The sequence below is a fragment of the Grampus griseus genome (assembly GCF_964374135.1).
Source record: "Grampus griseus genome assembly, chromosome: 15".
NCBI classification, from domain to species: Eukaryota; Metazoa; Chordata; class Mammalia; order Artiodactyla; family Delphinidae; genus Grampus; species Grampus griseus.
The window spans coordinates 81,293,273-81,364,516 of record NC_139009.1 but is presented as its reverse complement, the minus strand read 5'-3'; the positions used below and the strand labels follow the sequence as shown (position 1 = coordinate 81,364,516).

The 71,244-nt window shown below is 41.5% G+C and overlaps 3 protein-coding genes and 1 long non-coding RNA gene across 8 annotated transcripts; 2 read left to right on the top strand and 2 right to left on the bottom strand.

The window, feature by feature from the left end:
* Nucleotides 1–5,318: 5,318 nt before the first annotated feature.
* Nucleotides 5,319–8,959, bottom strand: LOC309833746. The gene is made up of 3 exons (XR_014297806.1): nucleotides 8,843–8,959; nucleotides 6,683–6,775; nucleotides 5,319–5,504 (listed from the first exon to the last, which is right to left on the bottom strand). It is a non-coding gene; the product is annotated as an uncharacterized lncRNA (long non-coding RNA).
* Nucleotides 8,960–21,427: 12,468 nt separating this feature from the next.
* Nucleotides 21,428–26,365, top strand: LYG2 (lysozyme g2; the record flags this gene model as incomplete). The annotated part of the gene is given in 9 exon segments (XM_082672778.1): nucleotides 21,428–21,449; nucleotides 22,522–22,662; nucleotides 23,664–23,716; nucleotides 23,722–23,823; nucleotides 23,827–23,859; nucleotides 24,742–24,747; nucleotides 24,750–24,882; nucleotides 26,249–26,303; nucleotides 26,305–26,365. Coding segments are annotated over 9 exon segments (606 nt in total).
* Nucleotides 26,366–33,370: 7,005 nt separating this feature from the next.
* MRPL30 (mitochondrial ribosomal protein L30) lies at nucleotides 33,371–58,484 on the bottom strand. Of its 4 annotated transcripts, none has more exons than XR_014297851.1 (7): nucleotides 58,364–58,484; nucleotides 53,645–53,722; nucleotides 52,125–52,205; nucleotides 42,476–42,622; nucleotides 42,194–42,267; nucleotides 41,932–42,115; nucleotides 33,371–33,694 (listed from the first exon to the last, which is right to left on the bottom strand). XR_014297851.1 is itself a non-coding variant. In XM_082672898.1 (6 exons), the coding sequence occupies exons 1-6, from the start codon at nucleotides 58,143–58,145 to the stop codon at nucleotides 41,983–41,985; spliced, it is 588 nt and encodes a 195-aa protein (XP_082529024.1). In that variant the 5' UTR covers nucleotides 58,146–58,198; the 3' UTR covers nucleotides 41,672–41,982. The 4 variants fall into 4 exon arrangements, 1 of the variants encoding a protein (XP_082529024.1); XR_014297852.1 differs by lacking the exon at nucleotides 58,364–58,484 and adding an exon at nucleotides 58,071–58,198; XR_014297853.1 differs by lacking the exon at nucleotides 58,364–58,484 and adding an exon at nucleotides 58,071–58,198 and having other exon boundaries at nucleotides 33,371–33,601.
* Nucleotides 58,485–58,565: 81 nt separating this feature from the next.
* MITD1 (microtubule interacting and trafficking domain containing 1) lies at nucleotides 58,566–69,101 on the top strand. 2 transcript variants are annotated; one of them, XM_082672465.1, is made up of 7 exons: nucleotides 58,566–58,770; nucleotides 64,818–64,919; nucleotides 66,542–66,678; nucleotides 66,762–66,848; nucleotides 67,900–68,015; nucleotides 68,768–68,828; nucleotides 68,930–69,101. In XM_082672465.1, exons 1-7 carry the CDS (start codon nucleotides 58,620–58,622, stop codon nucleotides 69,023–69,025), a joined length of 750 nt encoding a protein of 249 aa, XP_082528591.1. In that variant the 5' UTR covers nucleotides 58,566–58,619; the 3' UTR covers nucleotides 69,026–69,101. The 2 variants fall into 2 exon arrangements, with proteins under 2 accessions (XP_082528591.1, XP_082528592.1); XM_082672466.1 differs by lacking the exon at nucleotides 58,566–58,770 and adding an exon at nucleotides 61,293–61,340.
* The last annotated feature ends 2,143 nt before the right edge of the window (nucleotides 69,102–71,244 follow it).

The window sequence follows — 71,244 nt, the reverse complement described above, 5'->3', positions numbered from 1 at the left end:
GAATCACATTAAAGAATTATTATCTGCATTTTGTGGTCTGGTGTGTGCAAATAAAAGGCTGTGTCTCTTTAAAGGTATTTCCACAGATGTGAGCTGTAATGTGGACTTCTGTGAAATGAATCCTGTGTCTCATTGGCTTGCATTGTCAGACTTAGCAAATAAAAATATCGGAATCCCAGTTAAATTTGAATTCCAGATAAAAAATGATTTTTTTTTTAGTGTAAGTTCCATGCAATATTTAGAACACATTTATACTAAAATATTATGTGTTGTCTATTTGAAATTCAAATATAACTGGGCATATGGTTATTTTAGGTGGCAACTCTATCACTGATTTCTTTGATAAAAATCATAGTTTCAAATTTTAATTGAAAACTTTTGATGAGAAAAAGGGTAAGAGGGTAGCCAGTCCTATCTGCTGCGGGGGGGGGGGTGGGGGTGGGGAATAGTTTTGCAAAAGGAGGGAAGGGCACAATCTTTATGAAAATGACATAGCCACTGAGGACACGACAAAAACTGGTTAGAACCAACTAGGTCCAAGATGGCAGAAGGTTCTACTTCCAGCAGACTTTGAGCCTCATTATACGTTGATTGTAATACATTAGCTAAATGACATACTCAGGGGTGCCATGACTGTTCTGAGGCCAACCATAAAAGGCCAAAGTGGGCAGTGGCCCAATTCCTGGAAATCTCTGCCTTTTCTCCAAAATAATTGGAATAATCTTCTCACTCATTAGCCTATGAAATTACCCAGCCCATAAAAACTAACCACACCATATTTTGGGGTCTCTCGTCTTCTGAGATGGCCCACACTCCGTGGAGTGTGTTTCTCCCAGGGCTGCTCTCACTTTCTGAGATGACCCCCATGCCCTGTGACCACTCTCACCTTTTGAGATGGACCACATTCTGTCTATGGAATGTGTACCTCTCTAAATAAATCTAATTATAACCTATCACTTTGCCTCTCACTTTCTGTGATGAGACATGAAGAACCTGAGCTTCATTAAGTCCTGAGACCAGGTGTGTGATCTCTAAAAGACAGTGGGATGGTGAAAAACTGAAAGCATTTCCACTAAGGTCAGGAACAAGACAAGGATGTCCACTCTCACCACTCTTATTCAACATAGTTTTGGAAGTCCTAGACAGCAATCAGAGAAGAAAAAGAAATAAAAGGAATACAAATTGGAAAAGAAGAAATAAAACTGTCACTGTTTGCAGATGACATGATACTATACATAGAAAATCCTAAAGATACCACCAGAAAACTACTAGAACTAATCAATGAATTTGATAAGGTTGCAGGATACAAAATTAATGCACAGAAATCTCTGACATTCCTATACACTAATGACGAAAAATCTGAAAGAGAAATTAAGGAAACAATTCCATTTATCATCACAACAAAAAGAATAAAATATCTGAGAATAAACCTACCTAAGGAGGTGAAAGACTTATACTCAGAAAACTATAAGACACTGATGAAAGAAATCAAAGATCACATAAACAGATGGAGAAATATACCATGTCCTTGGACTGGAAAAATTAATACCACGAAAATGACTATACTACCCAAAGCAATCTACAGATTCAATGCAATCCCTATCAAACTACCAATGGCATTCTTCACAGAATTGTAAAAAAATTTTTACAATTTGTATGGAAACACAAAAGACCCCAAATAGCCAAAGCAATCTTGAAAAAGAAAAACGGAACTGGAGGAATTGGGCTCCCTGACTTCAAACTATACTACAAAGCTACAGTAATCAAGAAAGTATGGTACTGACACAAAAACAGAAATGTAAATCAATGGTACAGGATAGAAAGCCCAGAGATAAACCCATGCACATATGGTCACCTAATTTATGACAAAGGAGGCAAGAACATACAATGGAGAAAAGACAGCCTCTTCAATAAGTGGTGCTGGGAAAACTGGACAATGTAAAAGATTGAAATTAGAACACTCCCTAACACCATACACAAAAATAAATTCCAAATGGATTAAAGACCTAAATTTAAGACCAGACACTACAAAACTCTTAGAGGAAAACATAGGAAAAACACTCTTTGACATAAACCACAGCAAGATCTTTTTTGACCCACCTCCTTGAATAATGGAAATGAAAACAAAAATAAACAAGTGGGACCTAATTAAACTTCAGAGCTTTTGCACAGCAAAAGAAACCATAAACAAGATGAAAAGACAGCCCTCGGAATGGGAGAAAATATTTGCAAATGAAACAACAGACAAAGGATTAATCTCCAAAATATACAAACAGATCATGCAGCTCAGTATCAAAAAAACAAACAATTCAATTAAAAAATGGATGGAAAACGTAAATAGACATTTCAATAAAGAAGATATACAGATGGCCAAGAGGCACATGAAAAGATGCTCAACATCACTAATTATAAGAGAAATGCAAGTCAAGACTACAATGAGGTTTCACCTCACACTGGTCAGAATGGCCATTATCAAAAAATCTAGAAACAATAAATGCTGGAAAGGGTGTGGTGAAAAGGGAACCCTCCTGCACTGTTGGTGGGAATGTAAATTGATATAACCAGTATGGAGAACAGTATGGAGGTTCCTTAAAAAACTACAAATAGAACGACCATATGACCCAGCAATCCCACTACTGGGCATATACCCTGAGAAAACCATAATTCAAAAAGAGACATGTACCACAATGTTCTTTGCAGCACTGTTTACAATAGCCAGGACATAGAACCAACCTAAATGTCCATCAACAGATGAATGGATAAAGAAGATGTGGCACATATATACAATGGAATATTACTCAGCCATAAAAAGAAATGAAATTGAGTTATTTGTAGTGAGGTGGATGGACCTAGAGACTGTCATCCAGAGTGAAGTAAGTCAGAACAAGAAAAACAAATACCGTATGCTAACACATATATATGGAATCTAAAAAGAAAAGAAAAAGGTTCTGATGAACCTAGTGTCAGGGCAGGAGTAAAGATGTAGACATAGAGAATGGACTTGAGGACATGGGGGTGGGGGGAAGCTGGGGCGAAATGAGAGTAGCGTGGACATATATACACTACCGAATGTAAAATAGTTAGCTAGTGGGAAGCAGCAGCATCGCACAGGGAGATCAGCTCAGTGCTTTGTGATGACCTAGAGGGGTGGGATGGGGAGGGTGGGAGTGAGGCTCAAGAGGGAGGGGATGTGGGGATATAGGTATGTATATGGCTGATTCACTTTGTGGTACAACAGAAACTAACACAGTATTGTGAAGCAATTATACTCCAATAAAGATCTATTAAAAATATAATAATAACAATAAAAGCACCATCTATACACCTAAAAAGAAAAGAAAAAAAAAAAAAGACAGTGGGTTTGAGTTCCAATCTGAGTTGTGCGGTTTCAGTTTCAGGAGAGTCACTTTTAAACTTTGCAGCATTTTCTTAACCCCAGGTCTCTCTGACATCTAAGTTTACCTCTTCCTCTCCTTCCCTGAACCACAATCTCCTACGTCCAATTTCCCCCAACTCAGCTAAGCTGTCCCCTTCTTTGGGGCACTTAATTAAGACTGATAGAGTCAGGCCACCGGAGAGTGATTCCTCAGTTGGAGCTGCCCTCAAGGATATTGACCACTATACTGACAAATTATTTAATTCTAGGGGTTGTACGCTATAAAAGTAATTAACATCCCACTCTATCAACACTTTACAGAGTGTCATTCTAGAACAACTATCATCATTTCAAGCAAAAACTTGTTTTGGAAATGACTGTCTCACCATATATGAAGCACTATATCAGAGTCTCTGCCCTCAGGAACCGTTAAATCATAACATTTGGTTGGGAATAGCAGCCAGCCACACATGTGCACACGGTACAGATGCAGGGTGGACATCAGGTGATTGTGTAAAGTGCTTACCTTCTGTGCTAGGGGCTTGTGGAACCTGCTCATGACCATCATGACCTTGAACTCCTGGGCTGCTTCCTTCTTGTCTCCCCACCGTCTGTCTTCCAAGACCCACTTTCAAGGCTGAATCCAGTGAAGGGATCCTCACTAAGGACAATATGACTGAGAAGACCTCAGGAATACACCTTTGGAGATTTCCATTTCCCTGGCACAATGGCAATGGACTGGGAGGCACTGGTTACGAGTCCACGTGTGAACCAGTTGGGTAAAGTCCTGCAATCACCAGGGCAGCCTCACGCAGCTTCTGTATTCGGATAGGGTAGGGGGTCCCTGGAGGAAAAGAACCAGATTTCACTTTTCTTTTTTTGACATAAGAGAAACCATTCTGGCCCAAGTCATTTTGTGATCTAAGCCTGGCTGCAGTGCTTGCCCTTGAACAAGTCATGAAGCCAAGGAGGACCCTGTGGGGCTCCTGGGCACGGAACCCTTTCAAACAGCTGCTAATCAGGGAAGGGAAGGGATGCAGAGACAAGGGAGGAGCAGCCAGGAGACAACAGTGCAGCCTTGCGGCAGGTCCTGGTTCTGTCTCAAGGGATACGCATAACAGTATCTTTGAGCTCTTCTGCGTAACTAAAACCCCCCCAAAATGGAAAGTGCTAACTACTTGATGAAGCATTCTTCAGAGAAGATCAGGAGACCAACTGAGGCCAGATTAAAGAAACCACAGAAGCTCAACAGGAGAAACTCAACCACAGAAGCTCACCTGAGACCAGATTAAAGGAATACAGGCCCTGCACACACCCTGATCCTTGTCAGCAATCCTGCCCTTGCACCATTGCTATAAAACTCCTCACCAAACCCTCCTGGGTTGGGACACACAGTTTCAAGGGCAATAGCCGGTTCTGTCCCCCTTTGCCTGGCAAAGCAATAAAGCTATTGGCATAGCCTTTGAGGATAAGACATAAACTGGTTAGAACCATCTAGGTCCAAGATGGCGGAAGATTTGACTTCCAGTAGACCTTGCGCCTCATTATACACTCATTGCAATATCGATACATTAGCTAAGTGACACACCCACAGGTGCCAGGACAGTTCCAAGGCCCGACCATAAAAGGCCACAAAGTGGGCGGGGGCCCAATTCCTGGAAATCCCCACCCCTTCCTTCAAATAGTTGGAATAACCCTCCCACTCATTAGCCTATGAAGTTACCCAGCCCATAAAAACTAACCACCCCATATTTCGGGGCCATTCTCGCCTTTTGAGACAGACCGCATTCTGTCTATGGAATGTGTATCTCTTTAAATAAATCCACTTCTTACCTATCACTTTGCCTCTTGCTGAATTCCTTCTGGGATGAGACATAAAGAACCTGAGCTTCACTAAATCCTGAGACCAGGTGTGTGGTCTCAATTAAACGACAGTGGATTCTGGATTCGAGTCCCAGCCTGTGGGTTCAAGTCCCAATCTGAGTTTTGGTGGGTTTGAGTCCCATCTGAGTTGTGCAGTTCCAGCTTCACCATCAGTCCTTTGCAGCTCTCCCATGTTGCATCTCCCCATTTTTCACATTTTTAGCTTACTCCTTTGTTTATATGGAGCACATCCTCCAGCAGCTTCCTGAGAAAAGTGAGTGGGAGGTTAATTTTTTGAGGGCTTTCGTGTCGAAAGTACCTTTTTTTCTACTCTCACATGAATTGGTGATTTGGTCTGGTAAAAAATTCTAGTCTGGAAATAGTTTTCTTTCAGAACTTTGAAGGCATTTATCCCTTGGTCTTCTGGCTTCTAGGAGTACTCTTGAGAAGCCTGAGGTCATTTTGATTTTAATCCTTTGTATATGATATATCCCCTGTTCCCTCTAGAGTTTGTAGAATCTTCTCTTTGTCACATGTTTGACATTTCACAATGATGTGCTTTGGTGAGATTCTGGTTTTGATATATGGAATATTAGCCATAAAAAAGAATGAAACCTTGCCATTTGTGACAACATGGATGGACCTACAAGGTATTATAAGAATATTAGCCATAAAAAAGAATGAAACCTTGCCATTTGTGACAACATGGATGGACCTAGAAGGTATTATAAGGGAAATAAGTCAGACAGAGAAAGACAAATACTGTATTATTTTGCTTATATGTGGAATCTAAAACAAAACAAAACAAATGAAAAAACATAACAAAACAAGAGTTATAGAAACAGAGAACAAACATGTGTTTGCCAGAGGTGGGAGGGGTAGGAGGTGGAAAGAAATAGATGAGGGAGATTAAGAGGTACAACTTCCAGCTGCAAAATAAACGAGTCGCAGGTATGAAGTGTACGGTGTGGGGAATACAGTCAATAACGATGTAATGTCTTTGTACGGTGACACAGCATAACTAGATTTATTTTGGTGATCAGTATGAAATGTATAGAAATATCAAATCACTATATTGTGTAGTAAGAACTAACATAGTGTTACTTCAATTAGGTCAATTATACTTCAAAAACAAACAAGCAAACAAACCCATAGAAAAAGAAACCAGCTTTCCAGATTTGTGGTTACCAGAGGTGGAGGTAGGGGGTGGGCTGGGGAGGGGGAACTGGATGAGGATAATCAGAAGGTCCAAACTTCCAGGTATAAGGTAAATAAATACTAGGGATATAAGGTACAGCATGAGAAACGTAATTAACACTGCCGCATGTTATATATGAAAGTTACCGAGAGTAAATTCTAAGAGTTCTTATCACAAGAAAAAATTTTTTTTCTATTTCTTTAATTCTGTACCTATATGAGATGAAGGATGTTCATTAAACTTACCGTGAGAATCACTTCATGATGTATGTAAACAAATCATTATTCTGTACACCTTAAACTTATACAGTGCTGTATGTCCACTAGATCTCAATAAAACTGGAAGAAAAAACAAACAAATGAACAACAACAACAAGAACTCAGTCCCATTCCCAGGTGATTCTAATGTGTAGCCAAGGCTGAGAATTATTGCCTCACAGATTCTCCAGAATTACCTGAACGAAATAGGATGCTGATAGGTGGTTTTGTGTAGCCATCTGAAGACTCTTAAAGTCTCCTCTCGCTTTTCAGGGCTATTTAAAACCCAGATTCCTGGGACTTCCCTGGTGGTCCAGGGGTTAAGACCCTGTGCTCCCAATGCAAGCGGCACAGGTTCCATCCCGCATGCCGCGCATGGTGCAGTCAGAACAAAAACAAAAAAAACAAAACCCAGATTCCTCATTGAGGTGTGCACCACTTCTGGCTTAGCTGGGCAGATGGAGCTGAGTCCCCTTTGACTTGCTGAGTCGGCCTATCCAGCCAGGGTGAATCTATCCCGCTTCCCCCTCTGTCAGCCTCCCCTGCAGCCTTCTCTACCCGCTTTCCCATGCTGCCTTAGAGCAACCTCATGGGGACTTTTTTCTTTTTCAGATATTGAAGCAGTGCCCAATCAAAGCAACTCCACTTCTCTTATTTTGACTTCCCTATATGACCTGAATCTGTTTTTCTAGCACAGACCAAATAGACATTTTATACTTCCAATAACTTATTTATATTTCTTGTGATGGGGAAATGAAAAGGGGGAATACTTAAGACCCTGAGTAAAAGCTCTTTGAGAAGACAATATGAACCAGATCCCTCAAATTTTTTGCTCCAGAGTGTGAGATAGTAAATGAGCAAAACTCCAAGTATCCCCAAGTTATCAGGTCATGTAGAGTAGAATGAACCCGGCCTGAACACACGGGGCACTAACAAAACATCTCATCACGTGGGTGCTGCAAAGAGCCAGGCTGTTCCTCCATGAGTTCCCACCCTCCCAGAAAGCAGTGGAGGCTGCTGGAATTGATAAAAGGAACTTGGTTAATGGCTTCACCTCAGGCATCTGACAGCATAATCATGCACTCTTTTGTGTTGTTTCTCCCTACAGCCTAGAAGCTCTGAATAACTCAAAAGAAGGATTTGTTCTTACTTCTGGGGGAAAAAGAAAAAAACCAGGACATATGTACAGGCACATAAAGGAATTACTTTATGTTGCAAACACAAATGAAACTTTAGAGAATAAAGCTAGATGGGGGACTTCCCTGGTGGTCCAGTGGTTAGGATTCTGCGCTTTCACGGCCACGGCCTGGGTTCAATTCCTGGTCGGGAAACTGAGATCCCGCAAGCCGTGCAGCGTGGCCCAACAAACAAAATCTAGGTGGGACTGGGTTGTGACTTTCTGCGATCTTGAAAGCAGGTAGCGTTTTATTCTCTCCTCGTGGTCCCAGGGGAGCCAAGAACCAGTTCACCAGAGCAGAGTCACTGGTCACAGCTGGCCGGCTGCTGAGGCACAGATCAGGCCGGACACGCTGGGGAGCTGCCAAGAGGACTGGGATCCTCCCATGTCCCTGCTCCCCACCCAGTGCACGCGTGTCCCCGACACTGCATCCTCCTTCCGGCTTGCGCTGCCCACGCTGTGAACGGTGCTTTCTCAGCATCTCTATGTATAGCCTCACTGGCGGTGACCAGGTGCTTTTTATTTGACAGGGATCTCAATGTAAATTTTCGTTAACATGTAAACAGAGGTAGAATGAGACAGACGTTTAAAAGGGGGATATCTTACAAAGCAAGAACAATGTCAGACCTGTTATTTATTCTGTGTCCAGGTCTTAATTTCTTTTTTTATTTTATTTTATTTTATTTTATTTATTTTTTTGCAGTACGTGGGCCTCTCACTGCTGTGGCCTCTCCCGTTGCGGAACACAGGCTCCGGACGCACAGGCCCAGCGGCCACGGCTCACGGGCCCAGCCGCTCCACGGCATGCAGGATCCTCCCGGACCGGGGCACGAACCCGCGTCCCCCGCATCGGCAGGCGGACCCTCAACCACTGCGCCGCCAGGGAAGCCCCGGGTCTTAATTTCTAAAGGTGACTGAGTGATGACAGAGAGAGGTCAGTGCCATCGTAAGAAAAATTGAATGGTACTTACCGTTCCCCTAGAAACAACAGGCAGGCCCCGCAACTCAGGGCCACGGGAGAAACGCCAGGTTTTGGTCGGGAGGCCGAAGACAAGAGCGAAGGGAGGGCCTGAGTCAAAGCCTCCAAGGGGGTTTCTGTGGGAAAGGCAGCAAGGAAGGGCAGAGGAAACAGTGTAGGATTGGCCAGTTTCCATAATTTCTGTGGGCTTTGGTCTTTAGACGTGGTCTCTAGTTGCCTGGAATCTGGCCTTGGGATAATTTAGGGCCGGGGAAAGATTGGCTCCACGTGCGTGAATTAGGTAAAGGTGGTGGTTAAGGAATAAGGGCTTGGATTGGTTGCTGTGTGTGTGAAAGGCATGCTCCCCGCTGAGCCGTTTGCTTTCTCAAAGAACTGCTAGCCCTGGGAGGAGCAGTCTTTCTCTGGCCAGCAAGCTTTTTAAGATGTCAAAACATCATAAAATACAGAAAATAGAAAACATGATTAATACACTATTCAAAACAGCCCACTGCAGACCAGCAGCATCCCCAGCATCACTGGGGAGCTTGTTGGAAATACAGATGAAGAGTGACCAGTGCACAATAAGCATGCAATGAGGGTTTGTGAATGAATAAGCCTGTAGAGGTGGTTCTCAAAGTGTAGTCCTTTGACCTACAGCATCACAATCCCCTCCCTTATTTAAATGCAATTTCTGGGTCCTCAGTCCTGGCCTATTAAATCGGAATTTCCAGGGATGCGAGCCAAGCAATTGCATTAGAGAAATGTATCGATTGATGGATTAGGCAATATTCATGAACTTCACAATTCAAGATACGAGAGGGTATATTATGAAAATTTTCTTCCCATTCCTGTCCTCTAGCCACTCAACTCCTCTATCCAGAAGCAACTAATTTTACCAGTTCTTGTCTATTTTCTCAGAGATATGTTATACATATGAATAAATATTCATACAATATTCTCATGCTTTAACAATTCCCCCAGGCAGAGGCACACTATACACACCTTAATGTAAATTATTTCTATTTAAATATAATTTACGTAAAATGCTTACATACACTTTAAAGAATAATAAAATGCACGCCCATCCACTTATCTCTCAGGTAAAGAACTAGAACCTCACTGCTGCTAGGGGAATCCCCAAGGAGCTTCTCCTCCATTACCGCCAGGAGGATCGTGGACTGAATTTTTGTATTAACCACTCTTCCGCTTTGCTTTTTACTTTTACAAACCATGTGTGTATCCCTAGATGATACATCATTGAGTTGGGCCTGCCTTTGAACTTTATATCAATGAAGTCATTTTGTATCCATCATTCAGTAAGTTGTTCCTTTTACTCAATATTGCTTTTGAGAAACAAACAGCTTGATGCCTATAGCTGTAATGTATTTATTTTCACTGCTGTCTGGGATTCCATTTTGTATGTATGTGACAGAGTTTACTTATTAATTCCACTGATGATGGACATTTGGATTGTCCAGACTTTGCTACTATGAGCAATGCTGTTACGGCCATTGTTGTACAGGCCTCCTGTTCCACGTGTCAAGTTTCTGGAGCTATGCTGTCCAGTACAGTATATGTCCACTAGCCATATGTGGTTGCTAGGCACCTAAAATACAGCAAGTCCAAGTGCTGCAAGTCTAAGACTACTCACTGAAGACTTGGTATGAAAAAAGTTCTAAATACTTCATTAATAATGTTTTTATATCTATTACATGTTGAAATGATTAAAAAAATTTGGATATATTGGGCTGAATTAAAATGTTATTAAAATTAATTTCAGCTGATTCTTTTTACTTTTTAAATGAGCTACTAGACAATTTAAAATTACATATATGGCTTGCATTTATTTCTACAGGACAGTGCTGATCAATAGGGTATTTATCTTGTTGTAAAATTGCTGGATTTAATACTGGGTGATGCCAAAGTGTTTTGTAAAGTAATTCTAACCATTGCACTTTCACTGGTGATGTATGAATTCTCCTCTTGCCACATACTCCAGCACTGTCAGGATTTAAATGTTTTGCCGATCTGGTGTGTGTGAAATGTTATTACATTGTGGTTTGCGTACGCATTCCCCTGATCACTAAAGGTGTGGAACATTTTGTCATGTTCATTTATGGTTTTTCTTCTCAGCTCTTTTTCATTTTTTACTTCAGTGCATCTCTTTTTCTTTTTGATTGATAGAAATTATTTTGGGTGCTAATCCTTAATCATTTCTGTGTCATGCAATTATCTTTTTTTGTTTCTAACATTTTTTTCACTCTTTTTGATGTAAACTTTTGATTTTTTTTTTTTTTCTGGCTGCGCCACGCGGCTTACAAAATCTCAGTTCCCCGAACAGGGATTGAACCCAGGCCACGGTAGCAAAAGCGCCGACGACTAACCCTAGACCACCAGGGAACTCCCTAAACTTTTGATTTTGAAGCAATCTCAAATTTACAGAAAAGTGTCAATCTCAAATGTACAGATACTGCAAATAACTCATTTTTCCCTAAACCATTTGAAAGTTGCCAACATGATGTTTCATTATTTTTGAATATTGTAGTGTGAGGTTTTTACAAACAAGGACATTCTCCTACACAGCCACAATACAACCATCAACATGGTTATCAAGGAAACGCTGTCTGGCAGCATTTTGTCCAGTTTTTCCTTGTAATCTGAGGGTGAGATAGGCTGTAGTGGGCTTATGCCATCTGAGTAAGAACGAAAAGCCCTGAGAGCTTTTTAAAATTACATTTCGTTGTTGCTGCAGTTTACAAATGCAATTAACATATATTTTTTCATTAACATCGATGCATAAAATAGATAAATCATAAACCTTAGTCTGTGAAACACGTCATTAGTCCATTTGTGGCCTTCCTCTATTATTTGTTTATTTTTAAAATACAATGAACACTTGTGAACCCACACCAAACTCAAATATCACCAATAACTGACAGCTACCTGTGTGTTCTCCTATTCCATCCTCTGCTTTCCTCCCAACAATTACCCTGTACGCCTCAGGGTGTACTCCTTACCTTAGAGATGTATGCTTTTTGCCTCTTTTAAAAATCATCAACTTGTCCTCTCCGGACCTTCTTTTACCTTCTTCATATCTTCATGTATCTTCTCTATTTCTACTGCTTTCAGTAGCCCTTCCATATCTTTTGTGATTCATAAGGCTGTAGAAGAAAAGTTTATTTTTCTGTTCTTAGTGCTTTTGGATGATTTCCAAGAGGAAAAGGGAACTGATGACTTCATGGAGTCATGTTCAAACTAGAAGCTGCATTTTTGAAAATCTCCTTAAGTGATTCTGATGTCAATTGAAAATGAGAGCCAATTTTGTGAAGATGATCCAGAGAAAGGTCATGTATATTGAGTCAGAAGCAGGGTGGAAGGGGAGCGGGTGGATAGCTCCACTGTGAGGTCAGTACAAGAGCAGAGCTCAAGGGAGCCTAGAGCTGACCTGACCTGGCATAGAGCACAGCTTGAAATACCCAAAAACGTCTTCTCCACAGATTCAAAACTATCCTGTGTTAGGCTACTCCTTTGCCTTAGGGCATCAAAGCCTATGCTAATAGTCATCATTTAGAACTGTGCTGTCCAACATGGTAGCCACTGGCCCCATGTGGCTATCGAGCAGTGTGGCTAGCTTGACGTGAGCTGTGTTGTGATTCTAAAATACATAGACTTAGTATTAAAAGAAGGTGGTAAAATATCTCAACTTTTATACTGGTTATATATTGAAATAATATTTTAGATGTATTGGGCTAAATAAAATATACTACAAAAATTAATCTCACCTTTTTCTTTTTACTTTTTCAATGTGGCTAATAGAAAATTTTAAATCAAAGTTGTAGCTCATGTTATATTTCTGTTAGACAGCACTGGTCTAGAAAGCCTCTGAACACAGAACTCCAAACAGGTACAATTTCCAATGGGACTGGGAGTGAGTATATCAGAGACGGTGGACAGGTAGTGAGCAGTGCCAAAATTAAAGTGGGCCTAGGTGACCCTGAAGGGGTGGTTTGTTCAGCCAGGTGGTAAGTGAGGGCATTAAAGCCTGGCTGTTGGAGATGACAAAACATGTACATCACTGAATCCTGGAATTTCATGATTAAACAACGCTTTCAGGTTCATCTGGTCCCGTAAATGATGGGAAGGAAATCCCTGGACTCAGCATCTGAATGTTTGGGTTCTAGTCTCACCTCCACCATTTACTAGCTGGGAGGTCTTGGACAAATCATTTAATCTCTTTTCTTGTATGTATGATGGGGGAGATAAAATCTGCTTGACCTTTCTTGGAGGGTTATTTCAGGTTTTTTAACTTATTCAAAAGCCCACTTAAAATTCGGAAGCACTGTACAAATATAAGATATTAAAAAGACATTGCCTACATCACAATCCTGGCTCAGTCCAGCTCAGCAAGAGTTGTTGATAATTTTCAAAGTGGACAGTTACTTTCTAGATAATTTGGCATTGAACATATCAGCGCCTTTGTGCTTATATCTCTACAGAGAAGCAATTCCTTTCTTCAGTTTTCATATGACTAACAAAAGACTTGGACCCAGACTGCAATGTAATAACGATTCCTATTTTTAAAAATGAGAAAAAAGGGGCTTCCCTGGTGGCGCAGTGGTTGGGAGTCCGCCTGCCGATGCGTGGGGCGCGGGTTCGTGTCCCGGTCCGGGAGGATCCCACGTGCCGTTGGCCGGCTGGGCCCGTGAGCCATGGCCGCTGATCCTGCGCGTCCGGCAGCGCGAGAGGCCACAGCGGTGGGGAGGACCGCATACCGCAAAAAACCCCCCCAAAAAACGAGAAAAAAACAACCAACCTCAATTGGGAAAATGAGACTTTTCTCACCCAATTTAGAAGTCTGATAATAGGAAATTTTGGTGGAGATGCATCATCCCCTGCTCTAGAGGGTAAATGTGGTGTAGCTGCTTTGAAGAGCAGCTTTGTAAGATCTGGTGCAGCTGAAGATGCAATTCGGCTTATTTTCCATGACTGTACATACATACGCTTAAAACAAAATTGGTAATATTCATCAGTGCCCTTTAATAACCTGCTTACATAAAGAGCATAACAATATGTCATGAGCATTTCTTGTTGTTAAACAAGAAAACTTATTATTAAAAAGCCTCCAGCTGAGGCCTAACATGTGCTTCCTCTCTCTGCACCTCAAGGGGCCTCTGGCCTGATTAAAAGTAACTGGAACCCTTTGCACACGCCATCCCAGGGTCGCACATACCTGAAGGCCCCCACTGCCAGTGAAGAGGCTGTGTGCCTGATTTATTCCTCTCACCAACCGCTCCCCACCCCCAAATAATCCTGCCCTTGATTTCACTGTTACTGAGGAGCACTTCCAGTTCCCCTAGAAATGAAAACTGCAGAAGGCAGGGAACAGGGAGTGATCAGGAACAGGGAAGGGCCAGGGCAAAGCAGGTTGAGGCTTGCACGTTGCTGGCTGGAGTCCGGGGTCAGGAGAGAAGACCAGGTGGAACAGAGGAAAGCCCACCTGCTTTCTCCCTGTCGATGCCGAGGTTGCTGAGCCAAAGCCCAGCATTTCAGTGCCTCTGAACGTTTATGGGCTCCAACCTCAGCTACTCTGTATCTGGACCCCAGTAATCTTTCTGGCTCTCTTGTCAGTTCTAATCCTCCAGAGTGACTTTTCCACATTTTCTCCATTTCCTTAAGCCTCTAATTCCACGTAATTTTTACTCTCAGCACACGATTTGGCCTCCTGCTTCAGAGGGATTAGGAATCATTAGAGAACTCTCAATTTTCTCTCATCGACTCTATAAATTGAATTGCATTGCTATCCAACTTTTTCCTCTCTTCCTCCTGCTACAATGGAAGAGGTGTTCCCATTCCTGCCTCAGGCCAGTCTCTATGATTTTGAACTCAAGCCTTTTACCTTACCTGATCACATAACGCTTCCATTCCCGAAAACCTCAATACCTTCTACAGGATTTAATATTCCAAGTCACTCCCAGCATAAACCCTAACAAAATGGCCTGACCCAAGTCTTTCTCCAGATGCCACCCCAGCTTTTCTCTCCATCACAGGCAGAGAGAGCAACTATGACACAGTTCTTAAAAATTCAGACTTCTCTTTTCTCCTTTTCAAACCACAAGGAAACTTCAAACAAATCTATTTCTAGATGTAGTTGAATGTGGGTACCTGACTCGACCTAGGGATGGGAGTTCTCTGATTTGTTTGTTAATCTGAGTATTACTCCGTAATATGGCTATACCACAATTGTTAATCCATTCCCCTACTGACGAATTTTTGGAGTGTTCTCAGTATTGGTCTATAATGAATCACACTACTATGAACATTCTTGTACAAGTCTTTGGGAGACATTTGTTTTCACTTCTCTTGGATAAATGCCCCAAAATGGAATGGCTGGGTCATAGGGTAGATGTATGTTTAATTTCATAAGAAAGTGCTAAATAACTCTCCAAAGCCGTTATACCATTTTACAGTCCAACCAGAAGTGTACAAGAGTTCTATCTGCTTTATATTCTCACCAACTTTTGACATAGGCAGTCTTTGATTTTAGTCTTTTAAGATAGTATGAAATGCTATCTCATTGTGGTTTTAATTTGTATTTCCTTGATGTCTAATGATGTTGAGCACCTTTTCATGAGCTTTTTTTTTTTTTTTTTTTTTTTGTGGTACACGGGCCTCTCACCGCTGTGGCCTCTCCCGTTGTGGAGCACAGGCTCCGGACACGCAGGCCCAGCGGCCATGGCTCACGGGCCTAGCCACTCCGCGGCATGTGGGATCCTCCCGGACCAGGGCACGAACCCGCGTCCCCAGCATCAGCAGGCAGACTCTCAACCACTGCGCCACCAGGGAAGCCCTCATGAGCTTTTTGACCATTTGTATATCTTCTTTTCTGAAATGCTGGTCACATATTTGACCCTGGAAGACCCTGGAAGTGGTGTCTTCAGCAGGATATGGCATTTTACCTACTGTATAGTAGATTAAACCCCAAACAAGAAAAGCATACGGCAGTTCAAGCCAGGCATTAAAATATCTTGAGGTTACGGGCTTCCCTGGTGGCGCAGTGGTTGAGAGTCCGCCTGCCGATGCAGGGGACATGGGTTCGTGCCCCGGTCCAGGAAGATCCCACATGCAGCGGAGCGGCTGGGCCCGTGAGCCATGGCCGCTGAGCCTGCGCGTCCAGAGCCTGTGCTCTGCAACGGGAGGGGCCACAGCGGTGAGAGGCCCGCATACTGCAAGAGATATATATATATCTTGAGGTTAAATTAAACTTTTTAGTGAAATGTTGTGGAAGGGCTCCCTTCCACTAGCCATTGTTACCAAAGTGCCTTGCCATGCAATCTCGGGCAGCCCCTTCATTCTATAGGCCGCGCAGTAGATGCCTGTGGCTATTTCTGGTATTGTTCTTCTCCTGTCCCACCAGGCAGGCTACAGAGTTGCAGCAATAGCCCTTGATTGTCCTGCCATATTTCCTTCCTGGAGGAAATGAGGTTTTACTTGTTACTTCCTATCCTGTAAGTCAACTCTTCATTATTTTTCCTGAAGCCCCGCAGATAAATAAATGAACAAATCAACAACCAGCTAACCCATCAGGATCTGAGGGCATCCCCATTATAATAACTGGCATCTGTAGGAAGCACAGCAGTTTATAACATGCTTTCACATATATAATTTATTTTTATCCTCAAAACAAAGTCATAGGGCATCACTATCATGGCCTCATTTTACAGATGAGCCCAACTAAGGCTCAGAGAAGTTAAAGGAGTTACCCATGATAATCATCCTTGGCTGTTCTTGAGAAATGGAGAGCTGTGGCCAGCCTTCACACATGGCAACATGGTGGAAGCAACCCTGTGTCTATAACCACAGACTAGTTCTGGGAGGGAGGTGAGAAGCCACCGCAATGAGAAGCCCATGCACCACAACAAAGAGTAGCCCCTGCTCACAGCAACTAGAGAAAGCCTGCGTGCAGCAACAAAGACCCAACACACCCATAAATAAATAAATAAATAAATAAATAAATAAATAAATAGTACCTGAAAAGGATATGACTTTAAGTCTCTGTCATCAATGACTACAACTCTGTTATCAGATCAGTCTAAGGGGCGGGAGGACACTGGGGTTAGGAAATAGAGAGGCAGCAGAAAGAAAACTGGAAAATTTACTGGACTTGCCAGAGGCCTTTGACTCTTGTCTCAGACCTGGACATCACTGTGCCACAATAATGAGTCCCCCCACTGTGGCCCCACCGGGCCCCAGACTATGAGTGACAGCGACCAGAACCTGGATCAGAGAGTCTTCTGACAATTACGATTTAAAAAAAAAAGAAGCTTGAGTTTTCAATTTACTATATTTGCCAGCCATTTACATTATGTGGGGAAATTTTGAGGCCACTCTTGACACATGCAAAGTTTAAAAATTTCATTGGCAGCACTCGTAACTGCCATGAGTCACCCAGCCTGACAGGGAAATCTGGAATTATGGCTGAGACTAACAAGCAAGCAAATGACACCTCTTTCTTTATTGTCCTTGTCAATACGAAAATGGTTGATGAATCGGGTCTTAAATTTAAGACCTGGGTTTACATATGATAAAGGTCTTCTACTCTTCACCAACTGCAAGATAGAGAGGAAAATCAGAGAAAATTCACTGTGAAAGCCACCTTAAACACAGGATGACTTGCATGGCACTTGTGGGTTTGGGGTTTTTTAAAATTTTATTTATTTTGGGGTCTCCATTCCTGCGTGAGGGCTTTCTCTAGTTGCGGCGAGTGGGGGCTACTCTTTGTTACGGCGCGCAGCCTTCTTATTGCGGAGCACGGGCTCTAGGTGTGCGGGCTTCAGTAGTTGCGGCACATGGGCTCAGCAGCTGTGGCTCGTGGGCTCTAGAGTGCAGGCTCAGTAGCTGTGGTGCACGGGCCTAGTTGCTCTGCGGCATGTGGGATCTTCCTAGACCAGGGATCGAACCAGGCCCTTGCATTGGCAGGCAGATTCATAACCACTGTGTCACCAGGGAAGCCCCGCACTTGTGGTTTGGATGAGAACAGAAACGCAGTGCAAGTTTCCACACCTCTCCATTCAACCTCCCATATTTATTCCCTCTTCTGGATCAGGCTGCACTTGACTCACCAACTCCAGTAGATGGTTGGAGCCGGAGGAGACCTCAGCGATCATCTGCTCTCATCCAACTTTTTGACTCTATAAGTGGGAAAATGATGTCTACACTGGTGGTTACCCTCAGCTGGTTAGTGGCAGATCTGAGATTGTGAGCCAGGTCTCTAGACTTCCAGGCCAGGGATCTTCCTGCCATACCCCGCTTTTGGAAGACTGATCGAAGCAAGCTGTTTGTCTGGAACCGGCGTACATCTTGGCTTAAGGTCTGTTGCTGAGCCCATTTAGATATGAGGAGTGACTAGAGTCCTCACCTCTAGTGCCAGGAACCCCAAATGTATCATGACTCACCAGAGGCTACCAGACAATTGCTATATTGTAAATTCTGAGAGGCAGATAACTGATTGGAAGGGGCAGGAGGTCAGGGGTCTGGTCACAGAGTTCCATTTGTACAGCAAGGACATTGCTTGCATATAGATTGTATTTTTATTTTGGGAAGCCTGGAGACTGATGGAGATTATAGCAGGTGACAAGGTCCCCTCAATCCCCTCCTGACAATATCAGTACAACTCACGTGCATAGTCATTTTTGGCATCCCTAGGAAGAGATGGAGAATCACTAAGTAAATTACTTTCAAATGTCAAAAATTACTAAGATCCTCACATGATAGTACTTGTATTTAACCATCCATTGTGTCAGTAGATTGTAGTCATTAAGAATTAGGTTTTAGGGAATGTAAATTGGTGCAGCCACTATGGAAAACAGTAGAGGTTCCTCAAAAACTAAAAATAAAATTGCCATATGAGCCAGCAATCCCACTCCTGGGCATATAGCCAGAGAAAACTAAAAGATACATGCATCCCGGGGCTTCCCTGGTGGCGCAGTGGTTGAGAGTCCACCTGCTGATGCAGGGGACACGGGTTCGTGCCCTGGTCCGGGAGGATCCCACATGCCGCGGAGTGGCTGGGCCCGTGAGCCATGGCCGCTGAGCCTGCGCGTCCGGAGCCCGTGCTCCGCAACGGGAGAGGCCACAACAGTGAGAGGCCCGCTTACTGCAAAAAAAAAAAAAAAAAGATACACGCACCCCAACGTTCACTTGCAGCACTATTTGCAACAGCCAAGACATGGAAACAACCTCAATGTCCACTGACAGATGAATGGATAAAAAAAGCTGTGGTACATATATACAATGGAATACTACGCAGCCATAAAAAAGAATGAAATAAAGCCATTTGCAGCAACATGGATGGACCTAGAGATGATCATACTAAGTGAAGTAAGTCAGAAAGTGAAAGATTCACTTATATGTGGAGTCTAAAATGTGACACAGGGAATTCCCTGGTGGTCCAGGGGTTAGGACTCTGTGCTTTCACTGCCGAAGGTGGGGGTCCAATCCCTGCTTGGGGAACTAAGATGCTGCAAGCTGCCAAAATAAGTAAGTAAATAAATAAAAAAAATATGACACAAATGAACTTACCTATGAAACAGAAACAGACTCACAGACATAGAGAACAGACTGTTGGTTGCCAAGGGGGGAAGGTGCTGGGGGAGGGACGGTTGGGGTGAGCAGATGTAAGCTTTTATATATATGATGGATAAACAACAAGGTCCTACTGTAGAGCACAGGGAACTATATTCAATATCCTGTGATAAACCATAATGGAAAAGAATATATATATATGTATAACTGAATCATTTTGCTGTACAGCAGAAATTAACACATTGTAAATCAACTATACTTCAATAAAATAAAATTTTTAAAAAAGAGCTAGGCTTTAGAGTGCAACCAATCTGGGTTCAGACCTAGGCTGTACTCCTTACTACTATTCTACCAGGCCTACTGTGCAAGCTCAATGCATGTTAGCTACCGTTGTTATCAATAGAGAAGATATAAAGTGACAAAAAGCCACTGCGGATTCAGTTGATTCATATTCATCTGTATTTAAAAATTACAACAGCATCTACCTGAATGACTGGTAAATATCTATGACTGGAGTTATTTATTCAGGCCACAGACAATGTTTTGTGTGCAAATTAATTGATTTGAACCTGTTACAGTAATCACTCTGCTGGGTCATGGGTCCATGGTGCTAGTACCTCTGATGTTGTAGAAGAGCATGGATTTTGGATTCTTACAGTCCAGGGTCAAATCCCAGCTTTGCCATATCCTACCTGTGCCATCTTTGACAAGTTGCTTAACTTCTCTGAGTCTCAGTGTCCTCATCTCTAAAATAAATGATAATACCTCCCTCACAAGGTTGTTGGGAAGATCAAGTGATACAATGTCCACAGCAACCTAATGGACGATGGGTGTCAAATAAGTGTTCATTTGTAGTCTCACAACTTGGGCAAAGCTTCATAATCCACATCACTTTGAAAACCATTACTTAAATTGCAGAGGACAGGGACTTCCCTGGTGGCGCAGGGGTAAAGAATCCGCCTGCCAATTCAGGGGACACGGATTTGAGCCCTGGTCCAGGAAGATCCCACATGCTGCGGAGCAACTAAGCCCGTGTGACACAACTACTGAGCCTGCGCTCTAGGGCTCGTAAGCCACAACTACTGAGCCCGCGTGCCACAACTACTGAAGCCCGCGCGCCTAAAGCCCATGCTCCGCAACAAGAGAAGCCACCGCAATGATAAACCCGTGCACCGCAAAGAAGAGTAGCCCCCGCTCGCCGCAACGAGAGAAAGCCCGCACGCAGCAGCGAAGACCCAACACAGCCATAAATAAATTAATAAATATATTAAATAAATAAATAAATTGCAGAGAGCCTGGACATTAAGACCTTCATACCTGGAAGGACTTGTAGCCCCACTATCTGAAAACAGGGAGAAGAATAAAGTAAGCTCCACATTCAACAGTCCTATGTTTTATTATTTCTTTTATTCTCTAGGAGCATCTAAGGACAGCTTCAGCCTCTACCTAGTATCTTTCACCTAACTTAATTCTTGGTCTACTTCTCCTTCTCCCTTTCTTGAACTTTCTCCTTACCCTTAGCCTGGAAGCCCCACATAAGCCCCTGCACTGGGAGGGCCATGAGCACTGTGTCAGCGTGCTGTTGCCACTGTCACTGGTGGAAGCCCAGGTGTTCCTGAGGGCTACCCTGGAGCAGCTGGACCCATGCCAAACCCCTTCTTACAGAGGGCACTGACCGTGGCGTTGATGGTGGTGGTGGAACAGGTCCTGATAGTCGAAGCAGGATCATCAGTGGCTCAGGACATACCCACCCTTCTTCCCTGGAATGCAAGGCTGGAGGCCACTTAAAAGGGCAGGCTGTTCTGCACACAGGAAGGCAGTCCGGGCAGAAGTGAGTGCAGTGGGGGAGAGCAGAGATCAGCTTCTGGAGGGCATGTTCTCCTAGAAGGTGTGGTTTACCCATTGCCAGGGAGCTGGGAAAGTCACTTGACTCCGGGCCTCTGTCTTCCCTGTCTCCTGCTCAGTCTCCCTCACATCTCTGTTCACTTGGTGGATGAGTGGAAGGACGTGTACAGTCATGGAAATGTCTCACACTGCTGGTAGGACCCGTGTCAGATTCCCTCCTCCCCTCTGGGAAATGCGCTTTGCCTATTTCGAAAATATCTCTTCCACTTCCTGTTTCTGGAGCTGCACAATGTGCTCCGTCTTTTCCTTTAGAAAGAAGTTTGAAGACAGTCCATCCTTGAAGAAATTTTCCTCCTTGGCCAAATCCTTTTTTACCATTTCCTCAGGAAGTCTGGGAAACTGGCACCCATGTTCCCAGTCCCTGGCTTCGCACTGACCTCCCAAGAGCAGGCAGACACTCCTGGATCTGCTTGTCAGAGGCAGAAGTGGAGCAAGGAGCCAAGGTCACCCATTGAGATCACGTGACATGTTGCTATGGGAATCATGTGAGAGTGGAATGAAGAACAAAGAACAGAAGGCGCAGCATTGCAGGCAAACAACCAATCCAGGAACGGCAGCTGCTAGTATTTCCTGTTTATTTATCTTTTTTAGACTAAGTATCTGTTTCTTGTTCTCAAATTTAGAAGCTGTTTGCCTAGCACAATTTTAGATACCCAGAAACAGTCCACCAAATATATGCCTCCAGTACACCTTGGGGGTTCATTAGATTAATTAATAGTGGTTAATATATGCTTTGAAATCCTTTTATTAAAAGGGCCACCTAAATCCCAAGTACCATTATAATCAGGCCTAATGAGGTCAGTGGTTTAAAGAGGGTTTTAAAGCATATATAAAGCTCCTCCCAGATCAGGGGTACAGCATGAAGGTGAGAAGAGGCAGGTGAGTCTGCATGCTGGCATTTAAAAGCTCCTCCACAGCGGGAGAGCCACACTGAAGGCAGCAGATTGAAGCCAGGTACTCGGAGATCTGCTAATGGATTCTCAAACTTAAACCTATGTTTTAGGAATAAGGCCACCACTTTGTAAAATCCTGACAGGTTGCTGCTGAGTTCGGAATACCTTCTGGCGAGCCATTCTGGGGGTCTTGGGGAGGGGCTTGGGGAGGATTAAGCCTATGGCTTTGCCGTTGGTTGAGTGATGTTCATGAGAGCAACTCCGAGCAGTATTTTCTCACAGGCTTCACGTGAATGATCACTGTGCCCCGCAGGCACTTCTGGGGGCTCACGCTCCTTCACCCTTTCAATGAACCCTCGCCTGCGTTCCCGCCTGTACCATGGCTGCTATGGTACCATCATGACCATGGAGACCTCTGCTGCTACCTGTGATATCACCAGGGTGATTGCTGGCAGTGAGTGTGAAGCCAGGCAAGCATTTGGCTAGCCCCCTTTCATCATTTTCAGATTCTTTCTTAGGAAGGAGCTCAATTCTGAGAAGTTCATTATTATAGTAGTAATATCAACATTAAAACTGAGGGAAAAACAGAATCCTGACTCCCCTATCAAGCTGCTGCTTTTCACTTTCCCTTCATCCTTTCCAAACCTGGTCGAGAGGTGTTTATTTCTACATATTGAAATGATTGCTTAATTAAAATATCAAATTCTGGCTTTGTTTGTTCGTTTGTTGTTGTGTCGACTTCAGGTTACAGCGTGAGCATTTTAAGCAACGCTCTCTGTACGTCCTCTCTTGTGTAATTCTGTTCCGAAGTCTTCTTCATGTTGTCTCAGTATTAGCATATCAGAGCTGGAAGCAACTACAAGGTCAATCTAATCCTACCTTCCCAATTGACAGATCAGACAACTGAGGCTCAGCAAGGAAGAGAGACTTCCCGAGGGCCCAGGGCTAGGTAGTGTCAGACCAAACTCAAACATAGGTTGGCTGATTTCTAGTCCAAGACTTTTCCCAATGCACCAGGTGTGGCAGAAAAGAGAACAAGAAAGAAAGCAGAAGTGGTATCCATCTGGGGCTGAGGACCTTTCTGGGTTTATGCAATCAGAGACCAAAAAATGTCCTAAGGGGCTTCCCTGGTGGTGCAGTGGTTGAGAGTCCGCCTGCCGATGCAGGGGACACGGGTTCGTGCCCCGGTCCAGGAGGATCCCACATGCCGCGGAGCGGCTAGGCCTGTGAGCTGCTGAGCCGCTGAGCCGCTGAGCTTGCGCGTCCGGAGCCTCTGCTCCGCAACGGGAGAGGCCACAACAGGGAGAGGCCCGCGTACCGCAAAAAAAAAAAAAAAGTCCTAAAATGGATGTCCCAAGCCTGTGGGCCACAGTCAGACCTGTGGCTAACTTATTAAACTTTGAAAAAGGGGTCTCTTCTGGAGTGGAGGAAACAGTTTATTTTCTATTGGTGTAGGCATCTGTGGTTTTGAAATGTTTGCTGAGATGGATTTGAAGGTCTTCAAGTCTTACAAATTCTAATCAAAGAAGTCAGGCTGAGGCACTGCATGGACCCTGCTCTCACTGCAGCCATCATTTCCAGAGAAAGCCATGGCGGAACCATCCGGCAAGACGGCTGAGACCACAAAGGACTTAAATTTGGCTTGACGCAGGTACTCAGCTAGAAACTTTCAATCGGCCCCACTTCATCCTTCCTCACAGAAGCTAACCCAAACTGGAAATGTATCTGCATTTATCCTAGGCTTCAAAACACGGGTACCTGCGTAATTTCCACTGGGATTTCTGTAACATGTCAAGGTATACCAGTTATTGGATATCTTTTTTTAAGTATCTTATGAGTTTTGTAATTACAATTTGTAATTAATATTATGCAATGTACTTAAATTGAGAAAATCTTATAAAGGGTACTATTATAGGTATCCCTTTGAGGTTCATGAAATAGTAAATTTCATCTGTGTAGATCAAAACATTATAATGAAACCCTACTTGAACCAACTTGTCCTTTAGGCAAATTGGAGGAAGGGGACCCAAATTATCGGATATTTGCTTCCAGGTTTTCCCCTATTCTATTCTATTCTATTCTATTCCATGCCACACGGCTTGAGGGATCTTAGTTCCCCCACTAGGGATTGAACCCAGGCCCCGGCAGTGAAAGCACTGAGTCCCAACCACTGGACCACCAGGGAACTCCCCCAGGCTTTATTTTAAATTGTCTGAGAAACCGAGACTTCTAGCCTTCCAATTATTTTTGACTGCAAATATCTAGACTTTGGGTGCTCATTATTTGTTTTGAAACAACTTTTTAATTTTTTTTGAGTGCTTAACTAAAACTATGCTACATCCACTTCTCCCAAATCTTACTGTATTTCTCTGATTCTCTTTTCTGTGAAAGGACTTGTAGAATTGATTCTGTGGGAATAAAGAAAAGGGATAAGGCCAGTGTCTATGACCTTGAACATAAGGAGGAGAAATCAGGACAGCAGAAGAATGTGTTACTCCATCCAGATGTTGACATTCTTATCTGAATTTTCGAGCTTGATAAAAAAAAATCCATCGACCTGTTGGTACCTGGGACAGCAAAGAACACCTTTTGCAGGCTGTTGGGATTCTCACAGACAGAATTAAGGCAAACCAGAAAAAATTCCCCACGTGGAGTGTGGCTCAATACCTCAAAGGTAGGCCAGTGCTTTGTTTAGAAGAGCAGTGAGTGAGAGCCCAGAAGGCCGGGTGTACCTTGGGCCTCCCTGGGCCTGTGCCCATAGGGTCAGCAGTGGGCCTGGGAGGACCCCTAGTGTTCTCTGAAGCACTGAGTTCCTTGGAGTGTTCTTCATGCCCAATTTCCATTCCCCTTCTGCCAGATGTTGGGGGTTCTTGTTAGATCTCATTGGTTATTGAGCCATTGAGTGATACCTTGAGCGTTAGTGTGATTGTTTAAAAGAATGTTTGCCTTCCTCTGATGGGTTTTTTTTCCCTGGTGCAAGAAGATTTTACCCACTTTCTGAATTTTTTGAACAAATTTTCACTCTCTGAGCATCCTCAGTGACACCAGGGCTTTAGGTACCATGATGTGTCCAGGTGGAAATCCCTGCTAGGCTGATCACAGACCCCCTCAGGTTCAGCATCTCCCAGACTGAACTAACTCACTAGCCTCTCACTATAAACTTGCTCTTTCTTCTGTATTTTCTGCCTCTGTGAAAGGCACTATAACATACCCAGTCATCCCAGCCAGAAAAAAAACATATTTTTTTCTTAGGTTCTCTGGTTCCTTCTCCCTTCACATCCAGCCATACCAATTCTTATTAAGTCTGCCTCCTATAGGCCCATGGTGTGTATATACCTCTCTCCTTTTATGGCCTTAATTTCAAATAAACAGTTTTACATTTTATGGCCTTAATTTCAATAAACAGTTTCTATTTTCTATTTCAAGGTCCTTGAAGGCAGGGATCAGGACCAGGGGTCTTTATCTCTAGACATCCGAGCAGAGCACAATTATGGTAAACACAGGAGTAACTACTGAAGATTAACCTTCTAGGGGATAATACACATATGCTCAAACATGCATATCGCACACACACACCTACAAAGGAATGAGTATGTCTCGAGCATCATTGTGCAGTGTGCGCTCAGTGTGGCACACATCCTGGTCATAGTAGGTGCTTAAAACATTTTATTGAATGAATGAATGAGTGAATAAATGAGTGAGTCCTTGAATGACTGAGAGAATGTTACAAGCAGTTTTAGACTGAAGATTTACTGGGGATCTAGTTTTGCCAGGCCTACACTAAATAAGAAGCAAATCTGACTTTTGCAGCAAGAAAAACAAAAGTCTTCAGAAAAAGAGAGAGAGAAGGAAAGCAATCTGGAAGTTTTTCAGTGATTCTTGAGGAAATGGATCCTTTCAGGAGGAGAGGAAGGGGGGAAAGAGGATCTGGGACTGTCTGCTTTGGAAGATTTCCCTGGAGGGCTGACATCCCGGGAATGCTCATATCTTATTTCTGCTGAAAGTTAATGTTTCAATCTGAACCTCTGGTTTCATCTCAGGTGGTCTCTCAGCCTTCAAGTCAGGAACTGAAGCCACTGCCACCCCCGCGGACATAGACTGACGTCATCAGTGATACTATAGCTCGAGCTAAATTCTATAAGAGACACGGCTTCTAGGCAAAGCTCTGTGGGTGGGCCAGGTTGGCAGGTGCTCAGATAGCCCCTCTTCGAGGGTTTGATATGGTTGTGTTGTACCGAACACTGGCAAAGGAATGGTCGCACTTATGACAGAAAATTCATTTCTCACTTTTCTTCATGCAAATAAGCATAAAAAAAGGAAAATCTACCCAGTTCACATTACGGTTCCCATGAAATATGCATAAACATATGCATAATTATTGTGCAGTAAATGTAAATGTCATAGTAAGTGACATATTCTTAAGAATAAGTCCACATATTGCAGCAAGGCCTCATTTTAGTCCATGATTTCTTTTCTTTACTTTTTTTTTTTTTTTCTTGGTTATACCACATGGCATGCGGGATCTTAGTTCCCCAACCAGGGATCAAACCCATACCCCCCTGCAGTGGAAGTGTGGAGTCTTAACCACTGGACTTCCAGGGAAGTCCTAGCCCATGATTTCAATGCCCACCTACTCCCTGTCTTACCAGAATTGCTAACAAGAAGAGAGCCTGACCTGAGCCTTTGTCCTTTTCCTAGTATCTGCTCAAGCTACTAGGGCTTTGCTTGTGAGGAATGCCTGACTCCCAAGCCGGTCAACCTGGGAGGCCATGGAGAAACCAGGCTGGAATTCTAGCTCCCTGGGTACCTGAGAGCCAACTGTGGTGAAGCTGATCTTCCTCAAGGGACGTACACCGTGTCCCTCAGGCCCACACCTACCTCTTGGGTCTTCTTCCTCTTGTTTGCTGAAGGTCCAGGGACTGGCTTCTTTTCTTCCCTTTTCAGTAGTTGCTGCCACACAATCTTTCAAGAGGTCCATTCTCCACCAAACATGGCTGAAGATAAGCATATAGGAGCCAATTTTGTTATTGTTCTTTAGGTGTAAGTAAAATGAACCAGTTCTGGAAAGTTTAAGCAGTAAAAGGAAATTACCGAAAGGCTATCAAAAGGCTCCCAGAGCCAGTGAAAGGCTCAAGGACAAGAAGAGTAACCAGGCAGCTCTGGGGTCTGGGTAGCAGGAAGCAGTTGACCATACTTTATAGCATCCCTACTGCACGAATGAATCAGCACTCTCACTGCGTAATGAACTCCAACGACCTTTTCTCCCATCCTTTCATCATTCTGCTTCACTTCTATAGTTCCAGGAGAGACTGATGGACTCACCTTGGATCATATACACGCCTACAGGCTGGCTGCTCTGCTTTTTGGTCTTGCCCAGACCACCCACAATGGAGAAGAGACATTCTTCCAGAAGGAAACCTGATGCAGTTTGTGGCTTTACTTCCATACTCAGAAGAAAACACAAATAATATGTTGGAATGTAAAGCTCTCAAAGTCCCTGCCGATATGGCCCCTGCTGGGCCTTTAGCTCCCTTCGGAGATGTTCAATAAATGTTTCTACACATCACTTCTTTTTCTGAGGAGGAATCAAAACCTACCTCTGAGCCCCCTTGGAGAAAGCCAAGTAAACCCTTCTCTGCTCAATGACCTCTCAAGCCTACCTGCAGATTTCACCCAGGCAGAACTGGGACCCCTGTGTTTCACTGGGCAGAGCCTATGGTCAGCTGGTGAGGCAGCCCTGCAGCATGTAGACCAGCATCTTTTATGACTGGTTGAGGACCATGCTGTACCAGTTAAATACTTTGATTATTATCTCTGCATGTGGGCAATCCAGGACATTCTTTAGATGTTCACTTTGCTCAAGAATGATTTCTTCTGTGGGAGAAATCACAGCATGTACTCCATCTAATTGCCAACTCCTTCAATGTCACTACTAAAGCAAAAAAGTACACCCAGGTGAGATAATTTGCAAATAATTTGAAAAACAAGAAATAGTATGATGACTCATACTCTGAATCTATTCCCCCAGTATTCTTTTTATGACTGAGATACCAGATGTTCTAGAGGAGAGTCAATATTTAAGGTGTCTTAGTTTGGTTCCCGAAGAAGCAGACCCTGAAACAACTTCAGGTGCAGGTGGTTTATTTGAGAGGTTCAGGGAATGCTGATATGAAGTGGCTGGGGGATACAGGGAAGGGAAGAAAGCCAATAAAATGTGTGTCGTCAAGCCGGCTACCACAGTGGGCACTGGAGCTCAATCCTCCAAGCAAACACTGAGGGATTGTGCAAAACACACTGCAGAATTATTATACACAAGGGCCAAGAAGCTGCGGTATTTATACATCAACTTCTAAGAGCCATTGACTGGGGTATCTGCCTGTTGGGAGGAGAGCAGCTTAATTCTTTGCTCCTCTGGTCTTCCATGCAAATAGGTGGCACACTTTTCAGAACTTCCAAGGGAATGAGACCGTTGACACCGAGATGCAGATCCTGGCAGATGGAAGTCAGCTGAGCATCCTGAAATGTCTAGGGATGTAGGAAGGCCCCTGCTTGGGTGTGGGGTGCAGAGCATCTCTTTTCTCCACTCTTCAAAACATTTCTCTTCCCTCCCTCTAGCCTAATACCCCTTAATAACTTGACGCTTTTAAAAACAAATACCTGGAACAGAGGCTGACCTCAGTCAAAGGAACACAAAGGAAGGCCTGGCCAATGAGGGAGAGAAAACACAAAAAACAAAACACAAAATAAAGTCTTAAAGGAATTATCATGCCACATGGACATTCCTGCTGATTGGGTTCACTCAGTAGGTTTCTCAAAAAAGCTATGCTGTTTACTTTTAGTAAGATGAAAAGTTAAAACTTGGATGAAGCTTTGAAAATGTGACGGGCAGAAAGGGATGGGAGAGGGCGTGGTTTCTGATTGTGGCTTTGAGCTTGAAGCACCTGCCTGACCCCCAGGCTCTGGCGTCCTGAGATGAGCTGCACACAGGGAGCGAGCGGAGTCTGGGTATGGACGGTTTGCTGCTCATTTCTGTTCCACCTGCTTGTCTTTCTTTGCTGGTTGTCTGGGGGTGTATGCCTACTTGATTGACAAGCTCTAATTTAAGAGCAGCAAAGAGTAGCAACCCCACTCCAGGGCTTGGCTTTGCCAAATCCATTCTGAATGTAGGTAAAATAGCTTTTCTCATTTTTAAAGAATGAAGTAAGTCGCTGTAGGCTGTTCGCTGTAATTTGAAACCGGCCAAACTATATGGAGGGTTCTAGGAGCCACGACTGTGAGCATGTCGTCTCACCTGTTGGATCACACCAAGTCGACGCCATGAAAAGCTACGGGTTTGGCTTCTCTTCGTGGCTCTACATGGCTCCATTCCTAACCACATCCTCTTCTATCCTGCCTAAATTTCTCTCCAACCATGTCCTTCACTCCGTCTCTCACACCCTGGTCCTTCCTTCTGCAGGATCTAGGCTCCCCCACCTGTTCCCCAGGTCGTCTGCCCCTTCTGAATTCTTGGGTCTCCACCAACCTCTCCATTGCTAAGGCTCTGCCATGGGCTTGGCGTCCCCTCCCGCTGCCTCCATTTCCCAGCCTTCTGTCACTACTTCCTGTCTCTTTCCCGCACTGCATTCTAAAATAAAGACAAAGATGTTTTACAAAGTGAACTCTTAGTTAAGTTATCGTTATTATGTGTTATTTCCAACTTAAGGAATTGGAGCCAGAGAATCTGGATTAGCATTTTCACAAGTAAAGAACAAAAATTCCTTATCACTTACATCTTTGAGGATTGTTTGAAGTTCTCTCTAAAGAGAAGAGTCCCCTGCTCGGGTGTCCTTTGAGCTTTGTGTCCACAGATCTAAAATAAAAATGATCAGATAGAACAATGTGTTTCAATATGTGTCCTTATACTTTATGAAAGTTATAAAAGCATAATAATTAGGTTAAATTTGATGATGTACACACATTTTTACTTTGATTTTCTTGCAAGAATATAATGAACTGATCTTGGGGTTGTCCTGGATTCTAGAATGTTTTGTCAGAGAGTATCTTAGGGGAAGAAGATACAACTTACAAGCAATACAGTTCTGAAGGTATTATTGTGGGGTTTATGGGTGAAGAAAACACAGCTTTCCTCACAGCTGCTCAACACCATGGTGCTTACAAAGACTTTCCCCTAGGTGCAGTGCATGGGTTGTTTTAGGTTTTTTTTTTTTTTTTTTTTTTTTTTTTTTTGTGGTACGCGGGCCTCTCCCTGTTGTGGCCTCTCCCGTTGCGGAGCACAGGCTCCGGACGCGCAGGCTCAGCGGCCATGGCTCACGGGCCCAGCCACTTCGCGGCATGTGGGATCTTCCCGGACTGGGGCACGAACCCGTGTCCCCTGCATCGGCAGGCGGACTCTCAACCGCTGTGCCACCAGGGAAGCCCGGTTGTTTTAGTTTTTATCTATCTGTCTATGCTTTTATTTACAGAGTAGTGCTAAGAGGTAGGGTCTGTTCTCATTTCGTCTCATTCTCAGCATACTTTGAAGACAGGTGAGGATCATGAGGCTGTGGAGTCTGTGGATGGTTCTGGGTCTTGGGGTCTTCTTGGGGGATCTGGGAAGAGTGTCCACTCTGGAGATCTCAGAACGTCTTGACTGTCATCACCAGCAAAGACCTTTGAAAGGTCCTGAGGTCCAGTACCCACAGTGAGAGCAGAGTTGGAGGGGGAAGTTGTGAGAGCCACAGGTATCTTCAGAGTATGGAAGATGCATTCTGAGAGGAGAGAAGCCTTCTGCTCAAAGAAAAGCCAAAGAGCTGAAGGTTCACCCGGGAGTGCGTGCTCTGTGGGAGGTGGCTCAGCACGGGGGTGGGGGTGTGGTCAGAAGGACATGAATTAGACCAGAGTATGGAGTACATCCATTAGGGAATAAGATTAATTTACCAACATTGATCAATATTCAATGAGTGAATCCGCCTGCATACCTTTACTGATATGACCCCTTTGCACGCAAAGCTGCTGTTGAAACAACAGGAGAGACCGATAGAGGACCTCCTTAATGGCAAAGTACATTCAATTATTAAAACTCACGATGATGAAGAAAACTGAGCCATAGCTGCTGTAGGTACGATATGGACCATTTCGCTTAGACGTTCTTTGTTCTGTGTGCAGCTTCTTCCCTTTTCTGGGCCTGGCCTCAAAGTCTTGGCCTGTTCCCTTCCGGTGCAATGTGGGGGCCTGGAGCTGGGTCCAGAAACCTCCATGTGACCACTTTGCCGGAATTCCCAGTAGGCAAGTTCGGCCCTGAGGAGAGCAACTCTGCCCCGGCCAACACACACTCTCATTTCTCTGCCTAATTTTCAGCTGGTGTTTGAGAAGGAGGGAACTGGATGGGTGTTTTGGTGATCTACACAAGTTCGAGATTAAGGGAGCATCAGTGATAACCTCCCAAAGAGGGAAAAATGATCTCAGGTGTGAATAGTTAACTATCGTGTTTGCACAGGGGCATAAACATTTTAGGCACCGGACACCCCAAGTCAGCACACAGATATGAGTCCACTTCGCAAAACTTTCAAATCAAGTCTTTCCCGTGAGATCAAATTCTTACGGACATGGCAGGGTTATGGATCTAATTCAATTGCATAATCGCTCAGGAAATGAGCCCTACTCTGGGGGCAAGCCCAGTGCTAGCAGGTGTCGTCTGCCTCCCAGGTGCTAATAGTCTGGAGAGTAAGGAGGCCTACTTCCCAAACTAGGACGTCAAGGAATCTTAAAATTCATTGCTTTCCTCAACACTTTGGCAAAAGTAGGGGCCAGTCCAAGGTTCACCCCAGCAGCCTGGATTCACTGATAGCCTGGGCCTTAATATGCTAGGGGCAGAGGTCAAATGGTATAAAAAGGTTAAGTGGCTGTGTTCATTTCTGAAGGAAACATACTGTCACCATTACTAGCAATAAAAACAGTGATAGCTACTATCTCTGGGTACTGAATCAGTTGCTTTACATTTATTTCATTTAATTCCCATGATAAAAGTGCTATTATCATCCTCATTTAATGGATGAGAAAATGGATAAGACACAGCAAAATTAAATTACTTGCCAAGTTCCCACAGCCAGTACTAGGGTTTGAACCCAGGGATGCCAGGCTCTGTAGCATGTGCCCTTAATCCCCGTGATGTCCTATGTGTGTAGTAACAGTGTTCTGTCTGCATCATGGATTCCCCAATTCCCACCTCTGCCCTCACAATTTCTAGTTGACCCCATAAGGTACGTACGTGGCTGATTAAATGTCTGCAGTAACGCAAGGGATCAAATGTTGGTTGGAAATTATTTCTTTCTCTGAATCTTTTCTTCCCTCGTACGCCTCCTTCATTTTGTATGTAAAACAAAGGCCTACTCAGTTTCAGACATGTATAATGTTGTGGCTAATTCTGAAATGTAAAATACAACAGCTTAGAAACCTTGTCCTCCCCCAACCCCTTCGATCAGTCACCCTGGAAATTTCCAGCATAATTTAAAACATTCTTCTTTTGGAATTGCCTAGGAAGCAATTTTAAATTATCACCCATGAAGGCAGATTACCTGTGAAGGTAGATGTGTTACCTGGAAACCCCCAAAAGTTCTTTGGAGTCACATGTTGCAAAAAGCTAACACACAAAGAACCAGGTGATTAACCCAGGCAAGGTTGTTTTCATTCAAATGTAGAGGCTTAATGAGCCTGATTTAACTCAGATGGACACCACACTGGCCCAAAGGAAGAATTTCCAACCTGGTGGACTAAGTAGGATCCTTCCCAGGGTGTTGACTCTGAAGAAAACATACTGAACTTTTATCATGGGAACTGAACGAGGAAATAAATATAAAGCAACTGATTCAGTGCCCAGAAACAGTAGCTGTCATTGTTTTTATTGCTAGTCATGGTGACAGTATGTCTCCTTCAGTGCCCTCATGCAGATGGGCCCTTTAAAGCAGATGACATAGAGCACATACATCAAAACTTTCTTAATTGCACATCGCTACTAGTGAAGAATTTTTTAAGGATACCCGAATATATTTGTTCATTTTACAAATTTCCTGTATCCTGATATTTTACATACGTTATGAAATATTACAAAAACATAAATTTGAAGGATTCGATGAGAAAACAAATGGAAACAGAATTTCCAGGACTTATTTCCCTCACCCCAGTGGACCACGCTCTCTCCCTTGGGTATGCAAGCTCCACTTTGGAGACAGCACCCTCTCTCTTCTCCTGTCCTCTGGGGTCACTGCCTCCGAAAAGACTGAAGCAAAGGATCTTCGAAGGATGTTAGCCGACAAAGCCAGCATCCAAGAGGCTGGGAAATGGTTTTGTGTGGACTCAACGACCATTGCGGCCATCACCTCCTGGGAGAGCCATGCTGGGTGGGTCCTCAGAGATGCCTGGGGAGATACAGGAAACGGATTTGGATTCGGGCTGATGCAGGTAGGACAGCAAAGCCGCGCAGGCTGGTTCAGTTGGCTGTTGGATTTTGGCTGTAAAACATCACAGGAGGTTAAGGGACTGTTTTATTTTATAGCACGAAAATGATCCCAACTCGTACTCTGTGGCAAGTTTTAAGTGGGCAAAATGCGCCTTTCCAGGTCCCCTCTTTCAGGGGCTCTGCCCTGCACCTCTTCTACCCAATCCCAGCTCCCTCCCTGGGGCACCACCTCCCTCTGTGCTCCAGACAGGCTGTTGCTCCCTGAGAACCATCACTTTCCCACTTGCTTCCCCCACCAGACTGAACTGATGACCTAAGGAGAGCAGAGAGTGGCTTGGAGGTAACTTTTCTGAACAGCTGCCCCTTCCCTGAGTATTCCTGAAGACTCAAGGCCTTAATTCGATGACTGCATTTCTTTTTTTCTTTTATTCATTTTAGTTGTTTTTTTCCAGTTTTATTAAGATACAATTGACATACAACACTGTCTGTTTAAGGTGTACAGCATGATTTGACTTACACATACTGTGGAATGATTAAAAAGTTTAGTTAACATCCATCATCTCATACGGATGCACACACACAAAAGAATTTAACGTGATGAGAATTTTTAGGATCTACTTTCTTACCAACTTTCAAAATACATCAACAGCAGTGTTAACTCTAGTCATCACATTGTACATTACTTCCCTAGTACTTGTCTTACAACTGGAAGTTTAGGCCTTTTGACCACTTTCATCCCATTCCCACTCCCCCACCTCTGGCCTATGGTAACAACAAATCTGGTCTCTTTTTCTATGACGTTTCTTTTTAGATTCCACATATGAGTGAGATCATATAGTATTAGTCTTGGTCTGACTTATTTCACTTAGCAAAATGCTGTCAAGGTCCATTCATGGTGTTGGAAATGACAGAATTTCCTTCTTTTTATGGCTGAATAATATATATATATAGAATATATATATAATGTATGTATGTATATATATATGTATATGTATATCTATGCTACAGTTGGTTTATCCATTCATCCATTGATAGACACTTAGGTTGTTTCCATGTCTTGGCTATTGTTAAATAATGCTGTTATGAACGTGGGGTTACAGAATAGACCCCCAGAGACAAAGTGGTGTCTAGTTGGGGAACAAGAGCGTGCTCTGGTGGGAGCTGGGGAGATGGTCCACTAGGACTGTGGTCCAGGGGCCAGAAGGGCTCTGGTGTCAGAAACAAGCCCAAGGTTGATGGTGAACAAGGGGGAAGTGGGGAGGAGGTGGGTCTAAGGACAGAGAAGACACCGGTAGCCAAGACGAAGAAGCCGGTGGGGATGAGTGGGAGTGAAAGAGGACAAGTGACAAGTATGAGGACACAGTGGCCAGGGGACTCTGGAGCAAAGTGGTAAGGCCAGCTGTGGGGGTGAGAATGCCAGTGAGAATGGAGGGGCCTTGGCAGAGAGGGCCCTGGCGGCAGAACAAGAGCCAGTGATGCGATGGAAAAGTGTGGTGGGGGGCAGGGCCCGCCGGTGAGGAGGGAGACAGTGAGGGAGACCTGCCCGGAGCCTGGACGGCTGCAGTGAAGGGAAACGAGCCTGTGGAAGGCACTCCAGCAGAGGCTGGGAGACCTTGTAGTGTCCTCTGAGAAGGTGGACGTTGGGGTTATGGGGGCTCAGAAAGAGGACCGTGAACGCTGAAGTGGGCACAGAGGATGCAGTATCTTCTCCAAGCTCCCCAAATAGCAGAATGCCAGCTTTGGAAGACAACCTGTATGTACATATATGAAAACACCTCACAGCCAGGATAACGACACACAGTGTGGTGACAGTTGCCCTTATCAAGGAGCTTGCCCGGAACTCCCTGGGGCTGCAGGGGACAAGGTACAAGCCTCAGTTAGGGCGGAACAGGGGCAAGGTGTCCTGGCAGGGGTAGCGGCACCTGACGGTTTCTCCTGTCCTGTTTCCTGCACCCCATTTCTCACCAAGGCTTTATCCCACATTCTCTTCCCTAGAGATTGCCCTGACATGTCAGGCCAAGCTGTCCTGAGGCCCTGGAATTGTACCAGCCTTCCTGGGAAAAAGGAACACAGAAAGCAGGGAAGTGATGGACCTCCTGCACAGAGGAGAAAGCAGGACTGGCGCCGCTTGTTTTTTTTTTTACAGCTTTATTGGAGTATAATTGCTTTACAATGGTGTGTCAGTTTCTGCTTTATAACAAATCCACTTGAGTTTTTTTCTGGCAAGCTCTCCAGGCTGGGAAAACAGCAGACTGGGTTACCTGTGGTGAAGGAAGGAGCAAAGAGATACTCTAAGGAGGTCGAGGCTGAGTAGAATGATCCTTAGCTTAGACCCGAGAGCCACAAGAATTAGTATCGGGAGTGCAGGCTGGCCACAGACCACCAGACACACCTGGAGCTGGATAAGTTCCCTTTATTGCATCTCAGGAACAGTCCTTTGGGAAGGACTTTAAAGGATCTGGGCTCGTATTAGATGATTTTGATGAGTGTTCAAAGAAGCATGGTTTGCTCTGGATTGGATGCTGTCAGGAAAAGAGAGATGGCTCTATGATTGGTGTCTTCATGAATCCCATCTAGAAGGTGAGAGGCATGAAGCGAGGCTGAAGCTGTGTGATGAGAAGCAGCAGGCCCCACATTACCCAAAGAGGGGACATGCCTCATTTTTCCGGCTTGAACAATGCTTGTGTTTTCGTCTGCGCTCCGATGTGATTACGGAGTGAGCTTGTCTTCGCCTTGATCCATCAGTTACAGAGCAGCTTCATCTGATGTTGGTGACCTATGAAATTGCTTGCGTTCAATAGGAAACACCTGTCAGTGCTGGGCCGGCTCCTAGACACATGGAGGCTTCCCAGGCCAGCTCCTGGCTGTCACAGCTGCTCTTCTCTGATGCCCCTCTTCAGCCAAAGGCAGTCAAAGTCAGACCACAAGGCATCAATCCACGACGTCCAGATTTTCACTGGTCAAGATTTTGTCAGTTAAGACCAGGAGGATGTCCAGAGGGCATAGTCTTTGTTGGACTAGGGCCAGTTGTAGGATGCGTTGTTGAGTCATCTGATGTGCCAACGGCTGCACCGCAGCATTTAAGTTTTTGGACAGGATACACTGAGCAACTGTAACACAGGCAATGACCAGAAGCAAAAGGATCATGAGTCTTGTGACAAGACTTAAAGCCAGGGTCCCAGATTATAAAACCCAGGCAATGAAAACATGTCCCAGAATCCAGCTGGGTCTTTTAGAGAATCGGATGGATTTTTTGTTTATCCTAATATCCACAGTTGTGCTTGCCCTGTAGTTCATAAATGCAGCAACAAGTACAAACCACCCTCCACCAGCTTAGAGGAAATCAAGGTGTTCAAAGGGGCCTTGAGCATCCTGTCCAGTCTTGTCAGAATCTTGTCAGGATTGTGTTGTTGGCAGGTAGGGTGTGCAGTGGAAAAATCCTCAGTGGTATCTTGAAAATTACCCTACTAATGCTGGTTCAGTACTATTGCCAATTTTTCTCTGCTTTACGGGTAATATCACTACTTTTTGATATTTTTAATATCACAATATTTGCTAAATTTCACTTTTTATCACGGTCACCTCCTTACATATAGAAAAGCATGTCAAAGCTCTTTAATTCACTGTCAATGTTATAGGGGCTCCTGTGATGGGCATTTGTTTCTAAAGCATTTCAATGTCATGGACTATCTCCAAATCATCTACCTATCCTATCAGTATATTTACTTTTGTGATTTGGCAGATCTGGGAGAGGGCATTGAATGGACACAGTTTTTGAGAAAAGCTTATAATTCAAGGGTAAATTTGAGTCTGATGACACTTTTAATTTTACTTTCTAAGTATGAATAATCTACATACACAATTAAATCAGAGTTATCCAAGGGAGTCTTCAGAAGGTCAGTGCAGGGTATACATAGTTCCCTGAGGCAGGCAATTATGGGCTGTTCCTTTGTGGGAGAGGGAAGGAGGTGGCTGGGTTTAGAGAGGGGCAGTGATGCGTGACGGAAAAGCACCAGTACTTCCTAGGTTAGGTGACGAGCTGAAAGATGCTGAGAGCTTACTGTCAATGGAAGAATCTATACAGCACAGCATGGGAAACCATTAAGATGAGTGGAGATCCCAGAACTAAACCAGCTGAAGTTTTCACACTTTTGTTGTCACTGCTGTGCTTCTTAGACAAGATGGATATATATATGTTTTGGCTACTGGAGCTAAAGAAAGACTGAAATAAGCAAAGGGCCTCTGGTGATTTCCATTTAACTGAAGCAGTTCCCTAGTGCCTGTTCAGATTTATAATAAAAGGAAAGGGGGTGGGGCAAGGGGAGGATCTGTGAATCCAGAACAATGGAGGAAACATTTGGAAGATAGTTTTATTGTACCAGTCTTTGTGTCCAAGGACTATGTTTCTTTTAACTTGAAAAACAAATTCATTGAAAGATATTTAATAGACCTTACTTATATATACCTAACCTAGGAAGATCAACTCCTTTTTTAATTTGTCAGGATTGTTTTAACAGTAAGTTTGGTAGGGACTTCCCTGGTGGCGCAGTGGTTAAGAATCTGCCTGCCAACGCAGGGGACAGTTCGAGTCCTGGTCCCGGAAGATCCCACATGCCGCGGAGCAACTAAGCCCGTGCGCCACAACTACTGAGCCTGCACTCTAGAGCCCGCGACCCACAACTACTGAGCACATGTGCCACAACTACTGAAGCCCGTGCGACTAGAGCCCGTGCTCCACAACAAGAGAAGCCACCGCAATGAGAAGCCCACACACCACAACGAAGAGTAGCCCCTGCTCGTCGCACCTGGAGAAAGGCCGCGTGCAGCAACGAAGACCCAACGCAGCCAAAGTATAAATTAATTAATTAATTAAAAGAAAATAAGCTTGGTAGACAAAAATTCTCACAATAGAATTGAAGTTTGGAGAACCTTTGGACAATCATTCCTATTGCCCTTACTTTTATGTGGTTAACAGAGAATCTTTCTTTATGCCATCTAATGGCCACTTTAGAAAATCCACAGATAGTGCAGGCATAAAATTCATCCTAACAATTTTATTATTTTGAATCTACGTATGATTTTGGGAAAGGCAAAATCAAGACTAGTTTTTATAGAAGACAAGATATGTGATAAGTACCCCAAAATAGGAAATAATTTGATGAAAAATACCTTAGTTTACCCAAATTCTATTTTTACTTTTATTTTACATTATTCATGCACAGATTGTAGTAATTACTAATATACATTTATATGCAAGTATTTAGGCATGTGTAAATATATTTAAGACATTTAAAGCTTATATTGAATACCTATAGATTTAAAACATAATTTATCAGTAATATTAAATACAAAATGTACATATCACTAAATTTACCATGTTAATAAGCAGAAAATCATATCTATTATGTTAAATACATATTTGTATTTCTCTGTAATTACTGTGCCTGGTATAATTAACTGTTTATACTCTCTTGAAGTGATCAACTGTTTTTCTTTTCTCCAGAAAATAAAGAAAATTAGAGAACAGAAAATGAATTGTTTGGCTATTTTTTTCTCCATGAGCACTCATTTCATATCATTTTAATAATTTTGAGGGAAAAAGAAACATAAATAATATTATTCAAAGGCATTTTCATCATTTGTTAATAGATTGCCATTCTGAGAAATAAGGGTAAAAATTTTATTTAGTGACTCATGTTTTGTATCAGTTTCTTATTTAGAAACTGTCCAGACTTCCAGTTTTAATTAACTGTTTACCAAGGTCTTAAAGCTGAGAAAAGTTTAAATGTATAAAATAGATTTTGACACATATACATAAAAAGAGAGCGACAGATGGTTTAGACAGTAACTTGGACCCTTGATATTTTTATCAAGCTGTGTGATCAAAAAGCCAGTACTTAATACTCCTCAAAGTATAGAAAGGAAGGAGGGGATATTAAATATCCTCTATATTAAATAAAATGGTCTTTTATTTTTTAATGAAAAACAAGACAAATAATGTCTGCATGGAGGGTTCTTCACTTTTTGTTCTTTTTTGTTCTAAAGTACCTCCCAAACATACAATCTTGCTCGTGTCAAAAGCTCCCTAAAATGGCCAGTGCAATTCCAACTTGTCCTTGGTGAAACTGTGACAGTTAGAATGATAAGCATACTAGTTAGTATTGTTAACAAGAAAAGATGAAGAAAACACGTGTTTGGCCTGAAAGAGGCACCATTTAGATTGAGAAGACCTTGAGAACTGGAATGGCCCTTAAAAAGAGTGCTTGGGTAACTTTTGTCTCCCCTGAGCCTGACCAAAGGCCAATGGTCACCAAGGAGTGGCCAGAAAAACCTGAAATAAAGCAATTCTCTGAGACACAAAGACAGGACAGAAGAAGTCCTTGTAAGGTTTGAAATGATGGGAGGCAAAGGAGTACCATTCTGGGGAATCCCCTGGGTGCAACTTAAGGATGGACTGACTGGGTTTGGCAGGTCGACTTTACAGAGGCCTCCCTGATCCTGGCCCCTGATGGTCACACCTTTGTGGAATTCCCCTCTTCCTTGAGTGTGAGCTGGACCTGTAACTTGCTTCCAACCAATGGAATGCAACAGAGGAGACAGAATCTAGGCCACTGCATTTATATGATTACCTAAGAGGGTAGCACCCATCTTGCTAAACTCTCTCACTCCAGTGTTGGTTTTGAAGAAGCAACTTGCCATGAATTTTATAACCACAAGGAAATGACTTCTGCCAACAACCTGGGAGAGCTTGGAAGCAGATACCTGCCCTGTCAAGGATCTGAGGAGAACCCAGCTTTGGCTGATGCCTTTTTTGAAGCCTTGTGAGACCCTAAGCAGATGAGCGGGCTAAGCTGTGCCCAGAGTCCTGACCGAGAGAAACAGCAGGGTGATGAGCATGTGTGGTTTTAAGCGGCTGAGACTGTGATAATATGTTACGTGACAACAGAAAACAAATGCTCTAGCCTATGCTCATCTCCCTACAGGCTTTTCCTCTTCTGGGCAATTTCACTTCTAAATATCCAACTTATCATTCAGATATTTTCCTCTAGTCATGAGCAGCAGGTTAAAATTACTTACCAAAACTTTATGAGACTCTTTGGGTAAAAATTAACCAATGGTCTTTTCCCCATTTTAAACATTAATATTAGCCTAGTAAAAGAGGCAGCAAAACATTAGCAGGGGCTGCTTTTATCAATATTTATACAGCTGGCCTCAATCCAACTCCAGCGAGGACAGCTTCTGTCGAGGCATACAGGTCTCTCTCCAGTTAGACCCAGCCCTTCGAAGTTAGTGTCCTTCTGCTTTATATCCTCTCCAGGCCGTACCTATACTGGATATTCAATAATTGTGGAATTGAAAGTGTGATTACCCTGAAGCTTATTAATTAATGATATCTGGCTTCACTTCACACAGCACTTCTACGTGATGCCAAAACTCTATGACAGGACAGATGCTGGGACCATAGGCAGCGAGTATGCCAATGTCACTGCTGCCTGAGCCAAATTTTACGAGACAAGGAAAATAAAGGGCAGCTAGAACTCTGAGTCCTCAGCACCAACTTCAGTTAGCTGCCACCGAATTTCCCGGTACTGAACCTCTCTTAAAATTCTTACTTCTCCCCACCCCTCCAGGTATCTGAAATAGAATAAAAGGAAATAAAACAACTTTCCCTAAATGATTTTTTCCTTCTGTTTTTTCTTTTAAATAGCAACCTCAACTATTGGCAGAGGTTTCTAGGAATTCAAGGAACATCAATAAAGTTTAGGCCAAATGAGGTTTATAATTAGAAAACAGATACTATTTTGGGTATTGAATTTAAGGATAAAATGAAGCCAAGTCCACATACCTATTTATAGACACCACAGCACAGAGCAGCCGGTCCAGCTGCACCCAGTGTCTAATGCTTCTGGCTGAATCTCTGCTCTCCAGGGGAACAGACTAAGCTCCTTTAGGGCAGGGACCACATTCTGGTCAGCTCTGGATTTCTCCAACACATAACACACTCTTCACTCAAAGGGCCACTCATAGAATGTGATGAATTCAATTAAACGAGAAAACAATTTTTTTAAAACGTTAATGACGATTGCTAAGGTGACATCTGAACCCACATGTTCAAACATTGCCATCCTTACCCATTTTCCAGTGAAACTACTGGAGGGAAAGGGGACAGAATTAAACCAATTAATAGCACTAAAACCTCCAAGCCTACACCAAGGAAGAATCACACCATGTTTAGCCAGTGAAAATGACTAGAATTTAAAACATATTTTAATGAGAACACTTTCTCACCATCTTGAGATAGAAATGACTTGCACTTTTTACTCTGAAGCTGCGAGGCCATCAGGACTTATTCACTTCCTGGTCCGTGGGGTTCTGAAGCCACCCCACCACCAGCTCTCCAGTGCTCTTGAGGCACGTGCTGGACATGTCCTCCTCTCTTGGGAGACCCTGCGGCAGCTTCAGGGGCTTGATTCTGTGACATAAGGGAATGCTTTTAGAGTTATACTAGGTAACACGTTTTAAGAAACTGCTGGAATAACAAACAACAAACCTTATCAAATGTTTAACCACTTTCAGTTTTGCATTCACCGACGGGATATTCTTGTGAACTTGAGGAGTATGTGCCTACAAACAAAGGAAACAATGTTATGGATCAATTTCAAAAGCACAGATGGTCCCATGTTACAGGAAAAGGTTCAGGTGTAGGCTCATTCTGTCTAAATCAAACTTCCAAATATATTACGTGACATCATACATTTAAACAAAAGTTTTAAAAGTGGAAAATTTAAAGCAAATTTAAACAACACTAAAGATGACTAAAATAGTTACGTACTTTCTGTAACCCAAGCATCTTTATTATATCTTTCTCCCAATATGGACGTCTTTTTGTACTTTTTATTCTGGTAACAATATGCAGTTTATGAGGCTGCTGGGGATCCCCACCATATTTTTCATGATCTTCAGGTGAAGGTTGAAAAACCTGGAAAGGAAGAATTATAAACAGTAAATTTTCAATTTCCACAGCTTCTAGGTGCTTCCTTTATTTTTTTTTCCTTAAAAAAACTTCAAACAACTACATAATGATTTCATCCCTAATAGTTTATAATCCTCACCTTCAAATTGAACATTTCTACCAGTCTGATTACTCAGGTAGATGGAGTCTAAGAATTTCATACTCTAAGAAAAATACCACACAGGTAAGGGTTTGTTTTGTTTTGCTTTTATTAAGAGAAAAGCAGGAGCAACCAGATGACACTAAAGAGTTCAAATGTCAAGAGAATATGTTGCATTATATGAGCTGGGCCTTGGGCTGCACCCCCTCCCCCATTCAAGTAGGGGGACAAACAAAAACTTACAATGACAATAACACATGAGTATTATAAAAAGTACGTATTCACTGCAACCCCGAATAAGGATGTTATGTATAAGACTATTTGTAATACTGAATTTTTTTTTTTTTTTTTTTTTGCGGTACGTGGGCCTCTCACTGTTGTGGCCTCTCCCGTTGCGGAGCACAGGCTCCGGACACGCAGGCTCAGCGGCCATGGCTCACGAACCCAGCCGCTCTGCGGCACGTGGGATCTTCCCGGACCGCGGCACAAACCCGTATCCCCTGCATCGGCAGGCGGACTCTCAACCACTGCGCCACCAGGGAAGCCCAATACTGAAAAATTTAAAGGCCACATCTATATTCCTCAAGAGAATAGCTAAATAAATTATGAGGCATACATTCTAAATAAAACTAAAAATAATATAACTAAATAAGATATGATGCAAATAAATCATGATGAATCCTACTGGCTATAATGCTACCATTAAAACAAATAAAGTTTACTATCTTTGTAAGTACTAACATTGAAGGTCATAATATATTGAGCAAGAAAACCAAATTTCCACACCACTGTGTAACAGGATCTTGTATTTGTTTCATCTACACCATGATGAGTGTGTATATATGATATATTCTGTAACTACTAATTCTAAGAATATGATCCTAAATTCTATTTTTTGTTTTTAACATCTTTATTAGAGTATAATTGCTTTACAATGGTGTGTTAGTTTCTGCTTTATAAGAAAGTGAATCACCTATACATATACATATATCCCCATATCTCTTCCCTCTTGCGTCTCCCTCCCACCCTCCCTATCCCACCCATCTAGGTGGTCACAAAGCACCAAGCTGATCTCCCTGTGCTATGCAGCTGCTTCCCACTAGCTATGTATTTTACATTTGGTAGTGTATATATGTCCATGCCACTCACTTCATCTCAGCTTACCCCTCCCCGTCCCCGCATCTTCAAGTCCATTCTCTATGTCTGCGTAGTTATTCCCGTCCTGCCCCTAGGTTCTTCAAAACCTTTTTTCTTTTTAGATTCCATATATATATGTTAGCATATGGTATGTGTTTATCTCTTTCTGACTTACTTCACTCTGCATGACAGTCTCTAGGTCCATCCACCTCACTACAAATAACTCAATTTCGTTTCTTTTTATGGCTGAGTAATATTCCATTGTATATATGTGCCACATCTTCTTTATCCATTCACCTATTGATGGACACTTAGGTTGCGTCAATGTTCTGGCTATTTTAAATAGAGCTGCAATGAACATTTTGGTACATGATTCTTTTTGAATTATGGTTTTCTCAGGTTATATGCCCAGTAGTGGGATTGCTGGATCATATGGTAATTCTATTTTTAGTTTTTTAAGGAACCGCCATACTGTTCTCCACAGTGACTGTATCAATTTACATTCCCACCAACAGCGCAAGATGGTTCCCTTTCCTCCACACCCTTTCCAGCATTTATTGTTTGTAGATTATTTGATGATGGCCATTCTGACTGGTGTGAGGTGATACCTCATTGTAGTTTTGATTTTCATTTCTCTAATGATTAGTGATGCTGAGCATTCTTTCTTGTGTGTGTTGGCAATCTGTATATCTTCTTTGGTCTACTTAGGTCTTCTGCCCATTTTTGGATTGGATTGCTTGTTTTTTTGATATCACACTGCATGAGCTACTTGTATATTTTGGAGATTAATCCTTTGTCAGCTGCTTCATTTGCAAGTATTTTCTCCCATTCTGAGGGTTGCCTTTTCATCTTGTTTATATTTTCCTTTGCTGTGCAAAAGCTTTTAAGTTTCATTAGGTCCCATTTGTTTAGTTTTGTTTTTATGTCCATTTCTCTAGGAGCTGGGTCAAAAAGGATCTTGCTGTGATTTATGTCATAGAGTGTTCTATGTTTTCCTGTAAGAGTTTTATAGTGTCTGGCCTTACATTTAGGTGTTTAATCCATTTTGAGTTTATTTTTGTGTATGGTATTAGGGAGTATTCTAGTTTCATTCTTTTACATGTAGCTGTCCAGTTTTCCCAGCACCACTTATTTAAGAGGCTTTCTTTTCTCCATTGTATAGTCTCACCTCCTTTATCAAAAATAAGGTGACCATATGTGTGTGGGTTTATCTCTGGGCTTTCTATCCTGTGCCGTTGATCTATATTTCTGTTTTTGTGCCAGTACCATATTGTCTTGATTACTGTAGCTTTGTAGTATAGTCTGAGGCCCAGGAGCCTGATTCCTCCAGCTCCGTTTTTCTTTCTCAAGACTGCTTTGGCTACTTGGGGTCTTTTGTGTTTCCATACAACTTGTGAAATTTTTTGTTCTACTTCTGTGAAATGCCATTGGTAGTTTGATAGGGATTTCATTGAACCTGTAGATTCCTTTGAGTAGTATAGTCATTTTCACAATATTGATTCATTCCAAGAACATGGTATATCTCTCCATCTGTTTGTATCATCTTTAAATTCTTTCAACAGTGTCTTATAGTTTTCTGCGTACAGGTCTTTTGTCTCCTTAGGTAGGTTTATTCCATGGTATTTTACTCTTTTTGTTGCAATGGTAAATGGGAGTGTTTCCTTAATTTCTCTTTCTGATTTTTCATCATTAGTATATAGGAATGCAAGAGATTTCTGTGCATTAATTTTGTATCGTGCTACTTTACCAAATTCATTGATTAGCTCTAGTAGTTTTCTGGTAGCATGTTTAGGATTCTCTATGTATAGTATCATGTCATCTGCAAACAGTGACAGCTTTACTTCTTTTACATTTGGATTCCTTTTATTTCTTTTTCTTCTCTGATTGCTGTGGCTAAACCTTCGAAAACTATGTTGAATAATAGTGGTGAGAGTGGACAACCTTGTCTTGTTCCTGATCTTAGGGGAAATGGTTTCAGTTTTTCACCACTGAGAACGATGTTGGCTGTGGGCTTGTCATATATGGCCTTTATTATGTTGAGGTAAGTTCCCTCTATGCCTACTTACTGGAGGATTTTTATCATAAACGGGTGTTGAGTTTTGTCAAAAGCTTTTTCTGCATCTATTGAGATGAGCATATGATCTTTATCCTTCAATTAGTTAATATGGTGTATCACACTGGTTGATTTGCATATATTGAAGAATCCTTGCATTCCCGGGATAAACCCCACTTGATCATGGTGTATGATCCTTTTAATGTACTGTTGGATTCTGTTTGCTAGTATTTTGTTGAGGATTTTTGCATCTATGTTCATCAGTGATATTGGTCTGTAATTTGCTTTTTTTGTAGTGTCTTTGTCTGGTTTTGGTATCAGGGTGATGGTGGCCTCATGGAATGAATTTGGGAATGTTCCTTCCTCCACAATTTTTGGAAGAGTTTGAGAAGGATAGGTGTTAGCTCTTCTCTAAATGTTTGATAGAATTCACCTGTAAAGCCATCTGGTCCTGGACTTTCGTTTGTTGGAACATTTTTAATCACAGTTTCAATTTCATTACTTGTGGTTGGTCAGTTCATATTTTCTATTTCTTCCTGGTTCAGTCTTGGAAGGTTATACCTTGCTAAGAATTTGTCCATTTCTTCCAGGTTGTCCATTTTATTGGCATATAGTTGCTTGTAGCAATCTCTCATGATCCTTTGTATTTCTGCAGTGTCAGTTGTTACTTCTTTTTCATTTCTAATTCTGTTGATTTGAGTCTTTTCCCTTTTTTTCTTGATGAGTCTGGCTAATGGTTAATCAATTTTGTTTATCTTCTCAAAGAACCAGCTTTTAGTTTTACTGACATTTGCTACTGTTTCCTTCATTTCTTTTTCATTTCTTTCTGATCTGATCTTTATGATTTCTTTTCTTCTGCTAACTTTGGGGTTTTTTTGTTCTTCTTTCTCTAACTGCTTTAAGTGTAAGGTTAGGTTGTTTATTTGAGATGTTTCTTGTTTCTTGAGGTAGGATTGTATTGTTATAAACTTCCCTCTTAGAACCTCTTTTGCTGCATCCCATAGGTTTTGGGTCGTGTTTTCATTATCATTTGTTTCTAGGTATTTTTTGATTTCCTCTTTAATTTCTTCAGTGATCTCTTGGTTATTAAGTAGTGTAATGTTTAGCCTCCAAGTGTTCGTATTTTTTAGATTTCTTCTTGTAATTGACATCTAGTCTCATAGCTTTGTGGTCAGAAAAGATACTGATACAATTTCAATTTTCTTAAATTTACCAAGGCTTGATATGTGACCCAATATATGATCTATCCTGGAGAATGTGCCATGAGCACTTGAGAAGAAAGTGTATTCTGTTGTTTTTGGATGGAATGTCCTATAAATATCAACTAAGTCCATCTTGTTTAATGTATCATTTAAAGCTTGTGTTTTCTTATTTATTTTCATTTTGGATGATCTGTCCATTGGTGAGAGTGGGGTGTTAAAGTCCCCTACTATGATTGTGTTACTGTCGATTTCTCCTTTTATGGCTGTTAGTATTTGCCTTATGCATTGAGGTGCTCCTATGTTGGGTGCATAAATATTTACACTTGTTATATCTTCTTCTTGGATTGATCCGTTGATCATTATGTAGTGTTCTTCTTTGTCTCTTATAATAGTCTTTATTTTAAAGTCTATTTTGTCTTATATGAGAATTGCTACTCCAGCTTTCTTTTGATTTCCATTTGCATGGAATATCTTTTTCCATCCCCTCACTTTCAATCTGTATGTGTCCCTAGGTCTCAAGTGGGTCTCTTGTAGACAGCATATATACAGGTCTTGTTTCTGTAACCATTCAGCCAGTCTGTGTCTTTTGGTTGGAGCATTTAATCCATTTACATTTAAGATAGTTATTGATATGTATGTTCCTATTCCCATTTTCTTAATTGTTTTGGGTTTGTTATTGTAAGTCTTTTTCTTTTCTTGTGTTTCCTGCCTAGAGAAGTTCCTTTAGCATTTGTTGTAAAGCTGGTTTGGTGGTGCTGAATTCTCTTAGCTTTTGCTTGTCTGTAAAGGCTTTAATTTCTCTGTCGAATCTTAATGAGATCCTTGCTGGATAGAATAATTTTGGTTGTAGGTTTTTCCCTTTCATCACTTTAAATATGTCCTGCCAGTCCCTTCTGGCTTGCAGAGTTTCTGCTGAAAGATCAGCTGTTAACCTTATGGGGATTCCCTTGTATGTTATTTGTTGTTTTTCCTTTGCTGCTTTTTTTTCTCTTTGTATTTAATTTTTGACATTTTGATTAATTTGTGTCTTGGTGTGTTTCTCCGTGGATTTATCCTGTATGGGACTCTCTGTCCTTCCTGGAGTTGATTGACTATTTCCTTTCCCATATTAGGGAAGTTTTCAACTATAATCTCTTCAAATATTTTCTCAGTCCCTTTCTTTTTCTCTTGTTCTTCTGGGACCCCTATAATTTGAATGTTGGTGAGTTTAATGTTGTCCCAGAGGTCTCTGAGACTGTCCTCAATTCTTTTCATCCTTTTTTTCTTTATTCTGCTCTGCAGTAGCTATTTCCACTATTTTATCTTCGAGGTCACTTATCTGTTCTTCTGCCTCAGTTATTGTGCTATTGATTCCTTCTAGAGAATTTTTAATTTCATTTATTGTGCTGTTTATCTTGTTTGTTTGCTCTTTAGTTCTTCCAGGTCCTTGTTAAACGTTTCTTGTATTTTCTCTATTCTACTTCCAAGATTTTGGATCATCTTTACTGTCATTATTCTGAATTCTTTTTCAGGTAGGCTGCCTATTTCCTCTTCATTTGTTTGGTCTGGTGGGTTTTCACCTTGCTCCTTCATCTGCTGTGTGTTTCTCTGTCTTCTAATTTTGCTTAACTTACTGTGTTTGGGGTCTCCTTTTTGCAGGCTACAAGTTAGTAGTTCCCATTGTTTTTGGTGTCTGCCCCCAGTGGCTAAGGTTGGTTCAGTGGGTTGTGTAGGCTTCCTGGTGGAGGGGACTGTTGCCTGTGTTCTGGTGGATGAGGCTGGATCTTGTCTTTCTGGAGGGCAGGACCATGTCCGGTGGTGTGTTTTGGGGTGTCTGTGACCTTATTATGATTTTAGGCAGCCTCTCTGCTAATGGGTGCAGTTGTGTTCCTGTCTTGCTAGTTATTTGGCATAGGGTGTCCAGCACTGTAGCTTGCTGGTTGTTGAGTGGAGCTGGGTGTTAGGTTTGAGACGGAGATCTCTGGGAGAGCTCTCGCCACTTGATATTACATGGAGCCGGGAGGTCTCTAGTGGACCAATGTCCTGAACTCGGCTCTCCCAACTCAGAAGTACAGGCATGACACCTGGCCGGAGCACGAAGGCCCTGTCAGCCACACGGCCAGTTACGTGGGGAGTTTCTTGCCTTTTGGGAAGTCTGAGGTCTTCTGCCAGCGTTCAGTAGGTGTTCTGTAGGAGTTGTTCCACATGTAGATGTATTTCTGATGTATTTGTGGGGAGGAAGGTGATCTCCACATGTTACTCCTTCACCATCTTGAAGGTCTCTCCCCTTAATTCTAAATATGATTCTAACAATTATATATACATGTGTGGATATTATATATATTTATTTATCCTTATTTGTATAAAGGTGTCAAAAACAGTAGGTCAAGAGTCATACCTCTGGGGAATCAGACTGAGGAAGGCCAAAAAAAAAGATGGTACTTTAATCAAAAAGGATATTATTCAATCATTAACTTATCCACAGAGGGTTCACATTACATTGCTAAATGATGAAAGCAGCTGGAGAAGCATTATAGGCAAGATGATGCACATCTTCAAAAATATTTAACAGAAAAGTATGTGGAGGGTGTTAGCAGTATTTGCCTCCAGGTGGGTAGGATGAAGGGTATTTTTCTAGAAATTTTGATGGGGTAGGTGCACCAAAGAAAAGGAGAGAAGAATTAAAGAAATGGTGTGAGGAGCATGAAATATTCAGGAAAAGTAAGTGGTTCTGTGTGACTAAGGTAGAAAAAAATAGGAAAAGCAATGCAGGGCGAGAAGTTAAACTAAGCTTAACTATGCTTAGTCTTTAGAAATTCCCAGAATGGATATAAGGTTATTGGAGGTTTGAAGCAAAATGACATTTCAAAAATAGATTCAGAAAGAAAACTCTTTCAAATGAACTGGAGGTGGAGACTGATACAAGGAAACTCAGGAAGCACTTAGAGCCATGGTTTAAGAGTCTGAATTACAGCAGCTGTAACAGAAAGAGGCTGATTTGGGGACTTCAGGTAATAAAATAGATGGATTTGTGGTGGGTGAGGGAGAAGATAGGGTTGAGACTGACTTAGAGCTTTCTAGTCTGGGAAATCAGGTAGAGGATGGTAGCATTAACTGACATCACTAATACAGGACAAGCACTCTCTTTTAGTTTGGTTGTCTGGAGGACAACCTCATTTGTAAGACAATGAGTCTAATTTTGGATAACTTGAAATACCTACAGGTTATCTAAGCAGCAAGGTCTAGAAACTACAGGAGAATATAGGAGTAAGTTCAGAAGATAGGCAAAGAGCTGGAGATGCAAATCTCAGAGTCATATCTATAAAGTTTAAAAGTTTTCATGCTCACTACAACCAGTGATCAAAATCACTCCCCCCACATTTTAAACAAATGCTAACATCTGTATCTATCATTTCTTCCAGAAGTTTACAGTCTAAGAAACATGAAAACATATACGACAATGCAGTTGTGGACCATGACTTGAAAAAAAAGAGATTTCTGATAAAAGAACATCAAGCACATTAAAGGCATCTAAGTAGTCAATGGTAATACTATTTTAGCTTTTAAAAAAATCAGTGGAGAATGGTGGTTACCAGGGACTAGGGGGAGAAGGTAGAGGAGTTACTGTTTAATGAGTACAGAGGTCCAGTTTTGCAAGATGAAGCATTCTGGAGATGGTGGCTGTGATGGTCACACGACAATATGAATGTACTTAATACCAGTGAAATGTACACTTAAAAATGTTTAAATTTTATGTTGCATGTATTTTACCACAGTACAAAAAAATTGGAGAAATCAAAATAAAACAGAAATCTACTGAGGGCTTAGTCAGTGTTTTCTAAAAGAATCATAGGTAGACACAAATCTAGCAGAGAAGAAGATCCAAATTAGCAATGGTTGATAGAGAAAGTGAAAACCAAGAGCCATACAGACAGTCTGAGCAGGAGGAAGAAACACTGTTTTCTCAGGACAATGTTGATATGAAAACACAAAGTATCAAGGGAAAAAGCCATAAGCAGGAATAAACAGATTCTGAGACCAAAACCCAGTACTTAAAAGGTCAGTGGCACATATTTATTTTAAATAATCATTTACATAAATCCTACTATGTTTAATTAAAAAAAATTTTTTTTATTTTTAAACTTTTTATTGGAGTACAGTTGATTAACAATGTTGTGTTAATATCATGTGCACAGCAAAATGAATCAGTTATACATATACATATAGCCACCTCTGTTTTTAGATTCTTTTCCCATATAGGCCATTATAGAGTATTAAGTAGAGTTCCCTGTGTTATGCAGTAGGTTCTTATTAGTTATCTATTATATATAGTGTGTATATGTCAACCCCAATCTTCCAATTTATCCCTCCCACATAAATCCTATGTTTTAAACTCTACACTTCTACCTATACCCTCAAATAATTCAACATGAAAGTTTTCAATATTACAAAAATCGGTACCTTCAAAACATAATGTAACAGGGAAGAGAGAATTCTGACTCCATGTTGGTTCTGTTTCTGTTACTTTAATCTTTGCTTTTCGTTGCTTTTGTTATAGCTGTAAGCATAGATAATGGCCTGCCACAAGGAACCCTGCCCCTCTGCCTGTTAAACTAAAAGGCCTTTGTTCAGCTCACAGACAGACATTCTGACCCTGACCACCTGTGAACGGCTACAGAAAAGAAGAAATTAACACATCCCTTCCCCATGCAGGTCGAGGGAGGAGATTTTGCACGACAAATGGCCTTTTTACTTTACTTCCTCACCTCCTCCCCCTGTCTGTTCTATAAAAGAAACTGGCATCCTGACCCCAATAAGATGGTTTTTGGGTACACTAGTCCGCCATCTTCTCGGTCTGCCGGCTTTCCAAATAAGAGTCGCTATTCCTTGCCTCAACACCTCATCTCCCGATTTACTGGCCTGCCCTGCGGTGAGCTGAATGAGCTTGGACCCGGTAACAGTAACATGTTTTTCAAAAACAGTAACGTAAAAACTTACTTTATCTGGAATTCTTGACTTCGTAAATTTGTGACGAATCCAATCTGTACGAACAAGGGGCTCCACACCTTTTGTCACCATCTAAAATATGCCATAAAACATTTGATTTTTAGAACTCTATCTAGTGCAGAAATCATAACCTACCAATTTTTAGGTGACAAAATCTGTTCTCACCTAACCTGTAATTATTAAACATTTATCTCAGCCCCCTAGCTGAATGAATACATCTCATCTTACCACTAACATGAAGAAAAACACATTAAATATAAACTTCTAGACCAGCAGCTGGCAATATTTTTCTGTAAAGAACCAGACAGTAAATATTTCCAGCTCTGGGGCTACACAGTTTCCGCAGCCAAGTCTCAGCTCTGCCACAGCAGGGCGGAAGCAGTTGTTGACAATATGTAAACAAATCGGTGTGGCTATGTTTCAATAAAACTTTTACAAAAATAGGTGGTGGGCTGAATTTGGCTTGTAGGTTGTAGTTTGTCAGTGTGCTCTAGACAACATACGATAATTCAGCTTCAGCAATACAGTGTAAAAGAAAGCCAAAATGAGTTTCCAGTTTTCTTTCTAGTCCCAAGAATGCCATCAACTCCTGTTTCCTGTCTCTTGTTCCCTTTCTACAATCTTCCAGTCGTGTTTCTCTCAGGCTGCAGAAGAAAAAGGATTCACTGCTAATCCTTCATACCAGGAAACTCCTCTGGGTGGAAAATAATCATTCCCTTCATGCCCTCCCTGTACTGCAGAGATGGTATAAACAATGGGAGAATAAGCAGGAGGGAATTGGGGGTTAGGGGGAGACTGGTGAAGGACATGGGCTTTGACATACCAGGAACATTGGGCCTCTAATCCTGCTCTGTACTTACCAGCTGTGACATATGAGATACTTATCCTCTCAGAGGGTCGGTTTCCTCAGCTATAAAAAGAAAATAATACTTACCAACCAGGATTAATCTGAGGTTAAGGTAAGTGTGTAAAGCACCTGGCATTATTATTATCTAAAGGCAGCAGCAGGTCCTATCTAGACTCTGGACCTCATGAATAGATTAGGCTGCACCACTGAAATTTCTAAAAGAAAGACTGGAAGGAAATACATGAAAGTACAAACATTAATGGTCTCTGGGAAACTGTTTCTCTTCTTTCTGCTTTTCTACATTTTTCTAATTTTCTATTACTGAAAATGGACTCTTCATAACTGAAGGAAAAAAAAATCTAAAACTTTCAAAAGATTAAGGTGGGCCATGGGAAATCAACACTAGCCATTTTTTACCAGCATTTTCTCCAGAAAAAGGTCTTTTGTGATTTCAGATCTTTAGGGATAAAACAGCAGATAAACCACAAATAAAATTAACGTTCAACATTAAAAAAGTATATATATATATATATATATATATATATATATATATAAAGAAACTTAAAATTTTAATTTGCCTGTATGTTTTGTTAATTAGAAAAGAGAGAAAAAGTTCTTAAGGAATAGGAAAAAAAAAAGATAATTCTTGAAAAGAAATACTTACTTGTAGTCTGCCTGGGGGCCTCTGAACTATTGAGCGCAAAATCCCTGCCATGAGTGTGGTGACTGTTCTCCTTAGGGGCTGTGAGAAGTAGAAAACAGATCTGTGGGTCAGGTATGTCTTAGAAATGGATAGCTCAAACTGAAAAACTGGATGAAGTTTAACAGCAAAATCTTGATTGTTTTAATACACTAAGGACAAGAATTAAGTTACAATAGATGTTTTATTGAGAGTTCAAGAAAACCATAGGAAGTAATTATACATTAACCATATCCCATTTTCACCAAAGAGTTAAATTACACCCTAGGCTGATTCAACAAAAATAGGCAATGGAGGTTACTATCATTTAAAAAATCTTCAAGAGCGAGGGCAGATTCTATGCTTTGCTATAGAATCAAAAAAAAAAAAATTAAAGAGCTGGAAGAGACTGAAGAAATCCAAACTCCCAATTAGGACTGACAACGCTCTTACTTTATTTATGAGGAAAATGAATCCCAGAGAGTTCAATCATTTACCAAAGGGCATCCAGCTTTCAAGAGAGTATATGGTCTGGAACCCAAACCTCCTAATACCTAGTCCAGCATATTTTCACTAAATCATAACACCCTTCTGTTAAATAAAGCAGAATGTTCTTTTTTGCTTATTTACATTTTTAGACTATTCTTAACGAACATGCATTGCATTTATAAACTAAAGGTCATGTTTATTTAGACACAAAACAATTATAGCGTACCGACTTAAACTGAATGCAGAAAGATTAAGTTCATGAACTACATGTATATTTTGGACAGGTTACTTAATTTGTATGTTTCAATTTCCCCCCCCAGAGAACAGAAAAAAAAATAATACCTATCTTGCAAATGAATTACTCTGAAAACACCTAAAACAGTACTTGGCACATAAGAAGCCCTCAATAAATGGTAGTTTTTACTATTATACTATCATTAAATTATTACAAAGCTATAATAAGAATACCCTAACATGCCAAAATAGGGCAAGTACTGTATTTCAGTGCCCACCAGATTCTGGCTCACTCGAGCTCTGCAGGTCTTTCCTGTGGTGTGGACAAAGCAATGAAGCTACTGGAATCAATGCGAGATGTCCCATTAGAAGGGCCTGACTTCAGAAAAAGTCTCAGCAACCGAACCAGTCTCTCAAAACTAATTACGTATCAGTTTTAGAAGAGTTAACTACTATATCCTTACGCCCTGAAAACAAGAATTTTGTCTTGTTCATCTTCTACTCTCAGCATCTGGCACACCATCTGATGGACAGTAGGCACCCAGTGTTTGTTGATGAATGTCTGAATCAGTTAACGGGTTAGATCCATGGTCCGCTCAACTCAGAATTCAGAAGTACATCAGAATTTCATAACTGCCATTCTGACTTCAGACCTCAAATATTACAATACAGCAGAGCAATTTCTAGTTCACATCATCCAGTTTGCTTGGTTGGTTGTTTAGATGCCTTGTATCAAGGCTTCTTTAGAAGAGACGCTTAATCCTCCGTCCCTCCCATCAAATAGACAATGCTAAATTATTTTCTCTACCATACTCATTCCTCCCAAGTTAAGCGTTAGGTACTAACCCAACTTATTTAGCTTCACTCTTTGTTAAATCTTTCTCTTATCACTTAGATTTCAACAAGAGCCTCCTAACTGGCCTTCCTGCTTCTATTCTAACTTCCCCAAGGTCTTTTCTCCACAGCAGCAATCATCTCATTAAGTCCGAAATCAGATAATGTCAACTCCTCCGCTCAAAACCTTCCAATGAGCCAGGCTTCTCATTATCAGAGTAGGAGGTTACACACAGGCCAGAGAGGAAGGCTACAATGATCCATGTGATCCAATGACAGAGGATTAGTGTTGGAACTCATGTTTAGTTTAATATAGATATGATGGATAGAGAAATAATTATAGATACATATACACACATGGGTTAGCTCTGTTAGCCAAGAGGACCTAAAGGCAATGGCATCCCGGTAGCGATGAGCATGCCCAGTGCCCAGATCTTAGTTTCTAATGGCATTCTCTAAAAAAAAAGAACCAGGACTCCTTGGAGAAATGGCTGATTATATGGCTGTAGCAGGGAATATATAATGATGAGTCTGGAGCACCTAGTGCTAGAAAGGAACTACTCAAAAAATCAAAATGATGGGGGTATGTCAAAGGGACCAGAAGCCAAATGAAAGAGCTCCCAGTGGCTACAGCTGAAATAATATGAGCAACAAAATAAGTAACAAAGTATTGGCTTATAATCCAAAACATAAACTAACCATGAGTCCATACTGATATAAATAGATGACTAAATTAATTAATGAGGGAGAAGAAACAAATCTCCCTTACAGAAGAATTTCAAATAATTTATGTAGACACTCCCCTCTCAAAGAGGTGGAGTAAAGCTATCAACCCTGAGGCATGGGCTATGCTTAAACACTTGCTACCAGAATATAGTATAGAAAGGGGGGAAAATACCGTTACATTAGAGGAACCTAACAAACACTGTGTCATCGAGGTCATTTAACATCAATTGTGATAAAAGTCAAGCTGATAGCATGTATCCTTGATATGATGGAATGAGAATGGCACTTCACCTCTATGTCTTCCTTCCAAAAACCCCTAACACTTCTCTAACAGAAAAATATCAGACAAACTCCAATTGAAGGACATTGTACAAAATACTTGACCAGTGCCTCCTCAAATGCCTGACTGCCTCGAAACTGTCAAGGTCATCAAAACCAAGGAAAGTCATAGTCAAACTGTCATAGTCAGGAGGAGCATTTGACAACTAAACACAATGTGGTATCTTGGATGGTATTCTGGAACAGTAAAAGGACATCAGGTAAAAACTAACAAAATCTGAATGAAGTATGACCTTTAGTTGATAACGTATCAATATTGGCTCATCAATTATAACGAATGTACCATACTAATGTAAGATGTTAGTAAAAGGGGAAACTTGGTGTGGGGGGTATGTAGGAACTCCATACTATTTTCATAACGTTTCCATAAATCTAGTTATTCCAAAATTAAAAGTTTATTTATTACAAGACTAAAAAGCTCCAATGCCTCTCCATTTCAATCAGAGTGACAGCCAGTGCTAAACCCCCGCCTTGAGGACACCACCTCCATACTCTTGGTCAATCGCTACACACACTGGCCCCGTTGCAGGTCCTGGAACCTGCCATGCAGGTATACTCCCCTGACTGGCTGTTCCCTCTCCTGGAATGCCCCTGATATCCACATAGTTAACTCTCTTACATCCTTCAATTTCTGGCTTAATTCTCATCTTCTCAATGAGTTCTACCCTGACTCCATTATTTAACATTGACACTACAATTGTCAGCACTCCCAATCTCTCTTACTCTCCTTGATTTTCTTTCCATAGCATTTAACATCTTCTAACATAATTTAATTTTTTGTTAGGTTTGTGGTTTATTGTCTGTTCCCACCCAACAGCATGTTGGTTCCACAAGCACAAAGATTTTAAAATTTTCTTGTTTTAGGCTTGCTCTGTCTATTCACAGATGTATCCCAAGCATCTACCTAAAGCAGCACTGCCATGTAGCAGCCACTCAATTAATTCTTGCTGAATGAATGAAGTGTCATTTACATACTTCAGAATGTGTGACAGTCAAAAGTTGTAAGTTTCAATAAAGGTTATTCTTAATAATTAGGCACATAACTCTTGGACCTTGAAGCAATTATACTGTCTTTCACAGTACAATTAAGTTCCTCTTGCAAAGACACAAAAGCAGGAAAATAAATGCACCATATGAGAAGGATGATCCCATTTCCATTAATTAAAAAAAAAAAGATGTCTGTGAATGTGTGTGTAAACAGAAAAAAACTCTGGAAGGCTATCAGAGAAACGTCAGCATACCCAGGGAGAGGAGGGCTGGCTACCAGGGCTATTTCCGCCCCTCCCCGACGTCCCACACCCCCGTAATGTCTGATAGGTTTGTTGTTGCTCTTTTACAATGACCATGCGCGTAACTGTTCTTTAAAAAAAACTAACTCCTTTTCTAAAGAGACAAAATGGTAAATGGGGGGGGGGGCACTACTGAAAATGCAGAACATAGGATTTCCCTTTCAATAAATCGACATCTCTGAAGGCAAGAAATGTCTCTTGAACTCCTAATGCCTTCTAGGCAGGCGTCCGAAGTGCCTCTTGGAATAAACAAAACTAAACAAAAAACCGCGGAAAAAGCAGCTCTGGGTAGGTGGCGATCAAAACGCGGTTGCAAAATCACGGCTTTTAGTAAAACGGTAAATATCTTAACTGCCAACTTCAGAGGATTTACGTTCTAAAATGCGGCAATTTTTAAATTAGGCAATTTTGTATCTCCATCAACAATTCAAGTTAGGCTGACCCCAGAGGAAAGCCGAAGTTATGCATAAAGCAGAAGCACAGAAAATGTTAAAACATACTTGACTTCCCTTTCCCGCCAGACTTCCCAGCCGAGGCGGCTCTGTCCTCGAGCTCCAGGAGGCGGGGCTCCACATGCCGCGTCCCGGGATTCCACAAACTGGGAAACGGGATCCAGCCGGCCAGTGGCTTTTCGGGAGCCCAAGGGACAGTACCCGGACGTAATTCCATTCAGGTTACTGTGACCCGTAAACACAGAATCGAATGGAGAAAATCAATCCGCATCTGCATAGGGTTCCCAGATATGTACTCCTGGAAAAAATGCACTACTTTCGGCCACTCATTCCCCACTCACCAGCAATTCCTAAATGTCTTTCAGCCTGAAGCTCACCACTCAGGGGAACCGGAACAGAGAAAGGACCCAGAGTGCCACACTCAAATCCGGCCTTCTCAGTGCACACACCCTGGCATTTTAGTTCCGGCCGAGTCCCTCCCACTCAGGCATCATAAAAAGAGAGCGCAGGCGCATTGGAGTCACGTGACCGCTCCAGGCAGCGCTGCAGACCCTACAGCCTAGGGGCAGGTTGGGGCGGAAGGGAGTTGCTGGCATTATGGCGGGGTCTCTCCAGGGCCAGGACTCTGGAAGCACAGCTGCAGTCACAGTGATAAAGCGGGCGTTGGAACTAGAGTCCGAGTCCCGGTACCCGCAGGCTCTGGTGTGTTACCAGGAGGGAATTGATATGCTCCTGCAGGTTCTGAAAGGTGAGCAGTGAGCCGGGGAGGGAGGACTAGAGGAAAAGGAGCTGCAATCTGCTGTGTCTGGGCGGGAGTGAAAGATTAAAACGCTTACTGTGCACAGCGAGAAAGCCTTAAAATACAGAACGTAGGGTAGTCTACAGGACAGGTGGACTGATTTCTTTGATATCTTTAGTAGATTAATGTTGTCAATAAAAGAGGGATTACTATCCTAGAATTTTAAGAGACATAACCAAATGTAATAGATAAGCCTTGAAAGGACTTGGGTTTGAATGAACTGTAAAAGACGTTTTGGGATCAAGTTGGAAAGGTTGAATATGGATTGGGTAGCATTAAAATTAACTTTGTTAGGCAGTATGGTATTTTTCGAAATCTGTTCTTAATTTTAGAGATGAAGCCTGAAGAAGTGTTTGGAGAAGAATTGTCATGATGTCTGAATTTGATTTTACTTTAAAAGAAAGTTGAAGCAAATATGGCAAAATGCTAACAATTTTTAAATCTAGGTGGTGGGTAATAAGGGTGTTCGTTACACCCTTTTCCTTACTTTTCTCATTAAACATTTTAATTAAAATTTTTTTTTTTTTTTTTTTTTTTGGCCGTGACCCGCAGCATGTGGGATCTTAGTTCCCGGACCAGGGATCTAACCCGCGCTCCTGTATTGGAAGCGCGGGGTCTTAACTACTGGACCGCCAGGGAAGTCCCTTCATTAAAAGTTTAAAAATATATATATATTTTTAAATTAGAAATGGGTATACTGACATTCGGTGTGAGAAATGTATAGGATTGTGAGAGGAGACAGTTAAGACTTTCTGTTACATGGTTATTCAATGTTGAGAGGTACACAGATAACCCTTAACACCCAGTACAATCCCTGGTAGGTAGTAAACACCTAGTAATTATGTATTAAATTGACTTAAGACCAGCCCCTGCTCCCCAGCCCCTGGGGCTCTTAGTCTGGCCTCAGATCTCCTCTCTGTGCTTTTTAGCCTGAGTGTTTCTGATTTGTTTCAGAAGCTTTGAGATAGTAGAGGCTGCTTTTCAATGTTCAGCACTTTTCTCAGAATGGTAAAACTCTACCTTGGGCAGGGACCATATGATGATGATGATGACGGTGATGATGGTGATGATAATGAGAGTAACATCATTTGTAAGTGCTGAGTGCCAGGCAGTGTGCAGAGCACGTTAAAAGCATGATCTCAATTCATTCTTACAATTGCCTTATGAAGTAGGTGATGTTATCCTCATTTTACAGCATAAAAAATAAAGTTTGCTTTCCAGTTCTGCCACAATTGGTAGAGTCACAGCTGAAACCCAAGGCTTTAAAGACTCTACTATACTGACTCTCAGAAAGAGAGATGGTGTACATTGTTCGACTCTGAAGCAGCAGCATCACAGCAGTTCTGCTCCTCTGTGCTCCACTGATCCTGTGGGGCTTAGAGAGACAGTGATGTGATCTTGCAGGTTAAGATGTAAATGCAAATAACTCTAATACAGGGAAGAAGTGCCAGGAGCCATAATGACAAGTGCAGCGAGGATTTAAACAGTTAACAGTCATTGGGGGATGGAAAGGTGTGGGTGGCTTTTGATAGGGGTTTTGGAGGGATGAGTAGAATTTCAGAAATTCAGCTGAAAGTTTTCCAATTCTGTCTGTACTGTTTTACCAAACAAGTGGCATAGGTCTGTAGAGAAAGAGTGAGAAGTAAAGATTAAAGGTAGACTGGGGCTTGGAGCACACTGCAGATGGCCTTGGCTGCCAGGAGATTTTAACTCATTCCATTGACAAGGAGAAACGATTTAAAGTTTTTACAAAGGAGTGACGTAATTAAAGTTGCATTTCAGGGCTCGGCTCTCTGAGGAATATGCTTTTCTCCCAAATATTTGCATGACCTACTCCCGCTCCTCTTCCAGGTCTTTACACAAATATCACCTTATTTGTGAGGACATTCTCTGACCCCCAGTGTAAAATTACAACCCCCATCCCAGGACTCCCTTATCCTTCTTCCTTGCTTTATTTTATTTAATAGCACTTACCACAATCTAACATACATGTTTTACCAATTTATTTATTTATTTTAAAGCCATTCATCTGTCAGTGAACACTTAGATTGCTTCTACCTTTTGACTATTGCGAATTTCCCATTGCTTATTTATTTATTTGGCTGCGTTGGGTCTTTGCTACTGCGCATGGGCTTTCTCTAGTTGCGACGAGCAGGGGCTACTCTTTGTTACAGTGCGCGGGCTTCTCATTGCGGTGGCTTCTCTTGTTGTGGAGCACGGCCTCTAGGCACGTGGGCTTCAGTAGTTGTGGCACGCAGGCTCAGTAGTTGTGCCTCACGGGCTCTAGAGCGCAGGCTCGGTAGTTGTGGCGCATGGGCTTAGTTGCTCTGTGGCATGTGGGATCTTCCCGGGCCAGGGATTGAACCCATGTCCCCCTGCATGGCAGGCCCCCCTGCATCCCATGTGCCACCAGGGAAGTCCTACCAATTTATTTTTATTGTTGTCTTTCCTCTCATTTGAATGATAGGGGAGGACTTAACTGCTACGTCTCCAGTGCTTAGAACAATGCCTGGCATGTGGTAAGTTCTCAGTAAATATTTCTTGAATAAATGAGTGAATATGGCAAGAGCGTAGGAGAGACATTAACCTGAAGATACTGAAGTCAGGCAGACCAACTAAGGAGCTCCTGCAGAAGTCAAGATGAGAGGTGATAAGGGCCTGAATGAACCAGGGGGGCAACACCAGTATTAGGAAAGGGAGGGGACAGTCTGGACATTGAATTACCGGCACTGGCACGTGATCAGATGTTGGAATGGGAATTGAAGATGGCTGTATGATTTCAAGCCTGGAAAACCAAGGCATGTTTGAAGAATGGGTCTATAGTATCAAACTCTGATCAAGGATGATGATTAAGAAAGGAGTACTATATTTGTAGAGGACAGGGAAAATAGAGTATATTTATAGGCAGGAGCAAAGTAACAGTAGAGCTTAAGAAAAGAGATGTTAGATAAAATGTTCTAAAGGAAGCTGAGAGGGAGGTATATGGAAAAAATTATGTAGATGATAATCATATTGACATTTATTGAGTATTTCCTACATGCAGGTCTCTTTCATAATTAATCATCTCCACAACTCTCTAAGGTACTGTTACTCTTTCTGTGCTACAGATGAGGTTGCAGAGAGGTTGAATAACTGGCCAAGGTCACATAGGCAAAAGTGACAAAGCAAGTTTTGAACTAGAACAGCCTGACTCCAGATGCTTTGCTGTTAACCACTTTTCATACTGCCTCTTTGTAAAGAGTCCGTAAAATGCTGAATCCTGACGAAAAGTTCAAAGTTTTTGAGTTTAGAGGAACATATATCAACGTAGTGGAAGAGTATGAGTTCTCATATCACCTTAGGACAAAAAACAGGATTCTCCACAAGAGATTTATGGATGATATATGGGTATATTAGGATTTTCTTATGCTACTGTAGTATAGGCATGAGAAAGTGGGGATCTAAATGATATTAATTTTGGCAGTAGAAGAACTTGAAAGGGAAGGATTTCAGTAATTATATGGATATCAACAAAGGGTGGGAAACAACTTAAATGCCCCTGGGTAGGAGAGTGGTTGCATAAACCATGGTACAGCCAAACAATGGAGTACTATACTGCTGTAAAGAGGGTTGAGCAGAATCTTTGTGAAGTGATATGGAGTGATTCCCAGGATATATTGTTTAGTGAAAAGGACGAAGAGTAGCTATAGTATGGTAACCTGCATGTAAAAACAAAGATATAAGAAGATTTTCATGTGTCTCCTCATTTGTTGAAAAGAAACACAGGAAGGATAAAACCAGAAACTAATGAAATTAATTACTTAATATGCGGTGGGTGGGAAAGAGGTGGGAAGAAAGGAGAAATGGGAGTAGGGTAGCAGGATGAGGAGGGAGTGAATAACTTCTCTAAGTTATTCAGTTGTTATACATAAGGGAGAGTGAAAGAAATAGGTAACCTAAGCATCTTTGGAAAATAGTATTTTGGCTGTATTCTGTAAAGTTAAAGACAAAGTGAACAGTATACAAACATTGTATTATTTTAATTGGTAAATTATTTTCTCACAATGGTATGGGTTAGGAATTCTCAAACTATTTTATGTCTATACTAGGCTTGAACAAGCCAGTAAATATATTGTGGATAATAAAAGAAGTTACAGGTAAGGAAAGGAGGAAGGCTAGAATGAACCCTATGGGATCAAAGTAATCAGCATGAATTCATGGTTTTTAATATAGATACAGATGGACAGACATAGAAATAGAGTTGTATGTGTGTGTTAGTAAACCTCCACGTACTTTCTACCTGCATTGACGGAAAGGGTCTAGAGGTAGTGTTAAGACTCCCTGAGTAGCAGTGAGCACAGTTAGTACCCAAAATATGATTTCTTGATACCATTCTCCAATAAAAGGAACCAGGTCTCCTTGGAGAAATGGTTGATTCCAGGGCTGGGGCAAGGAAAATAAAACATTTTGCACCAAAAGGTAAGGAAGTGCTCAAAAAATGATGGGTTATGTCAAAAGGACAAAGGAGCCAACATGATGGAACTCTTAAAGCCAACACTGATAAAATTTGAGCAAGAAAAGATTGACAGTATTGGATTACAACCCATAGAATAAAAGATATATCCATGAGTCCATATTGATATAAATCAATAGTTGAATAAGTAAGTAGATGGGAGAGCAGAGACAGCTCTTCCTTACAGTGGAATTCCAATTAATAAATTAAAGAGGAATGATGGGAATAGAAAATCACCATTTGGCAAACACTGCAGTAATAATCATTGCAGGCAAAGACCATCAATGGATGCTAAAATTAGCGGATGAAGAGTGGAGAGAGACAGGATATCTTCCCACGAGATAGCGATTCCATACAAAAGAGAAAATAGTGATTTTTGCAGTGGAGAAATCTGTGAACTCCACCTTAACCAAGTGACCAAAGTCAGCGTCACCAGGAATAAGACACATCAACATCGTGTACCCACTGAGAAGGGCGCAACACTTCTGTGATTTTCTTGCTAAAAAAATGCATAACCTCAGTCTGTCTAATCATGAGAAAACACGACAGCCCCAAATGAGAGACATTCTACAAAATAACTGACCATGTACTCTTCCTAAATGTCAAGGTCATAAAAGGCAGAGACACACTAAAGGAACTGTTACAGATTGTAGGAGGCTAAAGAGACATAACAACCACATGGTATGTGGGATCCTGGACCAGAAAACGAACTTTCCCACTAACTTTCTTTAGGTTTGTAGATGAGCTAATAGTGTCGTGTCAATGTTAAGTTACTTACTCTGATAATTGTACCATGGTTGTGTGATATGTTAATACTAGGGGCATCTGGGTTAAGGGATTCTGTGCCATTTTTGTAGCTTTTCCATAAATATATAGTTAATTCAAAATAAAATGTTTTAAAACTCAGGGTTTAGAAATAAAATTATAATGGAAAATAAAAGCAGTATTAAAAGGGAGGAAGGAAGGAAGGAGCCAGGAATTGATTTGGTGACTGATTGGGGGTGGGGCTTGGAGTAAGACTTTATTGATAATGTATATTCAAAAATACCTTCCATTTTTGGGGTGGCTGGGAAAATGATTCAGCATAAACCATAAAGGGGAAGTCTGGAACAGACGCTGGTTTTGTGGAAGAAAGATAGATATGGTTTGCTCTCTTTTGATTATGCTTAGATTTCAAACTTATGGGTAATTAGGACAAAATAGTGCTCAGACTCAGCGACATCTAATAAGCCACCTTTGTTTCCTCACCAGAGTTGAAGTCTCAGCAGTGAGACATGGTGTCTGAGTCCCCACTCCTAAATAAAGCTGCTTCAAGTGCTTAGTGAAAAAAATGAAGGCCCTGCATGATCAAGCTAAATTTGGGCCTATTATTTGTGCATTTTAGGACCAAGACAGACCATGCCAAAGAACAGGAAAGCCGTGGAAAACTTGGGAAATACTGCTTGTACCAAATAGGAAGCCTGTTTTGAAACTTGAAAGTGTATTTTTTATTTTTAATTTGTAGGCACCAAAGATGTAACAAAGAAATGTAATCTCAGAAAAAGAATTTCTGACTACATGGATAGAGCAGAAAACATAAAGAAATACTTGGATCAAGAAAAAGAAGGTAAAGAGGCTGTTTTGGAGAGTATGTGTATGTGCTCTTGTGATAAAGCCCATTTCACCCAGTGTTTCTGGCTATGCCCTTTGGAGCTTGCAGGTCTACTCTGCATTTCCATTCGTCTGTACACAAGCTGTTCTTAGCCTTTTTCTTCCCTGGTGGGGGGAAGGTGGGGCTCAGATACCCTCCTGAGAATCTGAGGACAGCTCGACGTACTGCAGAACTTTGCATGCCATTTTAAGGAGTTCATAGATCCCCATGAAGCTTACGTGTAGACTCCAGTTTAAATACTACTACAGAGGAATATTGAATATAAATCCTGTATTTTATTTGTATTTCCCTTTATAAAATGACCGAAATATTAAAGTAGCTCAAGAAACTCCTGGGACTTCTTTGAGATTTTCGTTGTGAGTCAAAACATTTCAGGAGTTAGGTATTCCTAAGGATTAGAGGTGCAGGAGGTATGGTTCCCTATTTATAACTGGTTCTCTACTCATGAGGATCCAGTTTACAAACATATAGAAACAAATGGCCATTGCCACCTGAAGTGCACGGCTGCTGCTTTCTACAGTCAGTGGAACTACTGCCCTCAAAAAACCCAGTGCCCCCGGCCCTCAGCTGCTCTTTACTCCAGCCCTCTCCCCACCTCTTCCTGGTATTCTGTACTAGCGCACACCCTGACTACCCCCCCATTGAGGACCTCTGTTGAGTGGGAATAAAATTGTTTCCTTCACCCTAAATTGAAATCAACAATGCAATTTCCCTGTAAAACTTGGATGAAATATAGGACCATCAGCATTGTGGTTTGAATACTGTGGGTTAAATTAACCTGTGTGGCTAGCTTGGCTTGAAAACCGATGCACGGTTGGTAACGTTCTATCTTTGGAAATATTAGGAACAGAATCCAAACTACTGGTTTTCAAACAAGGTTTTAAAAGTGCAACCACCATATAAATTAGGAACTACCATTAAGGGTCATATTTTTTAAAAAAACGTAAAGGTCTTCGATAACTTATTCAATAATTAGCCATTTTGGATAAACACAAACAATGGAACTACCCTGCTGACGCTGTGGCATTCTAGGCTTTGGCTTGGGTTATTAAGAAGTACTATAAATTTCTGCTTAACACAGTCTCTACAAGTTCTAAGAAAGACTCCTAGACTCCATATTATTTTGCATTTATATATTTAATACTTCAGCTATTCAGCTGCAAGACATAAAAAGACTTAAATCTGAAGAGAAGGACCAGATGGCCACTGACTCATAGCTTGTGGTTCTACTCATGGTGGCAGGAATATTAGATATCTTTATACATATGGTTCCCTCTTGAATAAACTGCCTGGTCTATAGGATTTAGTTCAAGAACCTGTTCCAAGAAATCTCTGGACTTTGCCACTTGCGCGGCCTCCATGAAGGCAAAAAATCCCACATGGAATTTACCTTTGCGGGTGTAGCATCTTGCAATGTGCCTGGCATAGAGTAGGCATTCAAAAATGTTTGCTGACTGCACAAGTTAAAAAAAAATTAACTTGTATCTGATGCTGATTTATTACTGGATGCAAATATAGTATGTATAAAAAGAAAGGAAGTAGTCCCTGGTTTTATTATGGAAGCTTGTGTTTTGTAGCTGGAAAATATCACAAGCAAATTAAAATAGAAGAGAACGCAACAGGTTTCAGTTATGAGTCACTTTTTCAAGAATACCTGAATGAAACAGTTACGGAAGTTTGGATAGAAGATCCATACATTAGACACACTCATCAGGTAGGTGAAATGTACTCCCGTACGATGAAACGTTATTGTTTTAAATATACGAGTTAGTAATAACGCCTCCTAATGTCTTTCAGCTGTATAACTTCCTTCGATTTTGTGAGATGCTGGTTAAGAGACCATGTAAGATAAAAACTATTCATCTCCTCACCTCTCTGGATGAAGTAGGTATCTGAAGGCATTTACTGTCTCTTAACGTCATGAACTTTACTCAGTGTAAACGGTGTAGTTCGAGGCAAACCTGGACGTCATGCTTTAGCTAGAGCTGTTTCACTGGGAATGAACTTATTCTCTAACAACCGGCATAAAACACCTTGGGAAAAATGCTGTTGATTTCAGTATGTCATATCTTGTATTTGGCCACTTTGCTAAACTCTCTTGTTCAAGTAGTTTCTCAGTTTCTTGGATATTCTATGAGGCAATCACACTGTCTGCATTATTGACAATTTCTGTCATCTTGATTTTGATTTAAATAGGAATGCTTCTAAAGAATTCATATTTCTAGGATTAATTTGAGAAGAAGGAAGCCCCATCTGAATAACGAAACAGCACCATTAAAATACATTTTATTTATTCTTTAATTGAATATAGGTTTATTCACTTTCACTTCCTTTTACAGAAAAACTAAAGATATCTGGGTTTATTAGTAAACGAGTCCTGTGCCATGCTGAGAAATTTACTATGAAAAAACATGCATCTCTAGAAATTATAAAAAATATTTACAGGGCGCTTCCCTGGTGGCGCAGTGGTTGAGAGTCCGCCTGCCTATGCAGGGGACACGGGTTCGTGCCCCGGTCCGGGAAGATCCCACATGCCGCGCAGCGGCTGGGCCCGTGAGCCATGGCCGCTGAGCCTGCGCGTCCGGAGCCTGTGCTCCACAACGGGAGAGGCCACAACAGTGAGAGGCCCGCGTACCGCAAAAAAAAAAATATTTACAGATTTGCCAAGCCACAGAATGCTAAGGTAATAAAATACATTTTAGCAGATAGGACAGAGTTGTGTTATGTTCACGTTAGAGAAAAAAACAATTATTTTGATAAAAACAGTTGCTCTTAAACTACTTCATCTTCTTCGGTTGCTTGTTTGCAATAATGGACAATGAAACTAGTATAGAATCCTTTCATTTTAATTCACCTATGATACACATTGCATAGTTTAGGAATAATTTAAAATATTAATAACTGAGGCAAAAAGTTGTATTTTTCCTATTAACAGGGCAGTGGGAAAGAACAGCAAAGTAGTGGCCTGGAAGAAATAAGAGAGTCACTCAGGAATCATGGAGTGCAGTTGGAATTAGAATACTCTTCTGTGATACACGACCGGGAAATTAGGTTAGTTTATGGTAATATTTTAATTTTTATGCAGTTGAAAAATACTTATTTTTATTTCTCATAATAAGTTATATATAATTACAAATAATATTCAATTTAAATATTAAAGATTTAAATAAAGCTCAGTTTTCATATCTTTTCACTTTTGAAGAAAAAAAAAAATCTGGCTTATTTTGTCCTGTATGTGAGTTTCCTATTTCCTAATGGAATAAAATTTACATGTTCTGTGTCATGTGAGAAGAGGAAGTACTTTTCTGTCATTCAGCTATACACAGTGTTATGGCATTGGGATAATTTCCTTTTCTAGTGATACTAATATTTATTTAATGTGGTTTTACTTCTCATGGTCTTTTAAATATTCTAGTAGACATGACAGGACGTTGTGTCATGCCTGCCAGGGCTCCCCCTGCTTATGTCCCCCACCTCAAGGCAGGGAAACCCCTGAAACATCACCACAGTCTGCCTGAGTACACTTGGAAGCCACTTCTTAGTAGAACTGGGAAGCTTTATCAGTAAGGTGAAATTCAGGAGGAAGGTTTAATTGAATTGTTAAACTCTTTATCAGCTAATGGATGTTTTGTTTCACTGTAGACACAGCTCATAGGTAAACCCAGGTTTGGTTCAACTCTTGCCACTGGAGGAAGTGATTTTATTTGTTAGGGGGAAATTTAGCTGACACTTAATACATTATAGCTTTGGTCATTGTCTGACTTAAATGTCTGGAATGTAATATTATATACTAATTTCAATAGGTTCAACAATGGATGGATGATTAAGATCGGAAGGGGACTTGATTATTTTAAGAAACCACAGGTAGGATATAGTCTTATGAGTGACTGTGTAGCACTCTTTTTATTTTAATAAAATGGCTTTGGTCCTTTTTGTTAAAAAAATTTCTTTTCTTCTCTTCTTAGAGTCGTTTTTCTCTTGGATATTGTGATTTTGATTTAAGACCATGTCATGAAACAACAGTGGACATTTTTCATAATAAGCACACACAAAAAATATGATGGGTAGTAGCTTAATTTACACTATATGTTTCTATTTTAAATGAATATTGGATTTTTCTTTTTTTTTTTTACTTTGGACAGATCATTCCTATAACGTAAGAGTTTAACAATAAACTTTTACATTTCTACTAATTTATGGATTCATTGTTCAGTTGTGTGACCAATCCTAAGTATTTTTATAAATACATTGCTCAGTAGAGTTATAGTGTTTCAAGTCATATGGTTAATTTAAACATTTTACCAGATTTTCTCTATTTGACTGTTGGAGAGTGAATCAACACGTAATGAGCACCTATTAAGAAGATGAATTGGATGCTTTAATCTTGCCCCTGGGAATGTAGGGTCCAGCAAGAAAAATCATGAATTAGAGTACTCTTAAGAGACAGATGGGCTTGTGGGTCTAACAACCAGAAAAAAATAACCACCGATAATTTTGTTACAATTAAGTGTCTTTAGCAGACATTTACCTATTTACATTTACATATATATATATATATATATATATATATATATATATATAAATGTTTGGGCATAAGAATGGACAAATAAGTCACTGGGACAGAATAAGGAATCCAGAAACACACCTGAGAGAAAGTGGATGTGTGTATGGGCACATAATAGATAATAAAGGTCTTTCAAATTAGTGGGAAACAAGTAGACTGCCAATAAAAGTTTGCAAAAGGTAACATTAGATCTCTACCTTATGCCACATAGAGAAATTATTCTAAATGGGTTAAAGAGCTAATGAAATGAAATATTCAAACACTTTTTTTTTAAACTCCACTGAATGTACTAAGCATAACACAAAACCCAGGAATTATCAAGGAAAGTAAAGAGCACATGATCATATAAATATTTAAAACTTGAATAAAGGGAACCATAAAAAAGTTAAAAACATATGAGATCAAATTTACAACATATAGGAAAAGGGTTAATAGTCCTAACATACAAGGAAGATTGCCACATGTTCAGCAAGTTTGACCTGACCAAGGATTTGGTCCTTTAAGCAATCTCTCTACTGGGTTGTTCCTGCGGTACATACATTCCCATCCAGATACACCCTGTTTCTTTGTTCTTCATGAACAAATTTCTTGGAGTTCTCTATACAGTTTTTTTCCCCTTTCCTCACCACCTATTCACATTTCAATTCACTTCTATCCGGCTACCCAGTCACTCCACTGAAATTGTTCTTATCAAGGTCAGCAGTGACCTCCATACCACCATATCCAATGAACACTTTTTAACCCTCGTGTTACTTGTTTCAGGAGTATTAGACCTAGCTGGCCACTCCCTTTTTTTTTTGTAATCTTTTTTTATCATTGTGTTCTGAATTCACAGCATTTTAAAATTTATTTTTATTTCATTTTGTTTATTTTTGGCTGCATTGGGTCTTCGTTGCTGCACACGGGCTTTCTTTAGTTACGGCGAGCGGGGGCTACTCTTTGTTGTGGCGAGCGGGCTTCTCATTGTGGTGGCTTCTCTTGTTGTGGAGCATGGGCTCTAGGCGCACGGGCTTCAGTAGTTGTGGCTCGCGGGCTCTAGAGCACAGGCTCAGTAGTTGTGGCGCACGGGCTTAGGTGCTCCACAGCATGTGGGATCTTCCCGGACCAGGGCTCGAACCCATGTCCCCTGCATTGGCAGGCAGATTCGTAACCACTGCGCCACCAGGAAAGTCCCTGGCCACTCCCTTCTTGAATCTCAACTTCCGTGTAACACACTTTGCTTCTCCTCCACCCTACCTTTTAAATATTGGAGTTCTCCTAAACTAAGTACTAGGTAGTAACCATTTTTTTAGTAGGAACTTGTATGGGGAGGTCTTCCCCTATAAGAATTACACTTGTGGGGCTTCCCTGGTGGCGCAGTGGTTGAGAGTCCACCTGCCGGTGCAGGGGACACAGATTCATGCCCTGGTCCGGGAAGATCCCACATGCCGCGGAGCGGCTGGGCCCGTGAGCCATGGCCGCTGAGCCTGCGCGTCCGGAGCCTGTGCTCCGCAACGGGAGAGGCCACGGCATTGGGAGGCCCGTGTACCACAAAAAAAAAAAAAAAAAAAAGAATTAACACTTGTGGAAAAAAAAATTAATAAATCAAATAAATCAAATAATAAATTAATAAATCAAATAAATCAAAAAGAATTACACTTGTGGCCTGATAATTAGATGTTAATGTGGCTGCAGCTTTAGGAACTTGACCTAGTTGTGTGTACCTTCCATGTTGGC

What these genes read in the sequence shown, in the direction of transcription:
- MRPL30 (XM_082672898.1), bottom strand. Translation starts at nt 58,145, where the DNA reads ATGTGGAGCCCCGCCTCCTGGAGCTCGAGGACAGAGCCGCCTCGGCTG. An exon ending in GGCCCCCAGGCAGACTACAA is followed by an intron (nt 52,206 to 53,644) that starts GTAAGTATTTCT and finishes GGCATATTTTAG; the next exon opens with ATGGTGACAAAAGGTGTGGA. An exon ending in GTGGTTAAACATTTGATAAG is followed by an intron (nt 42,116 to 42,193) that starts GTTTGTTGTTTG and finishes CTTATGTCACAG; the next exon opens with AATCAAGCCCCTGAAGCTGC.
- MITD1 (XM_082672465.1), top strand. Translation starts at nt 58,620, where the DNA reads ATGGCGGGGTCTCTCCAGGGCCAGGACTCTGGAAGCACAGCTGCAGTC. An exon ending in TCCTCACCTCTCTGGATGAA is followed by an intron (nt 66,849 to 67,899) that starts GTAGGTATCTGA and finishes TCCTATTAACAG; the next exon opens with GGCAGTGGGAAAGAACAGCA. An exon ending in ATTATTTTAAGAAACCACAG is followed by an intron (nt 68,829 to 68,929) that starts GTAGGATATAGT and finishes TTCTCTTCTTAG; the next exon opens with AGTCGTTTTTCTCTTGGATA.